Source organism: Heptranchias perlo, chromosome 15, assembly GCF_035084215.1.
Source record: "Heptranchias perlo isolate sHepPer1 chromosome 15, sHepPer1.hap1, whole genome shotgun sequence".
NCBI classification, from domain to species: domain Eukaryota; kingdom Metazoa; phylum Chordata; class Chondrichthyes; order Hexanchiformes; family Hexanchidae; genus Heptranchias; species Heptranchias perlo.
The window spans coordinates 22401479-22473567 of NC_090339.1; positions in this window are offsets into that span (position 1 = coordinate 22401479).

The window sequence follows — 72089 nt, forward strand, 5'->3', positions numbered from 1 at the left end:
TAATTATTTGTCACTGATGAATTTGTGGTGCTATAATCCACAAGTGTACACACTTGTGTGAAAAAACACAATAAAGCATGGAATAAGCAAAGGTCATTTGGCTTATCAAGCTCATTCCTTCCACAATTTGTTTTTATCACAGATGCTATTTAGTCCTTTTCATCTCCTGAGAAAAAGTTCTGTGTCGTCTCTCCCTGACGCCATCCGAAAGTAAATTGAGCATTTTTCTAAAACTTCAACCTAACTTTCCATTCCAAAATTATCCATCCTTGACGGGACATTTCCATGATTCCAATGGCTCAGAATCCATTGAGTGATCTATGAATGCACTAAATGCCATTCGAACTATACAGTTATCTCCCTACTTATAAAAAAATGTGTTAACACAATATTAACTGCCTTGGGTGAGAGGAGTGGAGTCTATGCCACATATCCAATGCTCTTTGAGGAAAAAAAATTCAAATCTCCATTCTTGCTTGAACTTCATTAATCTTACATAGATGACAGTTCTAGTTAAATAATTTGCTTTCATCTATATTGACCATCCCTCTCAGCAATTTAAAAACCTGATTCATGTCCCCTTCTAATCTTTTCTCCAATGAAAACAATTTTGATTCTGTGAGGCTTTACTAATAACATGGAGTTTGAGGTCCTACAATACTTGCAGTCGATCGTGTCTGAAGCATCTTCAATGTATAAGTGTATTTTTGAAGGTAAAGTGAACAAATTTAAACACAATATGGGAAACAAAGTTTTATTAAACTCTGCACAAATTTAGAATATCTTGCTTCAATTCATGATCAAATGTCTTTCAGATGCATCCCAGTATATCTTATTTTTTTTAAATGGATAAATCTAGGTGAAGGGCCAAGTTCCCTAATCCAGGTCACCACAAAAGTTGAAAGGAATAGTGATAAATCTGGAAGTAGTGTTACTAGCCTGGCTGGCCACAGCCATACCTTGACTGGAGATTTTCAGTAAATAACAATCACAGCCAAATATTTTTTCACTTCCACTTTTCCTCATGGACATTCACCTTCATCATGTGCACACATTTAAAGCCATCGTTCCTATCTAGGTGGCCATTGGGTTTGAATAATTATTGTCAGCTGGTTGACTGGATGCATTCCACGACCGCTGGAATTTCCATTTTAATTTCACTATTTAGAATTACTTTATCAATTTTGTTCTCAAATCAGATTGGGTAGGCCACCCTCCCTACAAGTATTAGGGGTGTCATCCCTTTGAGGGGAGGACTCGATTATGTTCCTGTGAGACCAGGCTTCACGTTTGTGGAGTTTACACAAAATAAGATCCCTTCAGCATGTGCTCATCCTTGAGCCATAGTTTGTACCCAGGTGAGCTTTTGAGCACCAACATGCAATGTCTAGCATTTAGTTGGAGGTCTTCCATCACCACTACTTGGAATTTTTGTCTAGATTTAACCTGATTTAATTTTGTTACCTTAGTTATTTTTTATTAAAATCAGTTTGGTGGGAAACACTTACCTTGAAACATTATTGGTAATTCCCCTTTAATGGGAGGCATTTGTATTGATTGTATCCCAGTGGAATTAAGCTTGCCTAGCCTCAACATTTAAACTGGCCTACTTAAAATAGAATCTCTTCATATTTTCCCTCTCCCTGAAATTAAACCTATCTACTTAAAATAGATTTCCTTCATCACATGCCTTCCTTTCGAGCCATCATTAGTACCTGGATGGCTCGTGAGTACTAACTCATTGGGGTCATTCTGCAAACACATGGGGCCTGATATTAGGAGGGAGGCAGATTGACAACAGGAGGGCGACTGGGTGCGTGGGTAACCCGCCAAGTAAAATCGGTGGGTTCCCCAAGCGATCGTAAGTAAACTGAAGCCACTTGGCTTCCGGGTTTCGCGCTGGAAAGCTGCGCAGCGGGCGGACTGCGCACCCGCATCATAGGCTGTCAGCTGGAGAAGCCCTATTTAAAGGGGCAGTCCTCCACTGACAGATGCTGCAGAAAGGAGCAAAAATTACCGCATGGAGCAGGCCAGGAGGAAGGCTGCTCCCAGGTTTAATGATGCCTCACTCCAGGTCCTATTGGATGGGGTGAGGAGGAGGGGGAGGACAGAGATCTTTTCCCCGGCGGACAGGAGGAAGTGGCCTGCCTCTGCCACCACGAAGGCCTGGCTCGAGGTGGCAGAGGAGGTCACAAGCACCATCAACATATCACGCACCTGAATACAGTGCAGGAGGCACTTCAATGACCTAAGTAGGTCAGCCGAAGTGAGTACTCTTACTCATTCCCCTACACTCCGTCTGTCACATCACCGCCCCCACCCCACATCTCCTTCTGCACTGCCAACACTACTCTATCACATCACTCCACACACCCACTCAAAACTCATCCTCATCTTACCTGCACTTACTCACCTCGCCAGTACTCATCCCACCACTACCACTCAACCCAATCCTCATACAATCTCATGGTTCTGTCTCATACTCACCCTCTCGTGCATCTTATTCACGGTCAGTCTCACCCCACCTGCCATTACCTGTGCTGCAGCCACAGGGCATGCATCACTTATGTGTAGTAGGCAGCGTAAGGCAAATGTATTGTGAGCATGAAGGGGATGCACAAGGGTGTTTGAGGGTTTGTCATGGTTTTTCCTTATATTTGATTTCTGATCAACTCACATTACATATTATATTGTCACCACTACTGCCACATCTTGGCCATTCTTGACTGGCTTGTGCAATAAGGCCCTTTCATGAGGTTCTCCATGGACACCCTTGATGCCACCCATTGGGTCACCCTACAGTGGGTGTATGTGTAGTTGCACGACTACTTTGTGCAGGTGCCTGTTGCGCAGCACTGTGTTGTGTAGCACCACGTGGCGGAGGTGGACGGCATACCTGGCGAGGCTGGTGATGTTGCTCGTCCTCCAATGGAGTGATGAATGTAGCAATGGGCCCCCCCATCCCCCCCACGATCCTGACGGTGTGAGTGTGAGGGGGTCCGCAAAGTTGGTAAATGTGTTTGGACAGCAGAGTTTAGGGTATGATTTAATAATTTGGAGTGTGGAGACAACGGTGTCGCAGGCAAAACTTTGTCTGAGGTGATAAAGTGCCCTGCTACAATGAATGAGGGTTTACCCCGCACCTGTTAAATGGACCTTTGCAGCTGCCACTGGCTGCTGGCTGCAACACGTCTGTTTAAACAGGGAGTGTTTCCCCCAGCATGGGAAACACGCTCTGGGTCATCCAAAATCCGAATCCTCCTAAAATCTCCAACTAATGAGGTCTGTAAACGACCTCAAGTACCCAGATAATGATCTTAAGTGGGATCCCGCCGGCTTTGATTGCCGGTGGAAGTCCCGCATGCGTCATTGGGGAACCCGGAAATGGGCGGGTTGGAGCTGGGCTCCAGACCCGCTCTGGGAATTCCCAATTTTAGGAGCCCCCACCACGAACGCACCCGCTCGGCCATCCAAAAATTGACCCCATGGGGCTGGAAATTGCTGTGAGCTGCGAACAGATGTCACCCGCCGTTTGTAAGTAACTAACTCCCCCACAAACTTTTCGCGGGCTTCTGGCCACCAACTTGTTTTAATTGAGAGCTGCAAGAAATGTAACGGTCGTTCCCGGGCTTCTCTGAGCTGTGAGAGGAGGAAAGGATCTCACTGTCCCCTCCACCATTCAGCTTGAAGCAAGCCACACTGTGAGAACTAGGAAGTGAATCTCATTCACGAACAGCGCAAACTAAGAATCAGGAAGTGTCAGATAAAATTAGTAAATGTACTATAAAATCAGATTGAAAAAGCAAAGAGGGTAAGATTAAAAGATCGAAATAAAAGAGACAGAAAGAAAAAAAGAAAACATTTAATTTTTATTTTTTTACAAAAATGTTTTAAACGTCCAAAAACTATTAAAACCGGGAGTAATGAGACTCCACATTTTTTGAAGTTAATTTTCAGTGCCAGAGAGGTTGTTTGGATAGTCATTAATACTTACCACACTGTTAAAAGTTAGTTTAGACCTGATATAACTCAGCGCACCTTTTTTCTGGTGAGATTAGTTCATTTCCAGCTGGGCAGGAGAGCAAGTTCACGCTGGTCCATTGATTCCAGCTGCCAAGATCTCTTTAACGCGAAGCTATCAGACCAGCAGAGAATCAGGAAGAGCAAGTTCCAGATTTCCGTGTTTGACTGCGCATGTGCGGTTGCCAGAACTTGCTCTTCCGTTTTCCCTGAAATAACGGTGAGCCATCGTTATTTCTTGAGCAACTTCAGGGCCGTGGAATTTTTGTTTTGATTTTGCCTGTTTGTACTCCTTGGTTTAAGGCTGTGAGTTTTGCTAATTTTGTTGATTCTGTTGAAAATCAGTGAATTTAGGGTTAACACTGGCCTACTTAATTAGGATCCCTTCCTATGCATACAGTCTATTATTTTCTCTTACAATGTGAATGACCTTACATTTATCCATGTTAATTTCCATTTACCATTCCACAGCTCATCTATTTAATTAGTCCAGATAGTTATGAATGTTACTATTATCACTTATACTTGTTATCTGGCTTGGTGTCATGAAAAAGGTTTCTATTATAATAGAAGTATTATCTTTCATATCACTTATGAAGAGTGTGAAAAGCAAAAGACCTAGAGCACATCCTTGAAGAGCTCCCGAGTCATGCCACTTCAGAGAGTTTATTCCATTTTATTGTCAACATGTGCTTTCTTCTTTATGCCAGGTTTCAATCCAGTTAAGTAAGATCCCATTAATTACATTAACTTTAAAACCTTTTATAAGCCTCATATGTTCAAATTCATCAAATGCCTTCTGAAAATCCAAGTAGGTTATATCCATTAGATTACCCTTGCTAACCAATTTGGCTAGCCACTCAAAGAATTTGAGTCGATTTGTGAGAATGACCTTTTGCTTCCAAATCTATACTGACTATTCCTTATGCATCTGTAGATGAAATTAATAGCATCTTGTAACATGCTCTTGATCATTTTCTCTGTAAAATTACTGAAATCTTTTGAGATTCTTCTCATAAGAAAAAAAAGGATCGAACATGGTACTTTCTAAATGGTAAAAAGTTAAAAACAGTGGATGTCCAAAGGGACTTCGGGGTTCAGGTACATAGATCATTGAAGTGTCATGAACAGGTGCAGAAAATAATCAATAAGGCTAATGGAATGCTGGCCATTATATCTAGAGGACTGGAGTACTGGCAGAAGTTATGCTGCAGCTATACAAAACCCTGGTTAGGCCGCACCTGGAGTACTGTGAACAGTTCTGGGCACCGCACCTTCGGAATGACATATTGGCTTTGGAGGGAGTGCAGTGTAGGTTTACTAGAATGATACCCGGACTTCAAGGGTTAAGTTATGAGAAGAGATTACACAAATTGGGGTTGTATTCTCTGGAGTTTCGAAGGTTAAGGGGTGATCTGATCAAAGTTTATAAGATATTAAGGGGAACGGATAGGGCGGATAGAGAGAAACTATTTCCGCTGATTGGGGATTCTAGGAGTAGGGGGCACAGTCTAAAAATTAGAGCCAGACCTTTCAGGAGCGAGATTAGAAAACATTTCTACACACAAAGGGTGGTAGAAGTTTGGAACTCTCTTCCGCAAACTAGCTCAATTGCTAAATTTAAATCTGAGATAGATAGCTTTTTGGCAATCAAAGGTATTAAGGGATATGGGCCAAAGGCAGGTATATGGAGTTAGATCACAGATCAGCCATGATCTTATCAAATGGCAGAGCAGGCACGAAGGGCTGAATGGCCTACTCCTGTTCCTATGTTCCTAATACTAAGGATAGACTCAAGCCCCGACTGTCAACTTAAATGCTGATTTGGGTATGATTGTTGGCAATTGCTAGCACCAATGTTGTTTAACTCTCTTTATTAACGTTGATTTGGAGATATGTTTCCTGAAACTGTCTATAGTTTCTGATGCTTTTCAAGATTTGCTACTAATTGAACAGTGTATGACTTTTTGTAAAACTTTTATTGGTTGAATAGAATTCTTGTGCTGTCCTTGATTTCACCTGCAGGCTTTTCTCACACGATCATCTCTATTATACTTCTTCAGGGTCAAAGTACTGACTCTTGCCAATGTCACCTTTTATAAAATCATTGTAACTAGGGAATTCTCTTTTGACATAAACACAGGACATGCAGGCAAGAGCCAAATTTAAGTGCAAGTTTATTAAGTGGTGATTGACTCCTGCGATATATATTTTCAAATTACCCACTTATAAATTCATAGTAAACTCAGTTTTGCCCTTCAACATTAACCCCAATCTGAGAAAGGCAACCTATTTTTCACTTGGTGACATTTCCATTCCCTGCACTTCCAAACCACTTCCTTCGGAACTAAAAATAAGGGACAGTTTTTGCTAAGGTCTAGACAGAGATGAAGTAGATAATTTTCCACTAATGAGCCACCAGTGCTCATGCCATAATTCTACAAATATTTATTTTTTCTGTGAAAAATACTCGTTTTGGAGTGCTTGGAGACCCCATAAGATGCACATTTCATCTAATATAAATATAATTTTAGTCTGGTTCCCAAACTGGTGGGTCAGTAAACTAGTGTAACATTAACACTACAAATGTTATATTTTTGTCAGTGCTGAAGTGGAGAATGACCCACCTTCATATTTCACTTGATATCAAACAGCCACCAGCAAAAGATTGATTTTTGTCATGCATCTTCTGTTTGAGATGCGAATATGGACGTCAAAATTATTTGATTGCTACTTCTATGATGGAATAGGCTCTCTTTGTGTTTTAGATTAATGTAGCAAAGATGATGCTTTTCATCATAGTATCATAGTAGGTACAGCATAGGAGGAGGACATTCAGCCCATCGTGCCTGTGCCGGCTCTTTGAAAGAGCTGTCCAATTAGTCCCATTCCCCAGCTCTTTCCTGGTAGGCCTGTAATTTTTTTCCCTTCAAGTATTTATCCAATTCCCTTTTGAAAGTTACTATTGAATCTGCTTCCACCACCCTTTCAGGCAGTGTATTCCAGATCATTACAACTCGCTAACACTGTGTTTTGTTTATAATATAAATGCACTCTTAAATACGCTCTGAATACGCTTTGTAGAACAGAAGATAAATTTATAATATTTGCACTTTATTTATGACTACATTTTCAAATATATATACATGTGCAGAATACTGCAATTGTATATATTGTCAGGATAATCATTTTAGATGAATTTTTGTCACCTAATATAAAGTTATCTATTTTCTTTACAGGATCTTTGTTTCATCTTCACAGCATGGGCTGGACTATTATTGCAACTCCTTCAACTGATGCAAATGAAGTGTTTTCATTCAATTTTATAGATAGGTACATTTCCCTAAACAATAGTATAGTGACAGTGTTGCTTCTTTCTAAACACAACATGATACACCAGTAATTGAATCTGTGGCGACAATTCTATGAAATATCCTCAGTGAAACTGTGCTTTAAATGTGTTTATTAACCTCTGCGTTTGATTTCTGGCTGTTGCTACACTAATATAGTAATGTATGTTGCACTGATTACATGCTTGAAAATAACAAGCCCTCTGAGACCTTTCATAAACCAATTAATCTTCTGCAAAACAAAATGGTACCTTTCAGTACAAACTAATTGTGCAAACTTTGTAGTTATTTAAAAATTCAAATGTATCTTTCTTAAAAATATAATAGTTTCAAATTCAATTTGCTCATCCATATTTCTTTAATTATATAGATTTTATATAATTTCAATAAATTAATTTATGTGCTCTAATCATTTTTTACTAATTATTTTATCCATGATGCATCCCAAACAAGCGAAGTCATTAAATGTTTATTTGAAAAGAAATTAAATACATGTTTACTTCTTATTAATTTTACTGTCTAGAAAGTACAATATGATGAAGATAAGTAGAAAAATTAAAACTTTGTTGCAGCTTTGCTGGATTACTTCACTCTTGCACGAGAACAGAACAATCTTTATACTGCATGCTCAGTAAAAAAGCCCGATGGGTATCACACAAGATGAAACAGCAACCTCTTTCATCACCTTTAACCTTTGAAGACTTCTAGGAAAGTAGGACTGAAAGCCTCTTTATTTTGACTCTGCTTACAATTGGTATCTGGTAGCTTCTGTCTTGTTCCCAGTGGATGTGAATCCATAACACAAATTTACCAATACTGCAATAATTTCATCACTGAGAGGCCAGAGCTGGCAATGAAAAGAAATGGGGGGTTAAATTGGTTAACCCCCGAAAACGGGCACTGGGATCGCGGTGCGCAATTAACCCGTGCCTGTTGGTTGCGATGCAGGCAGCTTGTAACATTCATGCTGCCTGATGATTTCAATGATTGCTGCGTGCAGCCAGCATTACCTGCACTGTTGATTGGCTGCATGCACCACCAGGGAGCCCCAATATCGGGAGTGGCTTGCGCTTCTTTAAAGGCAGCCTGCACCTCTTAAAGGGAAGGTGCACTGTGGCTGCAGGAAGTGCTGGAATTCATTTGGCAACTAACTCTGTGCTGCAGGATAGTGAGGAATGGCTGCGCCTGTGAGAAAGCGTGCACCAAGGTTCTCAAACAGTGCACTAGAGGCCTTGGTGGAAGAGGTGGAGGCATGGAGGGGCATCCTTTATCCGCAGGGGAGCAGAAAGCCCTCCAGACATTTGCTCAAGAGGCAGTGGGAGGAAGTCACGCATGAGGTCAATGCCAGGAGCATCGCAGCACGCACATGAATGAAGTGCAGGAAGAAGTTCAATGATTTGACACGAGTGGTCAAGGTGAATGAGTTTAACTGTCAAGTGGTATATCCTAACAACTGCACCACTAGCCTGGTCTTGGGGAAGCAAGGATTAATCAGGGATAGTCAACATGGCTTTGTCAAGGGAAGATCATGTCTGACTAATTTGATTGAATTTTTTGAGGGGGTGACTAGGCGTGTGGATGAGGGTAACGCAGTGGATGTGGTATACATGGATTTCAGTAAGGCCTTCGATAAAGTCCCCCACAGGAGACTGGTCAAGAAGGTACGAGCCCATGGAATCCAGGGTGCCTTGGCACTTTGGATACAAAACTGGCTTAGTGGCAGAAGGCAGAGGGTGATGGTCGAAGGTTGTTTTTGTGACTGGAAGCCTGTGGCCAGTGGGGTACCACAGGGATCGGTGCTGGGTCCCTTGCTGTTTGTGGTCTACATTAATGACTTGGATATGAATGTAAAAGGTATGATCAGTAAGTTCGCTGATGATACAAAAATTGGTAGGGTGGTAAATAGCGAGGAGGATAGCCTCAGTCTGCAGGACGATATAGATGGGTTGGTCAGATGGGCGGAACAGTGGCAAATGGAATTTAACCCGGAAAAGTGCGAGGTGATGCACTTTGGAGGGACTAACAAGGCAAGGGAATACACAATGAATGGGAGGACCCTAGGCAAGACAGAGGGTCAGAGGGATCTTGGTGTGCAAGTTCACAGATCCCTGAAGGCGGCGGAACAGGTAGATAAGGTGGTAAAGAAGGCATATGGGATACTTGCCTTTATTAGCCGAGGCATAGAATATAAGAGCAAGGAGGTTATGATGAAGCTGTATAAAACACTGGTTAGGCCACAGCTGGAGTACTGTGTGCAGTTCTGGTCGCCACACTACAGGAAGGATGTGATTGCTTTGGAGAGGGTGCAGAGGAGATTCACCAGGATGTTACCAGGGCTGGAGCGCTTCAGCTATGAAGAGAGACTGGGAAGATTGGGTTTGTTTTCCTTGGAGCAGAGGAGGCTGAGGGGGGACATGATTGAGGTGTACAAAATTATGAGGGGCACAGATAGGATGGATACTAAGGAGCTTTTTCCCTTCGTTGAGGGTACTATAACAAGGGGACATAGATTCAAGGTAAAAGGCGGGAGGTTTAGAGGGGATTTGAGAAAGAACTTTTTCACCCAGAGGGTGGTTGGAGTCTGGAACTCACTGCCTGAAAGGGTTGTGGAGGCAGGAACCCTCACAACATTCAAGAAGCATTTGGATGAGCACTTGAAATGCCATAGCATACAAGGCTATGGACCAAATGCTGGAATATGGGATTAGAGTAGACAGGGCTGATGGCCGGCGCGGACACGATGGGCCGAAGGGCCTCTATCCGTGCTGTATAACTCTATGACTCTATGACTCTATAGCCTCATCCACTGCTGCACACACTACACCTCCCGTCACCCACTTACCAACAAACTCTTGCAATCAGTATGCAACTCTTCAAATCAGATGCTTCCTCTCACCCTTCACACATTACCACTGTTGCAAGCCACACACCCACAACTCACAGGTCACACACACTGGTAGCTATTCAACCATGACAGCCGCATCACCCAAACATCTTGCAGGACACTCACTGGGGCACTTCCTTCTTTCTTGCAGGAGAAGGTGGCACACAACAGTAGGCAGTTGGAAAAATCTGGGGAATCACAAGCATGCCTTCATGCCCTCATCCCCATGGAGGAGACAGTGCTGTCTATCATTGGACAGGCTGTCGCTGTGGCTGTGGTCACTGGTGGTGCTGGAGGTATCGATGATGAGGGTCTCTGCATACCTAGTCCTCCTTCTCGCTCCCCACTTCTCCCTCATTGTACAATCTTTTTTGACTCACGTCCTGCGGATGGTGTGAGCATGCACGTCTTACTTTCTCTTCTCCCCGCACCACAAGTCAACCCATGTCCCTTTGTCATTTCAGATACCTAAGAACTGGAACCGGCACAGCCAGAGGAGGCAGAGGAAGACGACAGTGATGATGAAGACACACCGTCACTCGATCTTACACTCGCAGCCACCAGCTCAGAGACTGACAATGCACGTAGTATAGTGACTAGGGTAGAGGAGGGACCTGCACGTGATGAGTCACCGGGCACAAGTGCGCAGGAGCCGGGGTGGGGGGGAGCGAATACCACAGGTGCCAGCTCGCCGGAGGGCGAGGTCACTCACTAGTTCTGTTGCAGAGTAGTCAGATGATGATTTCGATGAGCCAGGCTACAGAAGAAGGCTGATGGGCGTACACAACCATATGCTTGGTGCATTGGAAAGCCTGCCAGAAACTTGCACACAATGTCAAGAGGCATGGAGGGGAGTCCAGCTCCAACTTGGCACAGGGCTTTTGGCAGAGCTTGGAGCCCATCCTTTCCCACTTAGAACAGGTGGTCACATCCATCAGCACACCTGTGGAACCCACCATGATGCAGCGTCTAATGACCGATGTCCACAGCTTTTGTTGCAGCACAAACATTAGCCATCCAATGTCTGACTGCTGCTTTGGAAGCTCCGACTGCTGCTGTCGTAGCTCTGGGTTGCGCTGTAGAATGGGGCTTCCAAGGCGTCACATAACAGTCCAGCAATCTGTTCTCCGGCAGATCACCAGGAGTGCTGAGGCACCGCCTCGGGAGAGTGGCAGTGGCGCCATAGAAGATGAACCTGTTGTCCACTCTCAGGATGACAGCATTCCTGCTCCCACCCCGTCACTCCGCCAGGGCCCTTGCTGTTGCCTGTCAGCCAGCCAGGCCAGACTGCTACAGCCCAGGCCGAGATGGTAGAGTCTGAAGCCAGGCCCTCCCAGTCCAGAGCTGCTCGAGGTCGTCCTCCAAGGCTATCTGTACACTCCGCCATTGAAGGCCAGCAGCCTTCCACCACCCATGCTCCAGCCACCAGGGATGCACCTCGTAGGAGCACTAGGAAAGGTGAAGGCACACGACGACAGGCACTAAGGGAATGCACAAGGGTGAGTAGTCTCATTTTTTTTAAAATCATTTCATGTGTAAATCTTTATATGTGGATTTGAATTTGCATTTGGTGGTGGTTTTTATTTCTGCCATGAGCTGAGGGAGGAAGCAATGTGTAATCATAAGGAGGACGATTTGATGGTCATGTGAGAGGGGAAAGGTAAGGATTGTGGGACTGTTGGTGAATGGGGAGGTGTTGTTGAGGTTATTGGTATCGCTCATTAATAATCTGATCACGCAGAGCCCTGGCAGACAGGGCCTGTCTACCTTGTAGCCTCCCTGCCTCTTCCTCCACTTCCTGCTGCACTTCCTCCTCCACTTCCTTCTTCATCTCTTCCTCTTCCTCCTCTTCCTCTTCCTCTTGCTCAGGTTCTCGCCTGATGGGTGGTGGCAAGGGCTGTCCCCTCATAATGGCCAGGATATGCAGCATGCAGCATACAACAACAAATCTTGATACCCACTCAGCTGAGTAATGCAGGGCGGACCAGGCAGCTGAAGCATTGCTTGTGGATGCCTATTGTGTGCTCTATGGTGTTCCATGTGGCAGCATGGCTCTTGTGCACTTGCTGTGCACGTGTGCCTGGGTTCCTGACTGGAGGCATGAGCCACCTCATGATGGGATATCCCTTGTCGCCCAGTAGCCAGCATTTGACTTGCTGTGCTAGTTGAAATATAGGTGGCACATTAGACTGCCACAGGATGAAGGAATCATGACTGCTGCCAGGCTAGCGGGCATTGACCTGCATGATGCGCTGCATGTGGTCGCACACCAGCTGCACATTGAGGGAGTGGAATCCCTTTCTGTTCTTAAATATGCCCGAGTTCAGATGTGGAGCACACATGGCAATATGTGTGCAGTCAATGACATCCTGCACCATGGAGAAGCCTGCAATGTGAGCAAGCCCTCATGCTTGCTCTTGCTGCTTGTCTCTGGTAAGAGGGAATGAGATGAATCTGTTTTGGAGTGCGTACCATGCTTCAGTGACCTCCCTGATACAGTAGTGCCCTGCAAACTGCAAGATGTTGCTCATATCTCTGGTAGCAGCCTGAAAGGAGCCAGAGCCACAAAAATTAAGTGCCACGGTTACCTTGACAGCCACAGGCAATGCTGTCCTTGCCCTGCTCTGAGACTGCAGTTGTGGCTGCAGCAGTTGAAAAATTTTCGTCACTACCTCTTTATTGAACTGCAAGCGTCGGTTGCACTGGTCATCGCTGAGATTGAGGTAAGTGAATTGGTCCCTGAAGGCCCTCGTTGGATGTGGCCTCCTGCTGAGTGCCCTGTGCCTCCTCCTCCTCCCTCTTCTAGCAGCTTGTCCGCCTTTGTGTGGCCTCTCTGCATGCTTCCAGTCATGTTCAATTCCCAGAGGAAGCCCTAGCAGGCCATCCATGTCTGGAAGCAACTTTGTTCAGCACACTATTTTAAATGCCACTAACAGTACTGCAAGACCAGCCAGACCACTCTCTATAGAATATTACAACTTTATCCATGTATATGAAACTTCCACAAACACGCACAATTGTACCAGCAGCCAGAATAAATAATCCAGCAACTAATCTGTAACCTCCTGCATGATCGCTTTAAATCGCACTGGTGGGGGGTCCTTCATGTCACTTAAGTCCTGTTCAGCTGTGCGAGGTTATGACAGTCCGTTGGTTGGAGGATGGAGGTCCAAAATGTTGCCGGCCCTTTCAAATCAGCTTTGTACACTGATTCGTGTCATAATCTCCCTACTCTACATGCTGCCGGCAGTCGTTAGGTGCGCGCACGCAAATACCTTTACCAAGATGGCGTTCTGCACACTTCACGTCAGAAGTGTGTGTGTGAATCTCAGACCCCATTTTTGGGGCTTAGGTAGCGTAGCGCCTACACAATGGGCACTACATGGCTCAATTTCGCCCCCCCTTGGTTCCAAATTTTACAGGAGTCTCCCTTTAATGGATTCACCATGCTAGTGTATTAACTGGACAGGACCTTGATGCAGTATTTCAAAGAATTCATTGCTATCCAGCCATTTAATCCAAGCAGATCAAAGGACATGATGAGAGTAAGCAGAGTTGATGGAGTTGTCCCTCAACATGATGTCACATCAGTCCCATCCAGCCACCCTGTTCAAATTACACAAGCTGACTCAGAAAGTGGGCAAGACCAGGCTGCCACTGTAGGATTGAATGTGGTACCAGAAGTTGCAGAACCACCTCGTGACCCAGCACAAGAAGGCACAGTGCGACCTCCATTCCAAGAAGCACCTACTGACATCCAGATACCAGCCTCCCACTAGGGTAGAACCTAGCAGGAGCAGTAGATTAGGTACTCAAAAACATTAATGTCATATACATTTGTTCACTTTTACATAAAGTAAATTAGTTGCATTTTAACTTTGCTCTGAGAGTTTACTTCTGATGGGCTAAATAATGGTAGCAAAAGATGAATGGTTGCACGTGCATGGTAGAAAATTTAATGCCGAGGATATTGGTGGGCATGGTATTTGATGGGCTAGTTCACTGGGCACAGCTGGTCAGAACTACTTATGCACAGGCATCTTATCAAATCAATTCAACTAATCTACATGTTCTTTGACTCAACCCAATAGTAAAGACAAACACAAAGCAGTCGCATGAGTTCTTTAAATATTGACAATTCCACCACAGGTTTTATCTGCTCTCATTTCCGCTGCTGTTTATTTGCCAAGAAGAAAGGAAAATAGCTTGGTGGGCTGCACCCTACTGCAAGCTCTGGAGTAGAAGGGAAATTGTTAATGTTGGTGCTGTTATACATTCTGTTTGTGCCAAGTAAAAGCTTGCATTGTGCCAGCAAGAAAATCACATCCAATATGTTGAATCATGTTCTGAAAAGCGAAGGTTATAATGGAAAAGAATTCCACATACCAAATTTTAGAGCTATTGGCCTGACATGTTTTCTGTTCTGAGACTTCATGCACACTAATTCTGAAATATTTTAATATGTGCACTGACCTCTAAAGTTTTTTGTGCAAGTCACGTTCCAACATCCACTCTGAGTATTGTGCTTGGTGCTATAGATTCCAATTTGAATAGATGTTTTCTGTAAGAATATCAAAAAAGCAGAAGTTCATTTTGTGCAGCCAGCAGCTTGTTCCTGTCATGTAGCTCTGGAATTTAGTAATAATGTATGAGTCCACAGTTGTCAGATTGTTATTTGCATCTCAGATATCAAGTTTACCCATGTCAGTTTTGCTTGACATCAGCAATTTTTCCAGGTCAATAAGAGTATTCACATGTATTGTTGCAATTGTATAGAAACAAAGAGACTGCAAGCCATATGTCTTAATTGCGCTGAGATCTAAAGTTCCATTTTTCAACCATACAGAATATATTATTAACACGTACCATAATTTATAAGTATTTCACTACTTAACAAAGCTTATTAGTCTGTGATCCCTAATGCTGTGGGTATTAAACATGGATTTCCAAAAGATTCAAATGAATGATGTGTTATGTAAAGAAATAGATTGACCATGAGTCTGTCACAACAGAATATCATTATATTAGGATTATTACATTATTAGAGGAGTTTAACCGTATAAGGTACCAACATTTTCACCATAAATGCACTAAAGGGTATATTTACCTCTATGTGTAGAGTTAAAGAAAAAATCTTATATTAAACTGTCTTTATAATCAATGAGAATTTCATTAAAGGATTTTTATATTCATAGGAAAACATACCACTTCGATCTTACAAACGCTTCCTGAAAGGTTGTTTCATTGCATTCATTTTATCATAAGCAGGTATTTCCTTTAGTCCTAAATACAATTACTTAATCTAATTCGCAATTGAAAGTAATGTTTTATACTATGTATTAATATCAAATGCAGTAGGTTTAGTGGGCAGCCTGATGGGACAAGCCATTAATGCCACTGTACTGCACATTGCAACTCAAGCATAAGCTGCAAGTCAAAGCCAGATGGGCAGGCAAAGAGCCTAGATGATAGGAGGAAAGAAACGCAACAAGTATTTCACCCTACGTTGCACTTTGGCACACCCTGTGGGTTGGCTATAGAAAGATTACATGGAGATATCTGTGGTTTTCTGCCAAAGTCCCACCAGGTTTTAGGAAGGATAAGAAGGAAAATAAGGATAAAATACATAAACAAACATTTAAAAATATATAAGTTGAAATGTAATCATTGAAAATAGCTATGTAATATGGTAGCAGGTAAGTGACTGCAGGATGAGAACGGTGTGCCTGGGTGAACAAGGTACAATTTGATTATATATGCTGTATTTTATTAGAAAGACATATTTCTTTGAGTAATTAAATAAAGCAGAGTGGTGGAGTGAATGAGACAAGTAAGTGTTGCTTTGAGGATACATTCTGGTCCATGGTGCACATAAGTTTATGAGAAGTTGTGCCAAACCTAAAACTACAGCGCTAATGTGTCTGCAGGGACTAATAATAAGGAAACTGCTGATAATAACCCTTGACTGAACTGTAAACCCTAAAAGCCCTTGATAAACAAAGTTGCAATCAGATAAAGAATCCTTCCTGGTATGTTGGTTTTAGATTTTTTAAATTAATAATAGCATATTAAGTGCTCATTTTGAATTTAATACAGAAGTGGAGAATTTTCCAGAGATAAATTTAATTGACAGGTGTGTTTGTATAGTTTTAGTGCAAACTTCACTGTTTATACAGAGTGATTGATGGGTTAGATTGCCTGAGGTAATGGTAATATCTACAAGCTAAGTTATTAAAAGGGGAGATTTTTGTTTTATGGAGGGTGGAGATGAGAGGCCAGCAAGGAGATCATTGGAGTAGTCGAGTCTGGAGGTGACAAAGGCATGTATCTAGGTTTCTGCAGTGGATGGGTAGAGACGGGTGATGTTAGGGAGTTGGCGCTCTTTGTGATGGAGAGGATATGGAGTCAGAAACCTAGCTCTGGGTCAAATAGGACTCTAAGGTTACAAACAGTCTGGTTCCACCTCAAACAGTTACCAGGGAGGGAGATCAAATCAGTGGGAAGGGTCAAAATTGCTGCAGTCTTCCCTGTGTTTAACTGGAAGATTCTGATAGGACTGGATGTCGGACAAGCAGTCTGACAACACTGAGGCAGTGGAGGGATCAAGAGAGGTGATGGAGAGGTAGAGCTGGGTATGGTCAGTGTACCTGACCACATGGGGTAAATTTTAACGGGGAGCCGGGAAGAGAGCAAGGGGCGGGGGGCGGGGTGGGGGGGGGTGCGATTTCCTGATGGGAAGCCTGGAAGAATGGGTTTCATGGACGTCCTTACAATTTTGACATAAGGACATCTTTCAGTTTTTTTCATTAGGTTTCCTGTCCGACAACCAGCCAGATTGACAGGCTAGCTGTCAGTCGGACGGGAGAGCAGCCAGGGAATGGATGCCAGCAGGTAGGTCTTAGATCGGGGGGAAGTCAGTCATCAGAGTGGGGGGGGATGTCGGTCATCGGGTGGAGGGTTATTGGGGTCGGGGGTCATCGGGGGGGTCGGTCATCAGGGGCTTAGTCATGGGGGTGTCGGACATCGGTGGGGGTTGGAGCTCGGGTGAGGGGTCGGAAGTCTTGGTGGGGTCAGAGATCGTGAGGGGGGTTCGGAGGTTGTGGGAGGGGTCGGAGATCATGGGGGGGGGGTCAGACACCGAGGGGGAGGGTTCGGACATGGGGGTGGGAGGGTCGGCCGGTCGCGTGTGTGGGATTGCAGCAGATAGACTTGTTGGGCCTTGAGGAAACACTCCTGCTCCTCCTGGCCCACAAGCAGTGCAATAAAGGCACTTACCTGTTGATCTCGGCCATCTCGCCTCCTCTTACGTGGCGTGAAGCAGAACGCCCGGGAATCCCAGCCCTCAAGATTTAAAAATAAAAATGCTTTCCTCACGATTTTTATCTTCAGAGTACTTTCTCCAACCTTTTACGATGGAAAGGGGGGTGGGCACCCACACCCATCGGACTTAAGTACCCCTGCTGGACGTGAATCCAGCACTCAGAGCTGGTGCTACAATCTCCTCTTGCCAGGGTCCACCCTTGTGACTGAAAGGCGGTTGTAAAACCATTGAGTTAGTAGTCACTCCGTCTAGACCCGCGTAACCTGCTGGATGCAACCCAGTAATTTAGAGACCATATTCTAGTCTCCACTCGTCAGGGCTGTCTGGAGTGTGGCTCATACCCTTCATCTTCTATCTTGGTGGCGGGAATGCTACCACTAAGCCAAAGGCTCACTCCTGCCTAGACTATGTAGAAGTAGTGAAATAAAGTAGTTGTTATCAGATTATATTTTGTTCAATGTTCAATGTCTTTGGGGTGAACCAAGAATTAAATGGAATCAACTAGTGCTGTGCTTTGTTTTCCCTGTGGTGACTGAGTAGTGAGTGGATTGTTTTAATTGAGTCAGTTTATGAAGGATGACTCAAGGCACTACGCATAAAAAAACAGAAATCAACTTAAAATTCTAACCCGTTATTTCTGCATAAGAAAGGGACTGACAGTAATGAAAAGAATTGAAAACTGCAATACGGAGAAAACACTGCATATCTAATGACCTCATGATTAATCTGAACTAGTTATGTTCTTACAAAGTACCTCACAGATGTTTCATGGAACCTATTTATACTGTTAGCTGAGTCATAAATTGGCTCATATGTCCTCAAGCTATTATTTTTTAATGCTCAGGTCGTATAATATTTATCATATTTATTTGTGCTTTGGTGCTATTCAGTGCTTTTAGTATATCAATTTTGCCTAGTTTTGCCATTGTAACATAAATCTCTGTAGAGGAACTAAGCCATAATGCTGAAGCAATTCCTTTTATTGCTTTACTTTTCTTTGCATTTAATCATAACAAGTTTGTTTCTTTGTTGCTTCTTGTTTCTTCTGCCTGCAATGACATTTTTTCTACTTGGAATCAAGGGTAAAGGATTTCACAGAGAACTTGCAATTCCCATGTAAAGCCTGCAAATTATAGCATCAGTGGGAAGTTGTTGAATATAGAGTCTCCTGGAATCAGGAACCAACCAGGACACCATGGAAGCAAATACTTCTGGTGGATAACCCTTCAAGACCACCACGGATTTGAACACCTCAGAGAAATAACATACTAGTGAATATTTCTGATGGACAGCCACTAGATCACCACAGAAACAGATAGCTTGCACAGCTATAAGACCACATCGAAGTTAGATGGATCAGCACCACAAACTCCTCCATCTCTTAAAGGTAGCTGGTACCTGTTATTTGCTGAAAATAACAGTCTACTGTCTGCACAGAGTCTGAACGGAGATCAGACATTGCACACGTAAAACACAGATGCAGGTCCCATCCCTATGTTTACACACTGATGAGTTATGTTAAAACATTGAATAAAGGTTGCACACTACTAAATCCCACATTCTCCAATCTGCACACCAGACCCCACCAATCTGCTGATGCACTAGAGACCTTGGGTGCAAGAGGTGGACAGAAGGATGGACATCCTATATCCGCAGGGGAGGGGGGTGGGGAAGAGGCCCTCCAGACATATTCTCAAAAAGCAGCGGGGGACAAAGTCAATGCCAGACGCACAGCATCATGAACACGGATGCAGTGCAGGAAGAAGTTCAATCCTTTGACATGAGTGGTCAAGGTGAGTGAGGTCAACTGTCAAGTTGCATCACCCACATACCAGCAAACTCACTCTTTCCATCCGTATTCAACTCTTCCAATCAGATGCTTCCTCTCACCCTTACACATTACCACTGTCTCAAGCCGCCCACCCACAACTCACAGGCCACACACACTGGCAGCTATTCAACCATGACAGGCACATCACCCAGACACACGTCCCACTTTCTTACAGGAGAAGGTGGCGCATATCAGGAGGCAGCAAGTGGCAGTGGCATTTAGCCTCTCGAGCCTGTTCCGTCATTCAATGAGATCATGGTGGACCTGTGACCTAACTCCATATACCCGCCTTAGCCCCACATCCCTTAATACCCTTGGTTCACAGAAATATATCAATCTCAGATTTAGCATTCACAATTGAGCTAGCATCAACTGCCGTCTGCAGAAGAGCGTTCCAAACATCTTCCCCCCCCCCCCTACCCCACCCTTCTGTGTAGAAGCTTTTCCTAACTTCACTCCTGCACATCATGGCTCTAAATGTTAGGCTTTCTCCCTGCGCTGTGGTATTGAAGTCTAGGAGACCTCCAAAAACAGTTACAAATGTTTCATCAGCCAGAAGCAATAATCCAGCTGCTAACCTGTAAATCCTGCATGGTCCCTTTAAATACTTTAAATAGCGCTGGTGGGGGGTCCTCCAGGCACTCTAAGACACGTTCAGATGGTCGTGGTTAAGACTGTGAGTTGAGTTGAGCGTTAAGTCCCAAAATGGTGTCTATCACTTTAAATCAGTGTTGCACACTGATTGAAGCCATTTTCTCCCTACTTTACATGATTGCAGCGTTCGTTATCTGCGCCTGCGCTAATTCCTATACCAAGATGGCGTCTGGCATACGTCACGCGGGAAACGTGCGTACGCATCCAAGATGCCGTCTTGGATGTCGGAAAGGCCGTGTAACGCTGAAACAACGGGCGCGGCACGGCCCAATTTAGCGCCTGTTGACTGAGTTTTCTAAGTCTAATTCATTCTAAAATATGAGTTTTATTTAGTTGCCTGAGTGGCTTAGTTACAATTAATCTGAAGCTTTTCACCAATTGACTTTTTCCTCACTGCAAAAGAATGCTTAAATTGGAGTTTAAGAACATTAGAACATGAGAAATAGGAGCAGGACAAGGCCATACGGCCCCTCAAGCCTGCTCCACCATTTAGTAAGATCATAGCTGATCTTCGACCTGAACTGCATTTTCCTGCCCGATCCCCATATCCCTTGATTCCCCTAGAGTCCAAAAATCTATCTATCTCAGCCTTGAACATATTCAACAACTTAGCATCCACAGAGGATTCCAAAGATTCCAAAGATTCACAACCCTAATATGTTTAAAATATGTATTATTTATAAAGTCAAAATACTGTAGATAAGACTTGACAAATTCAAAGCTGACTTGCCCATCTTCCCATTAGTTCAAATGTCACTAGGCAAAACTCAAAGGGTTGTGAATCTTTGGAATTCTCTATCCCTGAGGCCTTGTCATTGAGTATATTAAAGACTGAGATTGATAGATTTTTGGACTCTAAGGGAATCAAGGGATATAAGGATCGGGCAGGAAAGTGGAGTTGAGGTCGAAGATCAGCCACGATCTTATTGAATGGCGGAGCAGGCTTGAGGGGCCGTATGGCCTCCTCCTGCTCCTATTTCTTATGTTCTTATGTTCTTAATCAGATCCCACTATCACGCATTTTATTGCTCACAAAATTGTTTTACTGTGATAGATGAATAAATAAATGGTAATTCTTACAGTGAACAGGTACAAGAGTAGGTCAGTGATCCAAAAGGAAGCTATTAAAAAAATAGACAAAATAATGAAAACAGGGCTCATATACCAGCAAAAATATGTAGCACCGTTTAAGAAAGTTTTTCCATGTAACCCAGCAGATGCAATGGCCCTGTAGCTGGGAAGAGAGAGTTGGGGGGGAAGATTTTCAGACAGGAAACCCGGAAGTTAGGGTTTCTTGCATGTCATGACGACTTTGATGGTAGGACTTCTTTTAAATTTTTTCAACTGGTTTTGCACCCGACAGCCAGCTAGATTGACAGGAGTGATCGGGGAACGATCAGGGATTTCGGGGTTTGGATGGGGGGGGGGGGGTCGGGGAGAGAGCAGGGTCTTCCGTGTTTGGATGGGGGGGGCGGTGCGATCGCGGGGGTGGTTGAGCAGTTGGAGATCGCATGGGGGAGTCAGACATCATGGGGTCTGATTGCGGGGTCTGTAATGAATTTAGCTTGGGGGGGTCGAGGGAAGCCCACTGGCTTCCTGGCCCACAAGCAATGATGTAAATGCTCCTACCTCATGGATCCGGCCCTCCTCGCCTCCTTTTACCAGTTGGGATTCCTGCGACCTGGGTAACCTGGCCCCCGTGGGTAAAAAATTAGGTAAAATGGAGGCACGTAGCCTCCTCCTGAAAGTGGGTTGGTCTCCCACCTCCTCACCCGCCTCCGACCCATCTCCATCAAAACCCGAAGGGGACTCATTGGAGCCGGATTGCGATCGCGCTTCAAATTTCTGCAATTTTTACTTCCCACCCGACCCCAACCCATCCATTCTTGGGGGTTAAAATTCCCCCCATTGTATCTGATGCCAATGATATGTGAAAAAGAACTGAACATGGTTGTCTGGAGTTACTCATATTGGGACAGATATGTTGCATAGTTGCTGTCTAAAATCTGTTTAGAAGGGTATCCCAGTGATATTATTTGTTTGGTTTGACTTATCTTTCACGTGGAATAAAAAAAGGAATAGTTCTGCAATGGTTTAGCAGGATTACACAGTGAGTCACTGATGAGGTTTGAGTCCCCATTCTGTGGTGAATTAACTGACTTCAGACTGGATGGGACAAAGGGTGTTGCAGTTAGTTTCAGCTAAGAATTAGGGAGGGGGAAATTGGCTAAGGTTACAACCTCCAACAACTGGTGCTGGAAGTACACACATTTAGATGTCAGATTAGGACATGATTGGGCTCACATGTAATATTTCCTGAAGTTGGGTAACTTGCCAGCACTCATTGTCAAGGCTCACATGTAAATAACATTCATTTGTGCGAGATACTAGTCGACTGTACCTCAGCATAAGCTTATGTCATGTGTATAATGACATGATGGCTCCATAATTGAGGAAGACAACCTATGTAATATTACATTGGATAGAATACATGGCTGAAATTATCAGAGCGTTGCAGCTGGTAGTGTTCATAAAGAAGGAGAAAATGAAAGATGGCGGAGAGAATAGAGAAGGGGAGAGACAAAGAGAGTAGAAAAACAATTGGCCGGATTTTGATCTAAAAATAACAGCGAGCCTAACAGCGCTCACCGTTACTTCAGTGCAAATAGCACAGGAATGTCCAGCGACTGCATGTGCGCAGTTAAACACGGAAATCCAGACGTTCCTCTATCAGATATCCTGCTCTTCCAGAAGCTTCGCGGAAAGGAGATCTCGCTAGCTGACCCACCATTGAAATGAATGCAACAGCGCAAAGTTCCTGCACTGCCCAGATGCAAACAAAGTAATCTGGCCAAAAATAAGCAGGTCAAGTTTTTTAAGTGTAACCAAAATTTTAATGCCATGTTGAGTCTTCATGACTGCCAAACAACCTCTCTGGCACTGAAAATTTAATTTTACAAATGTGGAGTCTCGTTCCTTTAGATTTTAATTGTTTTTGGACATTTAAAATAAAGTTATTTTAATTTATATACTTTTTCTTTCTGTACCTTTTATCTCTGACTTTTAGTTCAATATTTCTTGCCCTCTCTTTATTTTGCTTTCTGGAACTGATTTTACATTGAATTTACTATTCTATCTTACACTTCTTGGTTCTGTGTCTACGTTGCTTATTAACATGCTTCAATCTGATTGGTAAAGGGGATGCTCAGCAGCTTGCCCCATTCACACAGGTCCCAGATGCCCGGGAGAGAGCGCCACGCTGGATTGAGGGCCCGATAAGAGGAACTTGCAGTGCAAAAGCCCATGAAAAGTCTATGGGCAACTCCAAGTCTCACAGAAAAATTTGGCCTAATAATTCATTCTGGAAGGAAGTCTGGGATATGAGAGAATGAAGCAGCTTTTAAAAAAATTATTGATGCTAAGGTCTCTCTACTGTCTGATTCTACATTAATTTGTTTACCTCTTCCCATCATTAAAATAGAGTCTTTAAAAAAATGACTTAGATATACAAAATTTCTGGTTTTAATATGGAATTTCTATTCTAATGAATGTTCGACTCTGTGACGGGATCATCGGTCACAGAATAATGAGAAGATTCCTGGGCTGACTTGCACCTCAGGCAAAGGTTGCATAGTCATAAACGGTTGTTAAAGGTAATATGCAAAATCATTGCATGGTTTTTGATCTATTTTATGTTGAGGTTCAAGTAAAAATGTGCCTCCAGTTCTCCAATTCAGCTTCAAATATCTAACAGCAGAAATAAATGAAGAAACTTATGTACGGAATATCTAGATAGGGAAAGCTGAGGGGTGACCTAATAGAGGTCTTTAAAATTATGAAGGGATTTGATAGCATAGACCTAGAGAAGATATTTTCACTTGTGGGAGAGACCAAAACTAGGGGCTATAAATATGAGTCACCAATAAATCCAATAAAGAATTCAGGAGAAACTTCTTTACTTAGAGAGTGTTGAGAATGTGGAACTTGCTATCACATGGAGTATTTGAGGTGAATAACATAGATGCCTTTAAGGGGGAGCTAGATAAACACATGAGGGAGAAAGGAATAGAAGGATATGCTGATAGGGTTAGATAAAGTAGGGTGGGAGGAGGCTCGTGTGGAGCATAGACCAGTTGGACCAAATGGCCTGTTTCTTTACTGTAAATTCTATGTAATTCTATGTAACCTGTACAGCATCAAAATACAACTTTCCCAATACAACTTTCCCAATAAGTACAATGTAATAGATGTAAATTTTAATTTTTGTCTTCCTGATTTTCTCCAGCCACCTTCTCCTGAAGGTGATGAGTCATTGAATATAGCTCCATGGGCACCAGAACCTCACAGTATCTCTTCTAAATGGCCAGTCTTCATTTGTGAGCCTAGACAGTGTTTCAGCAGGTTATCTGACTATTACAACCCAGTCAAAGCCTGCCCTCACCAAATGACCACATACACTCCCATTCCAACAAGAGTCTGTGGATAGTGATCAAGAGTGAGACACCTGGCTGACCACTGAACACTGAGATCAGTTCTAGAGCCCCACTTGTTTCCCCAGCTTAAATCAATTAACTCATCACAGACTTAGGATCAAACCTATGAGGCCCAATTTTTAACTACTGATGGAGAATGGACAGGCGGTGGGTGGAGCATGCCTGCCACCCTCCTGTTCTTGCCAGGGGGAGGCCTAGGCCATTTAGAGGTCCAGACCTCATTTCCATTCTTCTGGCGAGCTGCGGAGATCAAAAAGGCAGCCCACTGCGGCTCGTTGGCTCTGGGATGGCAGGATGTGAGTCAGCTCCCACGCTAAGCCGATCGACAGTCAGAGTCAGCAAGGGGGCAGTGAGGCTATTCCAGGGGGGCTGCCTGGGTTTTTTTCTTGTGGGCCCAGGAGGAGCATTTTTGCACCTACTCGCCCCACCAAAAAAGAAAATGAAATTTCCTAGGCTGTTTTTTGAGCTGCCTCCAGCGGTCCCTTTAAGGACGGTCGGTGCCTGGGCCACCCTTATTAAGACCCTCAGCAAAATGGCAGCAGGCAAGATTGGAGCAGGAACAGAGTGGTAAGTGTAGTGCTCACATTTTATGACCATTACTGCCCTGTTCCCACCTGGCGCACCGAGTTAAAATTAGCCGCGTGATCTTCCTGGTCCATATAGTTCAGTACTACACCACGTGGTACATTTAACCAATGAGCCATTGAGATGGATAAAATCTTGTTTGCTCTTCTGTAAAGTTCTTCTATATTTCTGTGCTAGTAATCAGGTGTCTCTGTAAGCTAGATTGGTGTTGTAGATAATTCTTAGCTGTTTGGATCTCATTTCTACAGTTCCTTCTCTAAAGCAAAAACATTCATTCCAAATGGATTTGCAAATGTAATAAAAACAAAGATTTCAAAGTAACTCACTGAATAATTTCTGATCACAAAAACTCATCTCTCTTTTTCCAACCCCCATTGTAAAAATGGCAGATCTCAGAAAATGAACGTCACTTTGGAAATGTATCTGAACAATAACAGCCTTCTCGTATCCTCATAATGAAACATATTCTCACTGTCTATTGACACATCATTTCAACCTTTCAGCTTCTGAACTATTTGTTCTGCCACCTCCTCCATTCTGCTGACTGAATTTTTTTTGATACGAATGAAAGACATCCAGGTTTCAGACCCCCGCACCGCAGCGCAAGGCTTCAGAACTTTTAAAGCAGCTTTGGGGTCTGCAAAAGGTAACTGTACATGTGAATTATGATTTACTCTTTTTTTTGTTGCAACAATAACGACATCTGCCTGGAGCAGCGGTGACCAGCATCACAGCTGCCCTAACTGTCTAGTTCTGTCAGTAGTTCTGGAGTTGCAGTGGTATCCTTGCAAGAGACAGGAGGCCTGTATTTAGGTATAAAACAGTGAACTTGAAAATGACAGTTGGAGAGATGTGGAGTAAAGGAGGCACTTGTCACAGGGTATTTCATGATTGTCCAGATTAATAGGTCAGTTGTATACTTCCGGGTATTATATTCTGCAGGTTGTTTATGGCTTTGAATAGTTTTGAAACTGCTCTCATAGATAATTTCCCCCCAAAAAGCTGATCTATTCAGTAAAATTAGCAATAAAATAATTTTAAACGCCTCACCCATGCATAGAAAAACACAGCACTTTCCATCAGCATACGTAAAGAGAAAGATACATTACTGTTTCTGTTAAAGATCCTTTATCAGAGACCTGAGTAACGATCTGCACATGAAACATTTGGATGCTGATGGACCGGTTGTGTATTTCCACTTTTTGGTTTTGTCTCATAGAATGAAGCTCTAATTATGAATAAGGTTTCCCGTTATGGAAGCGGTGGTAAAAGTCAGAAAGAATGGTTATTCTCTGCATTGGCATGTAATGGTTCCCCAACATTTTGCTCGCTTCTACTTTGTGAAGCTTAGAGGATGGAACAAACACAAGTTGTGTGGAGACATCAAATTATCTGGAATTGTCTTTTCCTCTCCTTTTTCTCCTGTTTGTGTTTGAATTTGAATTCAAATACTTAATCCCAGCATAAAGACTACAGAGATTTTCCTGACGTTCATCACTTGGAAGAAGTCCTTCATCATTTATGCTTTTTGAATCCATTTGTAGCAGTAGTTTTCTCGGCATCACTGCCAACCTGCCCCAGACCAACAACAACAGCTTGCATTTATATAGTGCCTTTGACATAGTAAAATGTCCCCAGGCGCTTCACAGGAGCGATTATCAAACAAAATTTGACACCAAGCCACATAAAGAGATATTAGGACAGGAGACCAAAACCTTGGTCAAAGAATTAGGTTTTAAGGAGCATCTTAAAGGAGGAGAAAGAGGTGGATCTCGTCTTACTAATTGTTTTATTCACCTTTGAGTAAAAATTCCTCTGGTCACTCTGTGCAGAAACACTGTAAATGTATTTGTGAAGATTTTCTTTCAAAGTGTGTTTACAATTTCATTAGAAATGCTAAACGGACGAAATCACAATATAATAAAGTTTAAGATAATGTTTCAGAAAGACATAGATAATACAAATACCAAAGCAATAGTTCAGAAGAAAAAGCCAACAATGACGGAATGAGGATGGAAGGTAAACTGGAGAAAAATATTGACACAGAAGTAGAACAACAGTGGGCAACATTTAAAGGGGAGATCAATAGAGTTCAGAAGAAATATAATCCACTAAAAAATAAGAACAAACTAGCCAAGAATGAGATATGTGCAATAGAAATGGGGTCAGCCTCAGTGTGAGAGCAACATTATTGGAAATAGTCCTGATTGACCATTTCCCTTTTATTTACTCAACAGATTTGAATGTTACAATTGCTTCAGAAACAAAATTGCACCTTCTGTCATTGTTTTCTACAATAGAAGGGCAATTATTCCTTTGTGAAAAGAGGAAGGAAATATACCACTTAGTCCGACTGATCTCATGCACCACTTTATATTCCTGTATGCAGTTAGCACCAACAAAAAAATGATTGGTTGGTCATTTATTTTGTTGTTGTCTGAGCGATCTTGCTGCGCACAAAATGCCAGTTGCATTTGCTTGATAACAACAGTTACTGCATTTCAAAGTTATTAATTGTACGTGATGTGCTTTGCGATGTTTCTAAGCGACATGATAAAACACTACATGAATGCAAATAGTTCTTGAATTCTATCACTGCAAATTGCATTATTCAGCGGTGGCACCCTTGAATATTTGTGTGCTGGAGTCTTTGTTGTTGTGAAAATGCATTGTATTAGGTAATGCTGCAGGTCAGGATATTTCAGGTTGAGGGTCTCACAGGGGCTCTTTTTAAACCCCTCTCACCAAAACAAGTCAATCTGTAAATACACTCCCTAATTCCTTTCAATCAACTAAATCTTTTTTGTTTGTTTGTTCAATGTCTAGTGATAAATAGTTTTGAGTTAAAGTATGAAGCACTTGCATTCTTCGTGGCATAATGCTCCTGTTACATGTTTATAATTTTCTTCCATGTGTGAAGGAAAGATATTTTTAGTTACTCTTACGATCACAAAAATAGGGATTACAGTATTAAGTGATCACCTGCCTTATTAGATTGTATCCGAGTGAGTTTTTGTCATTCATTTTGAAAAGTGGAATCTTTTTTTCAGAATCCTGCTAAAAATCTTGAGACTAAGTGCTTTCTCTTTGTGATTATTTATGTAAAGAAATTCTACAGTCATGTAAAACCTTCTCTTTGGGAAAGGTAGCAAAGAAAAAAGCCTTATTTGGTTGTTAGCGATGGTTGACAGGACGCAGGGAAGCAAATATAGCAGGGGATCTTCTTGAGCAAAGCAGCAGGGGCTTTAAAAACAATGGCCCGCAAATTGTGCTGAGCGTCGAACGGACGTCGCCCGCCGCTGGTAAATAACTAACTCACCCGCAAGCGTTTTGCAGGCTTCTGGGTGCCAACTTGCTTCAGTGGAGACCTGCAAGAAGTGCAATGGTCGTTCCCGGGCTTCTCTGAGCTGTGAGAGCGGGGAAAGGATCTCTCTCCTCAACTGATCAGCTGGAAGCATCATTGACAAGTTGCGTAGTTAGAACCAGGAAGTGAAAGCATCCTTCACAAACCATGCAGGCTTAGAACAAGGAAGTGTCAGATAGATTAGTAAATTCACTTTAAATCAGTTACAGAAAGCAAAATAAAGAGAGAGTAAGATTAAAAGACAGAGATAAAAGAGACAGAAAGAAACAGTAAAAAAAAATGTTAAATTTTATTTTTTTTAAATGTCCAACAACAATTAATATCAGGGTGAATGAGACGCCATATGTTTAAAAGTTAATTTTCAGTGCCAGAGAGGTTGATTGGCAGTCATTAATACTTACCACAGCATTAAAAGTTAGTTTAGATCTAAAAATCCCTGCGTGCCTTTTTATGGAGAGATTAGTTTGTTTCTAGCTGTGCAGGAGAACAAGTTCGCGCTGGTCTATTCATTCAGCCCGGGAGATCTCTTAAATGCGAAGCTTTCAAACGAGCAGGGCAAATGGTAGAGCGACATTTGCATTTGACTGCGCACGTGTGCTCTCTGGAACTTGCTCTTCTACTTGCCTTGAAATAACGGTGAGCCCTGTTAGCCTCGCCGTTATTTCATGAGCAATTTCTGGGCCATAGTTGCACATTTTTGTAATCCTCCTTTTGCTTGAGCTGGGGTCTTAAGGTGTCAGTAACTTTGAAAGTCTTCTGAGCTACATGACTCATGGGCACATGACAATCAGAATCTTTTTTCTTAATTTGTCACACAAGCTACACGCAATTGTTTACTGAATCTAAATCTAAAGGTGGTGTTTATGAGACCAATCAATACAATTTACCCATTATCTATAGACACAGAAGAGTGTTTATTTTACAATGGCACAACCATCATGGTATCACCGTTAACAATTCACCATTTTGTGGCTCACATCCCTACTGTGTAAGCCCAAATTTCTTTGATATGATGTCTGGACAGTTTGAGAATCATTATAACAAAGCATGAGATTTTTGATAAAATTACTGGTACTTTTTTAAGTCATTGGGGGTGAGGTGGTGAGAGACATTGGGTTAGTCAAACAGTACATGTCAGCAACGTGTAAAACGTAGCTTATAAACAATGCTTTCCAGTGTGTGTCATGAGCTATGCAGTTATAATCTAATATCTTAAGCCCCATATTAATTTCTGTGTATTTTTAAATTTGATAACTGTAAAAACTGCCCTTTTGCAAATAAACTATCTGATCCCACAGGGCAGCAGAAATGCTAATAGTGATTTGCTTCTGTGGCCTGTGCATAAACTGCAGTCCATGTAGACAAAGGAACAACAAGCCCAAATTTCTGACAGCACCATTGTGGGGTCAGTCAATTTAGATAAGCAGAAATGTGCATGTTGTCTAAATACCTGGAGGAGAGCCAGAGACCTTGTCCAGCAGCAGGATATAAAACCCACAGCTGCTTAACGTGGCTATGACAGCACTGAAGGAAGCAGCCAATCTGGCCAACAAAGATGGCACTCAGATCAAAGAAATGAGCAGCAAACTTCACTGAGTCAGAGCTGCATGTCTTTGTAATAGAGATACAGATGGGAGGAATGTTTGGGGTCGAGGGCTGGAAACCTGCCAAAAATGTGCTGCTCACTTTGTGGAGCGAGCTTTCTATGGTAGCGAGAGCCACCTTTTCAACCACAGGACTCCTTTATAGTACCAAAGGATGCTTAATGATCCACCTGCTCTCCCTGACCCTTCTTTTCAGTCTCTTTATAGGTGTGGCAGTCATTCATTTATTACCCTCACAGTGCCAGTGGAGTCAGAGATGAAAGTTGGATCTGATAGTGAAGAGCAGAGGCTCGGTAGAAGTCAGCTCCTGGCTCTCGGGCCTGCGGACTCAGATCTCTGAGGTCCTGCTCTAGGAAGCAGGGTGCTAAATTAGCATCATGGTAATTTGGATGGACTAATAACCAACTTGGAGGACCTGAGATGGATTCCAAGGGTCAATGTCATTCTCAGTGCCAATATCCGAGAAGAATTTGACTCAATACAGTACTACCTGGAGATGAAAACATTTATGTTTTCACAAGTGTTGACTTTTGTAACATTGTTCTGCTGTACAACCTTGTTGATCTATCTCTAATGGTATTCTTTAAATCTATTATGGGAGTTTGTCAGTGTGGAGCATTGCTAGACTACAGTATGTGGCATAGAATTGAGGCTACAATGTTTTCATACAATGATTCCCTATTATTAACTCATAATTTGAATATGCCTGTCCATATTTGTTCAGATATGTTTAAGTAAATTAAGGTGAGCCACCTAAGTGGGATAGTGTTGCATGTTCTTTATTTTGTATCATTACACGAACATAAGGGGCTAGAAATCGCGCAGAACAGTGTTAGCACACCTCAGCTCCAGCAAAGTAAATTGATGAAAATATTTACTGCGGGGCTCTCTGGCATTGAATGACTTGATTTCGAACTTTCAAAATATTGTACGCTATCAATCCAGCCTCTGAGCAGCGTGAGGTGGAACAGTCTATGAGGAGAAGACACGCCCAAAAAATCTGTCAGGACAAGAAGTCACACCCAAAGATTCAGGCTGCATTGCTCAAGCAGGCAAGCAGACTTCATTCATTTAAAGTTAGTATTCTGGATGTCATTGTAAATAAAACAATTTTTTTAACAAACAGCTAAAGAAATAATTGAATTAAATTAAAGAGAAAGAAGGGAAAAAATGTTTTAAAATAATTTTTTAATTTTTAATTTTTTTTAATGACCAAAAACTATCAAAATAAGAAATAATTTGATACTCTACATTTTTAAAATGTAATTTTTAGTTGTTTGGCAGTCATTAAGACTAACGCGCTTTTAAAACTTAGTTTAGACCTGGTATTTTTAAACGTACCTTTTAGTGGCGATATTAATTACTTTCCAGTTGGGCACACGAGCAAGTTTGCGATTTTTTAATGATTTCTCTGATTGCAGCGTGCGATGGCCCTTTAATTTGAAGTTGTCAAATCACCAGCGATCCATTAGGAGCAGGTTCACAACTTTCACGTTTTAGTGCGCATGTGCAAGCTCAGGTACTTGCTCCTTCGATTCGCCATTTAAAATGGAGAGCGCTGTTGAGCTCTCCATAATTTCGGGAGCAATTTCTGGCCCAAGATGCATTGAATGAACTAAGTGACTCTGACCATAGCTCTTATTGTGTATGTTTCACCATACCGTGGAATAAAGCAGCAAATGATTCGAATGAAACTCCTCCTCATCTAGTTTTAGCTCGGTCTGCCTTTGGTAAGTTTGAAGTACATTGGTTTAAGGCAGGGTGATCTGGTCCAGATGATGAAGGTATTTCATTGTTACGCTCCACAGTCCCACGACCATACAAATAGATGTAGGGCAATGACGTCAGCTTCGATAAAAGTAAGGAGTTTGGACTTCTTCCAGCAGCCACTGTATCTGCGACAGACCCAAATTCGAAACGGCGTGAAAATGGGCTGCAGATATGGATGAATCACAAACTAAATTCTAACCAAGTCCCAAATGTATACCATAAAGCCGTACATCATCACCAGGTTGTGCCTGTGTTGTCCTTTTACATGGGGCCCATAAGCCAGATTTTTAGATCATCGCCTAAGTCCTTCAATAGACAGCTTAACAGCTGATCATTACATTCAAATCCCCTACGCAGACATGACCGGCTGGAATCAAATGTTAATCCTGCGTACTGGCATTCACAAGAGAGTTTTGTGCATCGCAGACTATCTACATGTTGGTGAATAGAAACCATTGTGGTTGACATACATCAGTGAATTCACTTTAAGTGCCAATATCTCCATTTGATCACATCAAAGACACTAGGGAAGGCAGCAGTGGCATAAACTTGTTGATGTCTCTCCAACTGTTATTTCTGCACCTCTGTGGAAATGATATTCTGTGATCTTTCTAGAACATCAGACATGCTTTGTATGAAGTTGGATACAGCGCTTTGCCTAATATGTACAAAGTCTCCCCAGGTGATTAGAATAATTCTGCAGCAATTGTAAACACAATTGCTGTAACTTTCGCAGCCATGTGGAGAGTAGTTTGAGTCATGAAGGACACTCTTAAGATATTTACTACTATTTGCATACATTCCATGTCAGAAAAATAGTAAAACCTGATCAAGAACTTAAAGCTGACACAGCCCCAAATAAGCTGGTAGCTCAGAAACTGTCCTGAATATTGCTGTATGAGATGTGAAGGTATGTAGTTACACTGAGAGTGCAGTGGGATATAAATCTTTTTAAATTGAAGTTGCATTCCGTCATTTGTATTGCAGAGGAAAATAACTAAACTGTCAAAAAATGGATTTGCAAAAGTGTGGATTGAAACATTTCTGAAGTTGAGTACGAGTGCTGAAAATGTGAGGTTTACTTTCGAGGAGGGTCAGGAGTGGGGGAGGGGGTGCCTGCTTCACAAAGTTAAAATGTTGACACATTTTTGGGTCGATTTTCTAACATTTGGCAACTTAGCAAAAGCCTGGGAAAAGAAAGAACTTGCATTTATATAGCACGTTACCATGCCTCTCAGAAATATCTCAAAGCTGTCCCTGTACCATGAATTACTTTGAAGTAAAGGATAAAATATTTATCCCAAAAGGGTTACAAAGGTACCACCTTTACCTCTGCATCATTCTATCTCATCATTCTGTGGGAGTCATATGACATGGCAAAGTGCACATATCAAAACTGAGCCACGGTATTTGATGCACTGATCAACAGACTGCAGGAAGTATGAAGGGAATGTTGGCACCTTTGCTGATTTTCAAAAACAAATGGAACAAGTGAACAATGAGTCCTAATGCTGACTGACTACTTGATAGGGATGGTTGTGGGCCGTGGTCATGTAACGGATTAGTACTCAAAAGGTTGGGAGTTCACTTTTCATGCTGGCAAATTGTGAAATTGAATTCAATAAATCTTGTAGTTTGTGGGCTGGGCAGATCGGCCACCTATTTTACATCCCGCTGACTTCGATGGAAAGTAAAATTGGGCGGGGTTTAAAATGGGCAGTAGATCCAATCCCATCAGTTTCCCACCAGGTGGGTTAGGTTAAAATTGCCCCCCTTGTACCAATGTTGCATTGCTCACAAGGCAGAAGGGCAGTGTCAAATTTAGTGACAAGTAGACGATCCCTCCCTTATGTTTTATGATGGACACATTCAGTCAATTAGTTATCAACAGTATCATCTATTCAAGCTAAGAACAGATTTAACTGGTGACAAGATTCAGTTCTTAAACATTGTAACGGGAAGAACAGTTATTAATACTGTACAATACAATATCCTACGAAAGCAATATCTATTTTTAGATTAACATTTTCTGTACACAGATGCATTTATCGCCTCAGCAGTCTCTTCAGATGACAAAGTACTGATGGCATTGCTTGTTATGAAAAGATATTTTTGCTCTAAAAAGAAATCAGTCATCATTTTGTGACACCCAGACTAACGTATCTTTAGCTGCCTCTTGTTTCAGTAATAATTATTTACAGGACATAGCTTCCTGTTTACTGAAATTATCACTGTTAAGATATTCATCTAACTAAGTAGATGTAATTAAATATCTAGCTTTTGCTTTAAACTATCTTTCTTTTTCTGCCATTCAACTGTAATGTTTATCATACTGTACATTAAATGAATTGGTTACTCAAAGTAGAAGAATTTATTAACCAACTGCATATTATTGATTGACGTATTTTGGAAAGATCAACAACAACAACTTTGCACTTATATAGCACCTTTAACATAGCAAAACATCCCAAGGCGCTTTACAGGAGCAAGCATGGAATGAGATCAAACAAAATTTGACACCAAGCCACATAAGGAGATATTGGGACAAGTTTGGTCAAGAGATAGGTTTTAAGGAACGTCTTGAAGGAGGAGAGAGAGGTAGAGAGGAGGAGAGCTTTAGGGAGGGAATTCCGGACCTTAGGGCCTGGGCAGCTGAAGGCACGGCCGCCAATGGTGGAGTGATTAAAATCAGGGATGCACACGAAGCCAGAATTGGAGGAGTGCAGAGATCTCGGAGGGTTGTAGGGCTGGAGAGAAAGTTACAGAGATAGGGAGGGGCGAGGCCGTGGAAGGATTTGAATATAAGGATGAGAATTTTAAAATCGATCAACAAATAAATGACCAGCTCTTCTACTCCAACAAATATTTCTACATTTGCCAGTAGGTAGTACATTGTTGGTCTACAGAAGTAAGCCATTGACTGGTGCCGCCTCTTGCTATGCCAGCTGCACTTTGAGTACTTATTGACATCTATTTTATTTATGTAACATGCCTAAAATATTGCATGATTTTTAAAAGTAGCTAATTTTAATTTTAATGTTGTTTTCTACCATTTTGAGGCACACTTAGCATTTTGCCTGCAGATTATAATGCAAAGTAATAGAGTGCTACATGTTATTTCAAAGACCTGTTGTTACGCTATAACATGATCTGCCTGCAGGATTTTCACAAAGTTTAAGTCTTCTCTATTTATGGGGGTATGAATACCTTCTCTTAAAACTTGGAAATTAGACTGTGTGATAACATGACTCCTCTCCAGCACACCTGCCAACTCCTGATTCTCTCTATCCTCTGGTCCTCCAGCTGTCATGACTCCGTGACCTGTGTTGACCTACTCAACAGCTCCTTTGACTGTCCTTGCACAACTATAGGAAGCATGTTGAGGCAATAGAGAAGGTACAGGACAGATTTACTAGAATGCTGCCTGGAATGAGGAAATACAAATATGAAGAAAGACTGTTTTTGAAAGAACAAAGAAGATTATGAAGTGATTCAATACAGGTATTTAAAACTATGATGCGATGGGACTGAATCGATAGAACTAGACTGTGGTTGAGGGGTCTACAATGAGAGGACATAGATATAAGATTAAATGTAAGAGAGTAAGGACAGAGTGCAGGAGAAACTTTGCAGAGCTGATTTCCCCCCTGGCAGAGGCAGCAGGAGGCCACGGCAATTTTAACCACGGGATTCCCCTTTCAAATGTCGCCAGTCCACTTCCTGCCCGGAACGAGCATGAAGCGGGTATAAAGTGGCTGCCGGCAGCCACAGGTTGGACAGCCCTTGGCTTCCAGGTAAGTCGAAGGGAGGCGGTTTTGGGAGGACCTCGCAGTAGGTATGGGGGAAAGTCTGGGGCAAGGGAGGCCGGCACTTTCCTTGTGAGGCCTAGAAGGCACGGCCACCAATGGTGGAGAGAAGGAAATCAGGGATGCACAGGAGGCCAGAATTGGAGGAATGCAGAGTTCTCTGAGGGCTGTAGGACTGGAGAAGGTTGCAGAGATAGGCATGGGATGCAGGCAGCCTCAGTGCTGCCTGTGAAATGGCCACAATTTTTTTTTAAATTAACTTTTTGGTCCTGTACAATCTATCACTCTGAGAGTGATTGCTCAAGCAGGCACGATGTCCACTCCCGAACCCTGGGGGTAGGAAATGGAACAGACAGCAAAGCTCCAGGCGGGCGGTCCCTCAACCATCTGCAAAATACCACAGGTTAATATCGGAAATGGTCGGGATGTGAGCAGATATTTAAACTGCTGATTTTAAATGCCCACCCACCCGGTGTCCGCTGGAAGGGTAGAGTTAAAATCGCGACCATTGATTTTTTGGAATGGTACTTTTCTTGCCTTTTATTCTTGATTCCTATTATTGTAACCCACTTTCTGTTTCCTCTGTTAGCCTCTTTCTCAATGATCACTTCTTTAAAAAATCTATCACAATGAGTTTCCTCAGGGGTTGTCCCAATCGGCCATTGTAACTTCGCAGAAAGCCTGAATGTACCGTATAAACGGAGTTTGTGGCAAAAGTACTATCAACGTGCTAAATGGGATAGGTTCAAAACAAATCTAACAGCTCAAAACTGGGCATCCATGAGGCGCTGTGGGCCATCAGCAGCAGCAGAATTGTATTCCAGCACAATCTGTAACCTCATGGCCCGGCACATCCCTCAATCTACAATTACCAACAAGCCAGGGGATCAACCCTGGTTCAATGAGGAGTGTAGAAGAGCATGCCAGGAGCAGCACCAGGCGTACCTAAAAATCAGATGCCAACCTGGTGAAGCTACAACACAGGACTACATGCATGCTAAACAGCAGAAACAGCATGCGATAGACAGAGCTAAGCAATCTCACAACCAACGGATCAGATCAAAGCTCTGCAGTCATGCCACATCCAGTTGTAAATGGTGGAGGACAATTAAGCAAACGGAAGGAGGAAACACCATGAAGACCCCCATCCTCGATGATGTCAGAACCCAGCACGTGAGTGCAAAAGACAAAGCTGAAGCATTTGCAACCATCTTCAGCCAGAAGTGCCGAGTGGATGATCCATCTCGGCCTCCTCCCGAGATCCCCACCATCACAGAAGCCAGCCTTCAGCCAATTCGATTCACTCCACGTGATATCAAGAAACAACTGAGTGCACTGGATATAGCAAAGGCTATGGGCCCCAACAACATCCCAGCTGTAGTGCTGAAGACTTGTGCTCCAGAACTAGCCACGCATCTAGCCAAGCTGTATCAGTACAGCTACAACACTGGTATTTACCCGACAACGTGAAAAATTGCCCAGGTATGTCCTGTCCACAAATAGCAGGACAAATCCAATCTGGCCAATTACCGCCCCATCAGTCTACTCTCAATCCTTAGCAAAGTGATAGAAGGTGTCGTCGACAGTGCTATCAAGTGGCACTTACTCACCAATAAACTGTTCACCGATGCTCAATTTGGGTTCTGTCAGGACCACTCGGCTCCAGACCTCATTACAGCCTTGGTCCAAACATGGACAAAAGAGCTGAATTCCAGAGGTGAGGTTAGAGTGGCTGCCCTTGATATCAAAGCAGCATTTGACCGAGTGTGGCATCACGGAGCCCTGGTAAAATTGAAGTCAATGGGAATCAGGGGGAAAACTCTCCAGTGGCTTGAGTCATACCTAGCACAAAGGAAGATGGTAGTGGTTGTTGGAGGCCAATCATCTCAGCCCCAAGACATTGCTGCAGGGGTTCCTCAGGGCAGTGTCCTTGGCCCAACCATCTTCAGCTGCTTCATCAATGACCTTCCCTCCACCATAAGGTCAGAAGTGGGGATGTTTGCTGATGATTGCACAGTGTTCAGTTCTATTCGCAACCCCTTAGATAATGAAGCAGTCTGTGCCCGCATGCAGCAAGACCTGGACAAGATCCAGGCTTGGGCTGATATCCACCACGTTAAACATTCACTCCCTCCACCATCGATGCACCGTGGCTGCAGTGTGTAACATCTACAAGATGTACTGCAGCAACTCGCCAAGGCTTCTTCGACTGCACCTCGCAAACCCACGACCCTACCACCTAGAAGGACAATAGCAGAAGGTGGATGGGAACAACACCACCTGCACATTTCCCTCCGAGTCACATACCATCTTGACCTGGAAATATATCACCGTTCCTTCATTATCGCTGAGTCAAAATCCTGGAATACCTACCTAACAGCACTGTGGGAGTACCTTCACCACACGAACTGCAGCGGTTCAAGCAGGTGGCTCACCACCACCTTCTCAAGGGCAATTAGGGATGGGCAATAAATGCCGGCCTTGCCAGCGATGCCCACCTCCCATGAACGAATTTTTTAAAATACAGCGGCCAATCGGAAGAATCACTGAGGAAATTCCCAGCTGTTCGGTAGGTATTCCAGGAATTTCTCTGTTATTATATCAAATTGCTGTTAGTTCAACAAACTGATTTTTCGGAGGAATTATTATTTTATTTTGAGTTTCCTCTGAGAGCTGGCATTCAGCTGCCTCTGCCACTCAATCCAACATCAGCCATGTTTCATCTATGGACCTTTTAAACTCACTGATTCTCAAGAGCACCTGAACCCGACTCTCCTGCTGTACTATCCACTCTTTGAGCTCCTTCATTAAAGACAGTGTTTACAACAACAGCCCTCTTTCAGAAATTCTCCACTCTAGTGTAAACATATTGCAGCACATCGCTCTCAATTCATCTTCCATTCCCTTGTGCCACTGAGGACCTGATCCAAACATATTTACAAACTTCTCACAAACCTTCCCTGAATATTAGTGAACTGGTTGTGTTTGTAACAATGTAGCAGCTTGCATCGTCATATTTTGCCTCTCTGGTGCCCATAAATTGCCAGATTTATTGGGGTAGATTTTTAACTTGCCGTCCGAGTGTAAAACTGGTGCTGTGGATCTGTTACCCGTTACAGAAACTACCCGGTTTTCATTTCCATTGAATTGAATTTTACAATTTGCCATAGTTGGATTTGAACTCCTAACCTCTGCATTGTTGGTCCAGTAACATAACTACTTGGCTACTGTGCCCCATTTCATTAATTTTTATATAACTTAAATTATCCTTTAAATAGCATTAAGGGGTAGAAATTGTTTTGCAGCCGAACGTGGGCGCAAACCCAAGGGCAGCAAGGACCATTGCACTGAAACTGATACACTAGAGTATCACACAAAATTGGTCCTCTTTTATCATCAGGATGCAACTGGCCCCTGGTAGCAAGGTGGATGTGATCGGAAGGGGGCCAGCGGTCGTTGGCAGTGGCTTGCAATTTCAATGTTAAGCCAGGAGGGGCAGTCTTCCTCCTCCTGGCCCTATATTCAGGTAAATAAAAAATGTTTTGCTTACTTTTTTGGTAGCTGCCTCCAGAGGCTTCTTTAAGGACTGCTGATTTGGTTGCTTTAAGGCCCGAGAAAACTGATTGCAGCGTGCATGACACGATACAATTTAGCAAATGGCTCGGAAACGGGCGTTTAGGCCTTCCAGTCGTGTAGGCAATGGACCTAACGTTGGTTTCAGGCAGGCATCTGGGACGATGAAAGGGCTCCCTAACCAATCTGGTGACTGACTCACTTCCTGTGTGTTTCGGTCGCATGTGATTCGGTGACAAAAATTGGTCATTTCTGAACATATTTCACACCTGAAAAATGGGCGAAGCGAAGTCTAATTTTGCCCCAAATGTATCTTCTACTTAATGTGACATTGTCTACTGCTGCTCCCCACCAACGCAAAGAATTGATCCCATCATATCAAACTGTTGCCACTGTTTCCAACCAAAGCTGAAGCGCTGCTGTTGTTGCTACCACCATTCCCCCAAAAATTGCACCTGACTTCCCACCTGAATCCCTACAACTGTTCATTTGATTTATGCTCTGGTTAGTTGATCTGCTCCGCTCAATTGATCAGATTTGTGACATTTGTTTCCTGTCAAAGTCACCCTGTCTCCAGTACCGTTTATTTTATTTAATTAAAAAGAAATCTGCTTTCTCTCTGTATTGATACATTCTAAAGTAAACGGTAGCAGACTCTGAAACCTGGAAGGTTGTCTGGGATTCTCCCTCTGTTACTGCCCTGTTGCAGAACAGCAGGCTCAGACAAAGTTCACTTCAATTTGTGAGCAGCTTAACCTTCAGTTCTTGCATTCATTTTGCTAAATTCCTGGAGAGGACCTTACTGCCAATCTGGCACTGCAAATGGACTCACCTGTGTGGACAGAAACAGTGCTGTGAGGTAGCAGCAATAGGCATTGTATGCAGTTTAATATTTCAAACGGTAAGTTCTAACTTCAGTGCAAAACAATTTAACTAAATGAAAGAAACAAATTGAACAAAACTTCTGAGGTGTATTTCCCTGTGATTTCTTTTTAAAATAATTCAGAAATTTATTATCTGAACCAGCTGAAAAAATGTACCTGTTTTATCAAACACTTACTTTCCTATATTGATTTCAGGAGGATATTTAATTTTATATTGAATTTTTATTTTATACATATGTGAGCACTATTGTAAATATATTTGAAATATTAGAATCATAGAAAGGTTACAGCACGGAAAGAGGCCATTCGGCCCATCAAGTCCACGCTGGCTCTATGCAAGAGCAATCCAGCTAGTCCCACTCCCCTACCCTATCCCCGTAGCCCTGCCTGCAATTTTTTTCCTTTCAAGTATTTACCCAGTTCCTTTTTGAAGGCCGTGATTGAATCTGCCTCCACCACCCCCTCGGGCAGTGCATTCCAGATCCTAACCACTCGCTGTGTAAAAAAGTTTTTCCTCATGTCACCTTTGGTTCTTTTGCTAATCACCTTAAATCTATGTCCTCTTGTTCTTGACCCTTCCACCAATGGGAACAGTTTCTCTATCTACTCTGCCTAGGCCCTTCATGATTTTGAATACTTCCATCAAATTTCCCCGCAACCGTCTCTGTTCCAAGGAGAACAACCCCAGTTTCTCCAGTCTATTCACGTAACTAAAGACCCTCATCCCTGGAATCATTTTAGTAAATCTCTTCCGCACTCTCTCTAAGGTGCACTCTTTCCTAAAGTGCGGTGCCCAGAACTGGACACAATACTCCAGCTGTTTCCTAATCAGTGTTTTATAAAGGTTCAACATGACTTCCATACTTTTGTACTCTATGCCTCTATTTATAAAGCCCAGGATCCCGTATGCCTTTTTAACCTGCCCTGCCACCTTCAACAATTTGTGCACAACTGCCCCAGATCTCTCTGTTCCTGTACCCCTTTTAGAGTTGTGCCCTCTAGTTTATATTGCCTCTCCTCATTTTTCCTACTGAAATGTATCACTTTGCGTTTTTCTGCATTAAATTTCATCTGCCACGTGTCCGCCCATGCCACCAGCCTGTCTATGTCCTCTTGAAGCCTATCACTATCCTCCTCACTGTTTACTACCCTTCCAAGTTTTGTGTCATCTGCAAATTTTGAAATTGTGCCCTGTATACCCAAGTCCAAGTCATTAATATATATCAAGAAATGCAGTAGTACCAGCACTGACCCCTGGGGAACACCACTGTACACCTACCTCCAGTCCGAAAAACAATTGTTCACCATTACTCTCTGTTTCCTGTCCCTTAGCCAATTCTGTATCCATGTTGCTACTGCCCCTTTTATTCCATGGGCCACAATCTTGTTGATAGGGCTACCATGTGGCACTTTATCAAACGCATTTTGAAAGTCCATATACACCACATCAACTGCATTGCCCTCATCCACCCTCTCTCTTACCTCATCAAAAAACTCTATCAGGTTAGTTAAATACGATTTGCCTTTAACAAATCTGTGCTGGCTTTCCCTAATCAATGCACACTCATCCAAGTGACTGTTAATTCTGTCCCGGATTATCGTTTCTAAAAGTTTCCCCACCATCGAGGTTAAACTGACTGGCCTATAGTTGCTAGGTTTATCCTTACACCCTTTTTTGAACAAGGGCGTGACATTTGTAATTCTCCAGTCCTCTGCCACCACCCCCATATCTATGGATATTTGAAAGATTATGGCCAGTACCTCCACAATGTCCATCCTTACTTCCCTCAGCAACCTAGAATGCATCCCATCCAGACCGGGTGACTTATCTACTTTAAGTGCAGCCAGCCTTTCTAGGACCTCTTTTTATAAATTTTTAGCCCATCCAGTATCTCAACTATATCTTCCTTTACTGAGACTCTGGCAGCATCTTCTTCCTTGGTGAAGACAGATACAAAATACTCATTTCGTACCTCAGCCATCCCCTTTGCCTCCATGCATAGATCCCCTTTATCGTCCCTAATCGGCCTCACCCCTCCTCTTACTACCCGTTTACTGTTTACATGCCTGTGGAAGACTTTTGGATTCCCTTTTATGTTGGCCGTGTCTATTCTCATACTCTCTTTTTGCCCCTATTATTTCCTTTTGCAATTCCCCTCTGAATTTTCTATATTCTACCTGGTTCTCACTTGTGTTATCAACTTGACATCTGTCATATGCCTCGTTTTTCAGTTTCATTTTACTCACTATCTCTTTTGTCATCCAGGGAGCTCTGGCTTTAGTTGCCCTACCTTTCTGCCTCGTGGGAATGTGTCTAGACTGTACCTGAACCATCTCCTCTTTAAAGGCCGCCCATTGTTCAAGTACAGTTTTGCCTGCCAATCTTTGATTCTAATTTACCCGGGCCAGATCTGTTCTCATCCCATTGAAATTGGCCCTCCTCCAATTGAGTATTTTTACTTTAGAGTGGTCCGTGTCCTTTTCCATAGCTATTCTAAACCTTATGATAATATGGTTGCTGCTCCCTAAATGCTCCCCCACCGACACTTGCTCCACTTCGCCCACCTCATTCCCTAGAACCAAGTCCAGCAATGCCTCCTTCCTCATTAGGCTGGAAAGGTACTGGTTTAGAAAGTTATCCTGAACACATTTCAAAAATTCCTCCCCTCTGTGCTCCTCATATTATTATTGTTATTCCAGTCTGTATTAGGATAGTTGAAGTCCCCACTTATCACTACTCTATAACTTTTGCTCCTCTCTGTAAGTTCCCTGCAAATTTGCTCCTCTATATCCTTCCCACTAGTTGGTGGTCTATCGAATACACCCAGTAGTGTAATGGCACCTCTTTCATTTCTTAACTCTAACCAAATTGATTCTGTCCTTGACCCCTCCAGGACATCCTCTCTCTCCAGTACTGCAATATTCTCCTTAATCAATACTGCCAACCCCCTTCCTTTTTTTCCTTCCCTATCTTTCCTTGTATCCAGGAATATTTAGTACCCAATCCTGCCCTTTTTTGAGACAGGTCTCCGTTATCGCCACGACATCATATTTCCATGTGGCTATTTGTGCCTGCAGTTCATTAACCTTGTTTACCACGCTTTGTGTGTTTACACACATGCACTTCAAACCAGTCTTCGACTTTCTTGTATTCTCTCTTAATCTGATCCCACCTAATACTGTATTATTACTTGCTCTAGTGCTATCCCGATTCTCCCCCGATTCTTTGTGCCCCTTGTTTTTCCTTTCCATTGCTACATCCTGGTGCCCACCCCCCTGCCAAATTAGTTTAAACACCCCCCACCCACAGCACGAGCGAACTTCTCCGCGATGACATTGGTCCCAGCTCCATTGAGGTACAACCCATCCGGCCTATCCAGGTCCCACCTTCCCCAGAACTAGTCCCAATGTGCCAGGAATCTAAAGCACTCCCTCCTGCACCATCTCTCCAGCCACACATTCATCTGCTCTATGCTCCTAGTTCTATGCTCACTAGCTTGTGGCACCAGCAGTAATCTGGAGATTACTACCTTTGAGGTCCTACTTCTTAATCTCTTTTTTAACTCCTTAAAATCTTCCTGCAGGACCTCATCCCTCTTTCTACCTATGTCATTGGTATCGATATAGACCACGACCTCTGGCTATTCCAGAGTGTTCTGCATTGAAGTACTAAATATTTTTCTAGAACTATATTATCAAGACAGTCCAATTAGTCTGGCCCAATTTTAAGTCATTTAGCAGCGGTGCAGTGGGGGCCTAAAGATTTTAACTCCAAAGCCTCATCTGCATAGTCTCCAGCCAAAAACTGTCGGGAAGCATCAGTTGGCTGGCGGGCAGGACCAGAATGTCCGTCAGCAGGACCTGTGACCAAAGGAACAGTCCTTGGCACTCAGATAAGTAGCTTGGATGGAGTTTAAGAGGGCCTCATGATTGCAGGGGGTGGGGGGCAGAGGAGGTGGGATGGAGGTGGGGGAAGTCCAGGACAGGGAAGGTCTAAACTTCTTTGTGAAGTCTTGAAGAGCACCCCTGCTCCTCCTGCACCCCCCCTCCCCCCAAGGAAAGTTAAAAAAAAAAGTAAAGACACTCACCTTTTTGCACAACTTCTGGTCCCGACTCCTCTTCCTGTTAGGTTGGGAGCGACAAATGGCTTCCCCGTGCAGGCCTCTCGTTAAAATAGCAGACGGGCCCCAATGATGTCGTCAGAGCCTGATCTGAATGTTTAAAAGACCCTGCTAGTTTCTGGCGGGTGTCAGTCTTGCCTTTTCAAAAGAGTAGGTTAAAATCAGAACCTAGAACCATAGAACCATAGAAAAGATACAGCACAGAAGGGGGCCATTCGGCCCATCATGCCCGCGCCGGCACGAAGAACAACCAGGTGCCCATTCTAATCCCATCTTCCAGCACCCAGTCCGTAGCCCTGCAGCTTACAGCACTTTAGGTGCTGGTCCAGGTACTTTTTAAAAGATTTGAGGGTCCCTGCCTCTACCACCAATTCGGGCAGCAAATTCCATACACCCACCACCCTCTGGGTAAAAAAGTTTTTCCTCATGTCCCCTCTAATCCTTCCTCCAATCAGCTTAAATCTATGTCCTCTAGTTCTTGAACTCTCCACTAGGGGAAACAGGTACTTCCTGTCCACTCTATCTGGGCCCCTCATAACTTTGTACACCTCAATCAAGTCCCCCCTCAGCCTCCTCTGCTCCAAGGAAAACAACCCCAGCCTATCCACTCTCTCCTCGTAGCTGCAATTTTCAAGCTCTGGCAACATTCTTGTAAATCTTCTCTGCACTCTCTCCAGAGCAAACCTGTGAGAAGAGAGCAGGATCCCTGCAGGTAAGTCCAATGGGTGGGCAAAGTTTGCATCTTATTTGCTTGGACACCACCAAAAGTGTGGACAGCATAAATCACTCGCATGTAACTGCTTGTAAAAGTGGCCAATTTTGTTCTCTCAGGTTTAATAAACGGAATAAAAACACCTTCACACTTCTTTCCTCGGTTAGCATTTGAGATTGAAAATCCTTCAATTGCAGCTTAATGGAACACATTCTCCTGCTTCATTTCACTCACACACCCAGACATCACACATCCTGTGATTCATCACTCTGCAAAGCAGAAACATTAATCTCCCAGTTTCAAAATACAGACTGATTCTTTCAAAATATTTTGCAGTAATGCAGAGACAGAGACAAAGTGTAAATCATACATTTTATAAGTCAAAGCAGGTGGTAATTTTACTTAGAGCCTATTTACTATAAGAGTTGAAATTGCCAAAGCATATTTGCTATAAAGGATGAATTCCACTCTGAATAGTTTGGCGACTGTCAAAATGTCAGCTACCCATAGCAAGGAATTGTGCATCTCTTTAAAAATTGTTTTAATACCTTTGTGGTCAACAAATAATTAAGATATGGACAAAATGTTACCTCAATAAATATTAATGTTTTCTCAGAAATTTACATCTATCATAACAACCGAAAGGGGTGTGTTTTGGACATCAGCCATGGTAAACCCTTAGGCTGCAATGTTAAACAAGTCTTGCTGAAATATAGTCAACTGACATATAATAGTTTTTAAACAATCGTGTGAACTTGATCTCTGGAGGACATCAGTGTTACTTACATGATGTTGAATGATGTTAACTATGATCCAATGATATCTCAGTCACAATTTGCTTTTTCCTCTTGTAAGTTTACAGTGTTTTGTAATAGTCAGGAAGGGGTGAATTTCCATATGGTTCTCCTCATCATCCGCTATAACTTTGGTGGAAGAGCCATTGAAACCCTGGAAAAACAGCATAAATTTACCCCCATAATGTATAACAGCTTAAGAAATCATAGAGATATTCATTAATAATTGGCTCTTTTAAACAAAAAGATTGCTTTGACTTTGTATTTCTTGCTGTCTTCTCCCGTTCACACAGTCTAAACTGATTTGCTTCCAAGGAAGCATGAAGCACCTTATAATCTGGAAGCGAGGACAGATCAAGGCAAAGATTGTCCTCTGAGTGAGTTTTGCCGCTGGCCTGCAGAGGGCGTTACATGTGACTTTCCTGGGTCTGCTCATTTCCATACCTATTGGCGTAAAGTCTGTGTAAAATGGGTGTAAGTTGCTGAACTACATGGACACACCTCATTTAAGTTGCCCAGGGCAGGAAATTCAGGTGATGCTGGGACCAGATAGGAGCAGCACAACTTTTTAGCACCCAGGTGGATGGAGCGGGGTGGAGGGCAACAAAATCAGCCCTAGTGTCGTAAGTAAAATAATTCTGCTGTTCACTTTTCACAGAAACTCTGTGTAAGAAATGCCTCACCAATGTGTAACTCTCAAGGCATGAATTAACAAAAAATGATATTTGTGTAATACTAAAATAATTATACACAGAAAAGTGATTAAAGTCTCGGTCCTGAGGCTCCTTGGCCAAGTGTAACTTTTTCTCCCCCCTCTATGGAGGAATTGCATTCTCTCTTTCTCTTCCACTCCTAGATTCTCATCCTCACCAGTGCATAGTGACCCTTCTGACTATGTAACTAATTCCTCATGAGTGGTGTCTTTGTGCTGGTGCTTGCGCAGGTAAAATGCCAGGATGGAGTTGGTAAGGACATGGCAACAGCTATAGATCTGGAACTGCCCAGGGTGGCTGGCTTCTTCCTCTGAGGCACCCCAATAATGTGAAAAACAGAAGAGTTTGCTTAGCTGTGCACACAGTGACATTTACCCTTGAAGAAATAGGGAGTGTGTGTAAGGGCATTAAAATAATGTAAGAAAGCAAATGAAGCTGAAACTACATGTTACACGTCTTTCCTAACCTTTAATAACTTTCTCTTGCCAGCTTGACTCCAACCTCGTCCTCACTTACAGACTGTCCTGCTCATCTACCTATTAAATCAAACACTCCCTTTTCTTGCATACTTAGAGATATTCATTAATAATTGGCTCTTTTAAACAAAAAGATTGCTTTGACTTTGTATTTCTTGCTGTCTTCTCTCGTTCTCCCGATATTAACGCAAAGGCGGTTTGATTACCTAATTACAATTTTCCTTTTGGGTTTTGCGTCTCCAAGCTGCGACGACAGACGTGATGGGGCATCTGCATGAAGTGATCTCAAATCAACTATTTAAAGGGCCAATGTAAAAATGGAATATGGGAGAGCTGGGAGGTTTGGGAAGGAGACGATGAGAGTTAGTGAAGGTGGATTCAGGACAAACAAGGCCAGCACCCAGGTTTAATTGACTTACTGCTGGGTGCAGTCAGGAGCAGGAGGGAAATCATTTACCCCAGCAATGGGAGGAAGAAACCTGCTACTCTCACCAAGAAGGAGTGGTTGGAGGCGGCTGTGGAGGTAAGCAGAAGGAGCATTGTGTCCCGGTCTTGAATGCAGTGGAGTAAGCGGTTTAATGACCTAACCAGGTCAGGAAAAGTGAGTATAGTTGCTGATTCACCTACATCCTGTGGTGTACAATATACCCCTCTCACTGTCTTGCCAAGTGTACTCCATCATATCACTTCTCACACCAACTTAAGTTTCAACAGCACCCATCCTTCACTTTCTATGCACTTCCTCACCTCCCTATTTATCCATCCACCACCACCATTCAACCCAATCCTTATGCAATGTGATGCATCTATATGATGATCACCCTTACCAAATGCACTGCATCCATTGGGTGAATACATCACCTTCAGTCACTCACAGGCCTGCTCTTTCGTTCCTTGTAGGAGAAGAGAGCGCAAAACGCAAGGGAGAGGGAGAGGACTGGAGGTGGCCCACCACAGATTGTACAGCTCACAGATGCAGAGGAGGAGGCCGTGGAGGATAAGTGGCACATCTGGGTCTCTGTCAATCAGAGATGGAGCGACTGGAAACTCGCAGATGCCTGGTGACAGAATTAAAAATATCTCTGACACAAATGCTGACTTTATTTCATCAATGACTGAACTACCAGAAGCCTGAGTATCGTGCTTGTCAAGATTGTTACTTTGCCAGGACCAATTCACATCCGTTTCTTTTATCTTCCAGTGCCTTCATGCGTAGATCAACAGTCTGTGGACATGCTTGACGACAAGTCCGCAGAGGCCTTCATCCTTTCTGAGGACGCACCATCACAGGACGTACAGCCATGCACCAGTGCAAATATTCACACATCGATGGGTCATGTTAGACAGCTAGTTTGGTTTTCACCTGGTGAATCACAATTCACAAGAGAGCACGATCAGACACTGGTGGCACAGACAGTTGTGGACAATTCGCGTCGAGGGGCTCACTCCTCTCCAAGCTCTGCTCAGCTGGACACAGATGCTGAACCCCGGGGACCATCATTGAGAAGGAGAATGATAGAGGTACAGCAGTAATTTTGTGAGGTACTGGCAGACGTGCCACGCACAGTCTCCACAACAGCAGAGAGGATGGAGGAATGCAGGTCCAATAGTAGTGAATTGGTGTCAAAGGTATTTGCGAGAATGTCTGCCGTGGAGAGACTGGCCGCCTCCATGGAGCTTCGAGCATGGCTCTCAAATGAATCTACGCGGGACATGACCACGGCCATGCAGGAAATGTCTGCCACATTAAACAGGATGATACATTCCTTACTTAAGGCCTTACAATGCGTCACTAATCTGCACCAACCTGCTCCCCAGCAGAGTGGTAGGAGTGATGTGGCGCTGTCCCAGGAAAGGGATGATGGCGAAAGGGGACATGGAAGTGGGAACTCCACTCAATGCGCTCACACTTCTCACCCATCGCCCCCTCTCAGCCAGTAGCCACATGCTGCCTCCTCTCCCAATGGCTGAAGCTGCCCCTGCATAGGTGCAGGTGGAGTAGACTTTGGTGGGGACCACAGGGGCTTCAAAACCCAGAGGGCATAGGCCAAGAGCATCTCAGCAGTCAGAGCAGGGATCTGAGCAGCCTGCTGCTACCTCTGCTGAAGCCACAGGGGATGCATCACGTAGATGCGGTAGGAAGTGTAAGTTCAAGTTATTGTAGTTCACCAAGGGTTTGCACATGGGTGTTTGACAAAATGTTGTTGAGTTTCCTTCTTTTATAACAGCATATAAAATATAATGATTTGCTCCACTTCCCTGTCTTGCCCATTATTACGTCTCAAGTGCCAACTCGCCCTTTCAGTTGCTTCACGGGGAATGTCAATACATGATGGGACCCATTGGATGTTGTGCATTGGGAGTATGCTTGATTGAAGGACTGTTTTGTGCAAAGTAGAGGGGGTTGGGGGTGGTGGTGGTGATGGTGGGAGTAGACAGGAGGATTTTTTTTTTTTCCAGTGTCAGTCACCTTCGAGCTATCAGGGCATTTCTGGCATCCCAGGCAGCAATGTACGTGGCTGGTCTGGCGATGGGTATCACATCTTTATAATGCTCATCATCCTCGTCCTCCTCCTCCTCTTCTTCAATGTTCTCACCATCAGAAGATGATTGGTGAGTACCGTGGTCGTCCTCCACCTCTAATCCTCTTTGCTGCACAATGTTGTGCAGGGTGCAGCACATCACTATGATTCTGGACATCCTCGCTGGATGTGCTGAAGGGTGCCCCCAGATCTATCTAGGCACCTGGAGTGCATTTTCAACATGCTTATGGCATGCTCAATGACCCACCAGGTGGTCATGTGGCTCTTATTGTCGGGCTCTTGCGCCTCACTGGTGCGGTTCCTCACAATTGTTATGGGCCAAGTTTGAAGGGGGTATCCCTTGTCTCCGACAAGCCAACCCTTAAGATTGTTTCCTGGTGGGAAGTGGTTTGGAATGTTGGACTGCCGCAGTATAAATGCATCATGACAGCTCCCAGGGAATCTGGTGCACACTTGCACCAACCTCTTCTTGTGGTTGCACACCAGCTGTGCATTGATGGAGTGAAATCCCTTGTGGTTGATAAAAACTCTTGGTGCATGTATTGGTCCTCGGATTGCCACGTGTATACAATCATTGACACCCGGTACCTGTGGGAAGCCAGCCAGAGACACGAATCTGACTGTCCGCTCATTCTGGCTATTGTCATCGCAAGGGGAAGTTGGCATAAGTAGCCCTGGCAAACAATCCATCCATTACCTGCCATCTACATTTATGTGCAGCCAACTGAGAGACCCTTGAGATGTCTCTGGTGGTGCACTGGAAGGAGCCAGAGGCAAAGAAATTGAGGGCAGTGTTGACTTCAACAGCGATGGGCAATGCGTGCAGGTCCAGCAGGGAACAGCTGTTCTTGAAGGAGGCTGCAGAGGTCTGTGACCACATGCTGGGTCAATCCGAGCCGACAGAAGCACTGCTGTTCAGATAGGTCAAGAAAGCTGAGTCTGTAGACGCTTTCAAGTGGGTAATGGCTCCTGCAACTTCGGCCCCTCTGTTGCTCACTTCTCTGCTGTACTCCATTCTATTCTCCTCACTGCTGTTCACCACTCTGTTCTCCAGATCTGTATTGTGTACCTCTGTGTTGTGCACCTGCAAATCCCATCATAGCACAAAGTTGCTGCCGTGGATGGTGATTGTCCTATCAAAAACATCCATGGCGTCCCCCCCATCCTGATATAGTCCGTTTGAAAGCCTCCAAAATTCTGAAACACGTCTATGATCACAAGCACTCGCTGCAAAACGTTTGCCAAAGGAAACTGAGAAAGCAGCTGTAAGCACTGAACCTTTATTCTTATCAGGCAATAAGAACTTTAAATACCCCCATAAAATAGCATTCAATCTCACCTCATTTTTACTAGCGAGTTTCCCGAGCCGGGAAACCCGTGCTGGAGGCGTTAAATTCAAATCCCTTTTGAAATCTCTTCAAACGCGCCTCAACAGCATGTGATAATGATCGACCCGAATGTGATAATGATCGACCCGAATGTGATAATGATCGACACAAATGTGATAATGATCGACACAAATGTGATAATGATCGACCAGAATGTGATAATGATCGATCAGAATGTGATAATGATCGACACGAATGTGATAATGATCGACCCGAATGTGATAATGATCGACCCGAATGTGATAATGATCGACCCGAATGTGATAATGATCGACACAAATGTGATAATGATCGACCAGAATGTGATAATGATCGATCAGAATGTGATAATGATCGACACGAATGTGATAATGATCGACCCGAATGTGATAATGATCGACCCGAATGTGATAATGATCGACCCGAATGTGATAATGATCGACACGAATGTGATAATGATCGACCAGAATGTGATAATGATCGATCAGAATGTGATAATGATCGACCGAGGTATGATAATGATCGACTCAAATGTGATAATGATCGACCCGAATGTGATAATGATCGACCGGAATGTGATAATGATCGACTTGAATGTGAAAATGATAGACCGGAATGTGATAATGATCGACTCGAGTGTGATAATGATCGACTTGAATGTGATAATGATCGACCGGAATGTGATAATGATCGACCCGAATGTGATAATGATCGACCCGAATGTGATAATGATCGACTCGAATGTGATAATGATCGACCCGAATGTGATAATGATCGACCGGAATGGGATAATGATCGATCAGAATGTGATAATGATCGACTCAAATGTGCTAATGATCGACCGGAATGTGATAATGATCGACTCGAATGTGATAATGATCGACCGGAATGGGATAATGATCGATCAGAATGTGATAATGATCGACTCAAATGTGCTAATGATCGACCGGAATGTGATAATGATCGACTCGAGTGTGATAATGATCGATCAAAATGTGATAATGATTGACCCGAATGTGATAATGATCGACCCGAATGTGATAATGATCGACCGGAATGTGATAATGATCGACTCAAGTGTGATAATGATCGACCGGAATGTGATAATGATCGATCGGAATGTGACAATGATCGACTCAAATGTGCTAATGATCGACCGGAATGTGATAATGATCGACCGGAAATTGATAATGATCGACTTGAATGTGATAATGATCGACCGGAATGTGATAATGACCGACCCGAGTGTGATAATGATCGACCCGAATGTGATAATGATCGGCTCATGTGTGATAATGATCGACCGGAATGTGATAATGATCGACTCGAGTGTGATAATGGTCGACTCGAGTGTGATAATGATCGACACGAATGTGATAATGATCGACTCAAATGTGATAATGATCGACTGGAATGTGATAATGATCGACTCAAATGTGCTAATGATCGACCGGAATGTGACAATGATCGACTCGAATGTGATAATGATCGACTCAAATGTGCTAATGATCGACCGGAATGTGACAATGATCGACTCGAATGTGATAATGATCGACCGGAATGTGATAATGACCGACCCGAGTGTGATAATGATCGACACGAATGTGATAATGATCGACTCAAATGTGATAATGATCGACCGGAATGTGATAATGATCGACTCAAATGTGCTAATGATCGACTCAAATGTGCTAATGATCGATCGGAATGTGATAATGATCGACTCGAATGTGATAATGATCGACCCGAATGTGATAATGACCGACCCGAGTGTGATAATGATCGACCCGAGTGTGATAATTATCGACCCGAATGTGATAATGATCGACTCATGTTTGATAATGATCGACCGGAATGTGATAATGATCGACTCGAGTGTGATAATGATCGACTCGAGTGTGATAATGATCGACACGAATGTGATAATGATCGACTCAAATGTGCTAATGATCGACCGGAATGTGATAATGATCGACCGGAATGTGATAATGATCGACTCAAATGTGATAATGACCGACCCGAGTGTGATAATGATCGACCCGAGTGTGATAATGATCGACCCGAGTGTGATAATGATCGACTCGAGTGTGATAATGATCGATCAAAATGTGCTAATGATCGACCGGAATGTGATAATGATCGACTCGAATGTGATAATGATCGACCGGAATGTGATAATGATCGACTCGAATGTGATAATGATCGATCAAAATGTGCTAATGATCGACCGGAATGTGATAATGATCGACCGGAATGTGATAATGATCGACTCAAATGTGATAATGATCGACCGGAATGTGATAATGATCGACTCAAATGTGATAATGATCGACAGGAATGTGATAATGATCGACCCGAATGTGATAATGATCGACTCGAGTGTGATAATGATCGACCCGAATGTGATAATGATCGACTCAAGTGTGATAATGATCGACCGGAATGTGATAATGATCGACTCAAATGTGATAATGATCGACAGGAATGTGATAATGATCGATCGGAATGTGATAATGATCGACTCAAATGTGATAATGATCGACCGGAATGTGATAATGATCGACTCAAAAGTGATAATGATCGACTCATGTGTGATAATGATCGACCCGAATGTGATAATGATCGACCCGAATGTGATAATGATCGACTCGAGTGTGATAATGATCGACTCGAGTGTGATAATGATCGACTCGAGTGTGATAATGATCGACCCGAATGTGATAATGATCGACTCGAGTGTGATAATGATCGACTCAAGTGTGATAATGATCGACCCGAATGTGATAATGATCGACTCGAGTGTGATAATGATCGACTCAAGTGTGATAATGATGGATCGGAATGTGATAATGATCGATCAGAATATGATAATGATCGACTCAAATGTAATAATGATCGACTCGAATGTAATAATGATCGACCCGAATGTAATAATGATCGACTCGAGTGTGATAATGATCGACTCAAGTGTGATAATGATCGACTCAAATGTAATAATGATCGACCCGAATGTGATAATGATCGATCAGAATGTGATAATGATCGACTCGAATGTAATAATGATCGACCGGAATGTGATAATGATCGACCGGAATGTGATAATGATCGACTCAAATGTGATAATGATCGACTCGAATGTGATAATGATCGATCGGAATGTGATAATGATCGACTCGAATGTGATAATGATCGACTCGAATGTAATAATGATCGACCGGAATGTGATAATGATCGACCGGAATGTGATAATGATCGACTCAAGTGTGATAATGATCGACCCGAATGTGATAATGATCGACTCAAATGTGATAATGATCGACTCGAATGTGACAATGATCGACCGGAATGTGATAATGATCGACCCGAATGTGATAATGATCGACCGGAATGTGATAATGATCGACCGGAATGTGATAATGATCGACTCGAATGTGATAATGATGGACTCGAGTGTGATAATGATCGACTCAAGTGTGATAATGATCGACCCGAATGTGATAATGATCGACTCAAGTGTGATAATGATCGACCGGAATGTGATAATGATCGACTCAAGTGTGATAATGATCGACCGGAATGTGATAATGATCGACCTGAGTATGATAATGATCGACCGGAATGTGATAATGATCGACTCGAGTGTGATAATGATCGACTCAAGTGTGATAATTATCGACACGAGTGTGATAATGATCGACTCAAGTGTGATAATGATCGACACGAATGTGATAATGATCGACTCGAATGTGATAATGTTCGACATGAATGTGATAATGATCGACTCAAATCTACTAATGATCGACCGGAATGTGATAATGATCGACTCGAATGTGATAATGATCGACTTGAGTGTAATAATGGTCGACGCGAATGTGATAATGATCGACCGGAATGTGATAATGATCGATCAGAATGTGATAATGATCGACCTGAGTATGATAATGATCGACCGGAATGTGATAATGATCGACTCAAATGTGATATTGATCGATTCGAGTGTGATAATGATCGACTCGAGTGTGATAATGATCGACTCGAGTGTGATAATGATCGACTCGAGTGTGATAATGATCGACACGAATGTGATAATGATCGACTCGAATGTGATAATGATCGACCGGAATGTGATAATGATCGACTCAAATGTGCTAATGATCGACTCGAGTGTGATAATGATCGACTCGAGTGTGATATTGATCGACCCGAATGTGATAATGATCGACTCGAGTGTGATAATGATCGACTCAAGTGTGATAATGATGGATCGGAATGTGATAATGATCGATCAGAATATGATAATGATCGATCTGAGTATGATAATGATCGACCGGAATGTGATAATGATCGACTCAAATGTAATAATGATCGACTCGAATGTGATAATCATCGACCCGAATGTAATAATGATCGACTCGAGTGTGATAATGATCGACCGGAATGTGATAATGATCGACTCGAATGTAATAATGATCGACCGGAAAGTGATAATGATCGACTCGAATGTGATAACGATCGACCGGAATGTGATAATGATCGACTCAAATGTGATAATGATCGACTCGAATGTGATAATGATCGACCGGAATGTGATAATGATCGACTCAAATGTGATAATGATCGACTCGAATGTGATAATGATCGACCCGAATGTGATAATGATCGACTCGAATGTGATAATGATCGACTCGAATGTGATAATGATCAACCGGAATGTGATAATGATCGACTCAAATGTAATAATGATCGACTCAAATGTGATAATGATCGATCAGAATGTGCTAATGATCGACTCGAATGTGATAATGATCGACCGGAATGTGATAATGATCGACCGGAATGTGATAATGATCGACTCAAATGTGATAATGATCGACTCGAATGTGATAATGATTGACCGGAATGTGATAATGATCGACCGGAATGTGATAATGATCGACTCAAATGTGATAATGATCGACTCGAGTGTGATAATGATCGACTCAAGTGTGATAATGATCGACCGGAATGTGATAATGATCGACCGGAATGTGATAATGATCGACCCGAATGTGATAATGATCGACCTGAATGTGATAATGATCGACCGGAATGTGATAATGATCGACTCGAATGTGCTAATCATCGACCCGAATGTGATAATGATCGACCCGAATGTGATAATGATCGACTCAAGTGTGATAATGATCGACCGGAATGTGATAATGATCGACTCAAGTGTGATAATGATCGACCGGAATGTGATAATGATCGATCAGAATGTGATAATGATCGACTCGAGTGTGATAATGATCGACTCGAGTGTGATAATGATCGACTCGAGTGTGATAATGATCGACTCGAGTGTGATAATGATCGACCCGAATGTGATAATGTTCGACATGAATGTGATAATGATCGACTCAAATCTACTAATGATCGACCGGAATGTGATGATGATCGACTCGAGTGTAATAATGGTCGACGCGAATGTGGTAATGATCGATCAGAATGTGATAATGATCGACCGGAATGTGATAATGATCGACTCAAATGTGATATTGATCGACTCGAGTGAGATAATGATCGACTCGAGTGTGATAATGATCGACCGGAATGTGATGATGATCGACTCGAGTGTGATAATGATCGACACAAATGTGATAATGATCGACCGGAATGTGATAATGATCGATTCGAATGTGATAATAATCGACCGGAATGTGATAATGATCGACTTGAATGTGATAATGATCGACTCGAATGTGATAATGATCGACCGGAATGTGATAATGATCGACTCGAGTGTGATAATGATCCACCGGAATGTGATAATGATCGATCAGAATGTGCTAATAATCGGCCGGAATGTGATAATGATAGACTCGAGTGTGATAATGATCGATCAAAATGTGATAATGATCGACACGAAGGTGTTAATGATTGACCGGAATGTGATAATAATCGACTCAAATGTGATAATGATCGACCCGAATGTGATAATGATGGACTCGAGTGTGATAATGATCGATCAAAATGTGATAATGATCGACACGATGGTGTTAATGATTGACCCAAATGTGATAATGATCGACTCAAGTGTGATAATGATCGACTCGAGTGTGATAATGATCGACCGGAATGTGATAATGATCGACTCAAATGTGATAATGATCGACCGGAATGTGATAATGATCGACACGAATGTGATAATGATGGACTCGAGTGTGATAATGATCGATCAAAATGTGATAATGATTGACCCGAATGAGATAATGATGGACTCGAGTGTGATAATGATCGATCAAAATGTGATAATGATCGATCAAAATGTGATAATGATCGACCCGAATGTGATAATGATGGACTCGAGTGTGATAATGATCGATCAAAATGTGATAATGATCGATCAAAATGTGATAATGATCGACCCGAATGTGATAATGATGGACTCGAGTGTGATAATGATCGATCAAAATGTGATAATGATCGACCGGAATGTGATAATGATCGACTCGAGTGTGATAATGATGGACTCGAATGTGATAATGATCGATTAAAATGTGATAATGATCGACACGAAGGTGTTAATGATTGACCCGAATGTGATAATGATCGACCCGAATGTGATAATGATAGACTCAAATGTGATAATGATCGACTCAAATGTGATAATGATAGACTCGAGTGTGATAATGATCGATCAAAATGTGATAATGATCGACACGAAGGTGTTAATGATTGACCGGAATGTGATAATAATCGACTCAAATGTGATAATGATCGACTCGAATGTGATAATGATCGATTCGAATGTGATAATGATCGACCGGAATGTGATAATGATCGACTTCAATGTGATAATGATCGACTGGAATGTGATAATTATCGACCGGAATGTGATAATGATCGACCGGAATGTGATAATGATCGACCTGAATGTGATAATGATCGACCGGAATGTGATAATGATCGACTGGAAAGTGATAATGATCGACTGGAATGTGATAATGATCGACTGGAAAGTGATAATGATCGACTGGAATGTGATAATGATCGACTGGAAAGTGATAATGATCGACTGGAATGTGATAATGATCGACTGGAAAGTGATAATGATCGACTTGAATGTGATAATGATCGACCTGAATGTGATAATGATCGACTTGAATGTGATAATGATCGACCGGAATGTGATAATGATCGACCGGAATGTGATAATGATCGACGCGAATCTGATAATGATCGACTGGAATGTGATAATGATCGACTGGAAAGTGATAATGATCGACTTGAATGTGATATTGATCGACCCGAATGTGATAATGATCGACCGGAATGTGATAATGATCGACTGGAATGTGATAATGATCGACTGGAAAGTGATAATGATCGACCTGAATGTGATAATGATCGACTTGAATGTGATAATGATCGACCGGAATGTGATAATGATCGACCGGAATGTGATAATGATCGACGCGAATCTGATAATGATCGACTCGAATGTGATAATGATCGACTGGAATGTGATAATGATCGACTTGAATGTGATAATGATCGACCGGAATGTGATAATGATCGACCGGAATGTGATAATGATCGACGCGAATCTGATAATGATCGACTCGAATGTGATAATGATCGACCGGAATGTGATAATGATCGACGCGAATCTGATAATGATCGACTCGAATGTGATAATGATCGACTGGAATGTGATAATGATCGACCCGAATGTGATAATGATCGACCGGAATGTGATAATGATCGATCCAAATGTGATAATGATCGACCCGAATGTGATAATGATCGACCGGAATGTGATAATGATCGATCCAAATGTGATAATGATCGACTGGAATGTGATAATGATCGACCGGAATTTGATAATGATCGACTCGAATGTGATAATGATCGACTCGAATGTGATAATGATCGACTCGAGTGTGATAATGATCAAACGGAATGTGATAATGATCGACTTAAATGTGATAATGATCGAACGGAATGTGATAATGATCGACCCGAATGTGATAATGATCGACTCGAGTGTGATAATGATCGACCCAAATGTGATAATGATCGACCCAAATGTGATAATGATCGACCCAAATGTGACAATGATCGACTCGAGTGTGATAATGATCAAACGGAATGTGATAATGATCGACTTAAATGTGATAATGATCGAACGGAATGTGATAATGATCGACCCGAATGTGATAATGATCGACCCAAATGTGATAATGATCGACTCAAATGTGATAATGATCGACCGGAATGTGATAATGATCGACCCGAATGTGATAATGATCAACTCAAATGTGATAATGATCGACTCGAGTGTGGTAATGATCGACCGGAATGTGATAATGAACGACTTAAATGTGATAATGATCGACACGAGTGTGATAATGATCGACTCGAGTGTGATAATGATCCACCGGAATGTGATAATGATCGACTCGAGTGTGATAATGATCGACCGGAATGTGATAATGATTGACTCGAGTGTGATAATGATCGACTCGAGTGTGATAATGATCGACACGAATGTAATAATGATCGACTCGAGTGTGATAATGATCGACCGGAATGTGATAATGATCGACTCGAGTGTGATACTGATCGACCCGAATGTGATAATGATCGACAGGAATGTGATTATGATCGACTCAAATTTGGTAATGATCGACTCGAGTGTGATAATGATCGACCGGAAAGTTATAATGATCGATTGGAATGTGATATTGATCGACCCGAATGTGATAATGATCGATTCGAGTGTGATAATGATCAACCTGAATGTGATAATGATCGACTCAAATGTGATAATGATCGACTCGAATGTGATAATGATCGAGCGGAATGTGATAATGATCGACCCGAATGTGATAATGATCGACTCGAATGTGATAATGATCGACTCGAATGTGATGATGATCAACCCGAATGTGATGATGATCAACCCGAATGTGAGAATGATTGACCGGAATGTGACAATGATCGACACAAATGTGATAATGAACGATCGGAATGTGATAATGATCGACCCGAATGTGATGATGATCAACCCGAATGTGCTAATGAACGATCGGAATGTGATAATGATCGACACAAATTTGATAATGATCGAACGGAATGTGATAATGATCGACTCGAATGTGATAATGATCAACCGGAATGTGATAATGATCGACTCGAGTGTGATAATGATCGACCCGCATGTGATAATGATCGACTCAAATGTGATAATGATCGACTCGAGTGTGATAATGATCAACCCGAATGTGCTAATGAACGATCGGAATGTGACAAAGATCGACTCAAATGTGATAATGATCGATCGGAATGTGATAATGATCGACCGGAATGTGATAATGATCGACTCAAATGTGATAATGATCAACCCGAATGTGCTAATGAACGATCGGAATGTGACAAAGATCGACTCAAATGTGATAATGATGGACCGGAATGTGATAATGATCGACCGGAATGTGACAATGATCGACTTGAATGTGATCATGATCGACCGGAATGTGATAATGATCGACTCGAATGTGATAATGATCGACCGGAATGTGATAATGATCGACTTGAATGTGATAATGATCGACCCGAATGTGATAATGAAGGATCGGAATCTGATAATGATCGACCGGAATGTGATAATCATCGACTGGAATGTGATAATGATCGACTTGAATGTGATAATGATCGACCCGAATGTGATAATGAAGGATCGGAATGTGATAATGATCGACCCGAATGTGATAATGAAGGATCGGAATGTGATAATGATCTACTCGAATGTGATAATCATCGACTGGAATGTGATAATGATCGACTCGAATGTGATAATCATCGACTCGAATGTGATAATGATCGACTAGAATGTGATAATGATCGAGCGGAATGTGATAATGATCGACTCGAATGTGATAATGATCGACTCGAATGTGATAATGATCGACTCGAATGTGATAATGATCGACTTCAATGTGATAATGATCGACTGGAATGTGATAATGATCGACCGGAATGTGATAATGATCGACTGGAATGTGATAATGATCGACTGGAAAGTGATAATGATCGACTTGAATGTGATATTGATCGACCCGAATGTGATAATGATCGACCGGAATGTGATAATGATCGACTTGAATGTGATAATGATCGACCGGAATGTGATAATGATCGACGCGAATCTGATAATGATCGACCCGAATGTGATAATGATCGACCGGAATGTGATAATGATCGATCCAAATGTGATAATGATCGACCGGAATTTGATAATGATCGACTCGAATGTGATAATGATCGACTCGAATGTGATAATGATCGACTTAAATGTGATAATGATCGACCGGAATGTGATAATGATCGACCCGAATGTGATAATGATCGACTCAAATGTGATAATGATCGACTCGAGTGTGATAATGATCGACCGGAATGTGATAATGAACGACTTAAATGTGATAATGATCGACACGAGTGTGATAATGATCAACTCGAGTGTGATAATGATCGACCGGAATGTGATAATGATCAACCCGAATGTGGTAATGATCGACTCGAGTGTGATAATGATCGATCAAAATGTGATAATGATCGACCCGAATGTGATAATGATCGACTCGAATGTGATAATGATCCACCGGAATGTGATAATGATCGACCGGAATGTGATAATGATCGACTCAAATGTGATAATGATCGACTCGAGTGTGATAATGATCGACCGGAATGTGATAATGATTGACTCGAGTGTGATAATGATCGACTCGAGTGTGATAATGATCGACACGAATGTAATAATGATCGACTCGAGTGTGATAATGATCGACCGGAATGTGATAATGATCGACTCGAGTGTGATAATGATCGACCGGAATGTGATAATGATCGACTCGAGTGTGATACTGATCGACCCGAATGTGATAATGATCGACAGGAATGTGATTATGATCGACTCAAATTTGGTAATGATCGACTCGAGTGTGATAATGATCGACCGGAAAGTTATAATGATCGATTGGAATGTGATATTGATCGACCCGAATGTGATAATGATCGATTCGAGTGTGATAATGATCAACCTGAATGTGATAATGATCGACTCAAATGTGATAATGATCGACTCGAATGTGATAATGATCGACCGGAATGTGATAATGATTGACTCGAATGTGATAATGATCGACCCGAATGTGATAATGATCGACCGGAATGTGTTAATGATCGACTCGAATGTGAAAATGATCGACCGGAATGTGATAATGATCGACTCGAATGTGATAATGATTGACCCGAATGTGATAATGATCGACCCGAATGTGATAATGATCGACCGGAATGTGATAATGATCGACTCGAATGTGATAATGATCGACTCAAATGTGATATTGATCGACCGGAATGTGTTAATGATCGACTCGAATGTGAAAATGATCGACTCAAATGTGATAATGATCGACCGGAATGTGTTAATGATCGACTCGAATGTGATAATGAACGATCGGAATGTGATAATGATCGACTGGAATGTGATAATGATCGACATTAATGTGATAATGATCGACTCAAATGTGATAATGATCGACCCGAATGTGATGATGATCAACCCTAATGTGCTAATGAACGATCGGAATGTGATAATGATCGACCGGAATGTGACAATGATCGACACAAATGTGATAATGATCGACCGGAATGTGATAATGATCGACTCGAATGTGATAATGATCAACCGGAATGTGATAATGATCGACTCGAGTGTGATAATGATCGACCCGCATGTGATAATGATCGACTCAAATGTGATAATGATCGACTCGAGTGTGCTAATGAACGATCGGAATGTGACAATGATCGACTCAATTGTGATAATGATCGACCGGAATGTGATAATGATCGACCGGAATGTGATAATGATCGACTCGAATGTGATAATGATCGACCGGAATGTGATAATGATCGACTTGAATGTGATAATGATCGACGCGAATGTGATAATGATCGACTTGAATGTGATAATGATCGACCGGAATGTGATAATGAAGGATCGGAATGTGATAATGATTGAGCGGAATGTGATAATCATCGACTGGAATGTGATAATGATCGACTGGAATGTGATAATGATCGACCCGAATGTGATAATGAAGGATCGGAATGTGATAATGATCGACCCGAATGTGATAATCATCGACTGGAATGTGATAATGATCGACTCGAATGTGATAATGATCGACCCGAATGTGATAATGATCGACTCAAATGTGATAATCATCGACTGGAATGTGATAATGATCGACTCGAATGTGATAATGATCGACTGGAATGTGATAATGATCGACCCGAATGTGATAATAATCGACCCGAATGTGATAATGATCGACTCGAATGTGATAATGATCGAACCGAATGTGATAATAATCGACCTGAATGTGATAATGATCGACTCGAATGTGATAATCATCGACTGGAATGTGATAATGATCGACCCGAATGTGATAATGATCGACCCGAATGTGATAATGATCAATCGGAATGTGATAATGATCGAACCGAATGTGATAATGATCAATCGGAATGTGATAATGATCGACTCGAATGTGATAATGATCGACCCGCATGTGATAATGATCAATCGGAATGTGATAATGATCGACTGGAATGTGATAATGATCGACCCGCATGTGATAATGATCAATCAAAATGTGATAATGATCGATCCGAATGTGATAATGATCGACCCGAATGTGATCATGATCAATTGGAATGTGATAATGATCGACCCGAATGTGATAATGATCGACTCGAATGTGATAATGATCGACCCGAATGTGGTAATGATCGACCCGCATGTGATAATGATCGACTCAAATGTGATAATGATCGACTCGAGTGTGATAATGATCGATCGGAATGTGATAATGATCGACTCGAGTGTGATAATGATCGACTGAAATGTGATAATGATCGACCGGAATGTGATAATGATCGACCCGAATGTGGTAATGATCAACCCGCATGTGATAATGATCGACTCAAATGTGATAATGATCGACTCGAGTGTGATAATGATCGATCGGAATGTGATAATGATCGACTCGAGTGTGATAATGATCGACTCAAATGTGATAATGATCGATCGGAATGTGATAATGATCGACTCGAATGTGATAATGATCGACCGGAATGTGATAATGATCGACCGGAATGTGATAATGATCGACCGGAATGTGATAATGATCGACCGGAATGTGATAATGATCGACTCGAATGTGATAATGATCGACCGGAATGTGATAATGATCGACCGGAATGTGATAATGATCGACTCGAATGTGATAATGATCGACCCGAATATGATAATGATCGACCGGAATGTGATAATGATCGACCGGAATGTGATAATGATCGACTCGAATGTGATAATGATCGACTCGAATGTGATAATGATCGAACGGAATGTGATAATGATCGACCGGAATGTGATAATGATCGACTCGAATGTGATAATCATCGACTGGAATGTGATAATGATCGACCCGAATGTGATAATGATCGACTCGAATGTGATAATGATCGACCCGCATGTGATAATGATCAATCGGAATGTGATAATGATCGACACGAATGTGGTAATGATCGACTCGAATGTGATAATGATCGAACCGCATGTGATAATGATCAATCAAAATGTGATAATGATCGATCCGAATGTGATAATGATCGACCCGAATGTGATCATGATCAATTGGAATGTGATAATGATCGACCCGAATGTGATAATGATCGACTCGAATGTGATAATGATCGACCCGAATGTGGTAATGATCGACCCGCATGTGATAATGATCGACTCAAATGTGATAATGATCGACTATAGTGTGATAATGATCGATCGGAATGTGATAATGATCGACTCGAGTGTGATAATGATCGACTCAAATGTGATAATGATCGACCGGAATGTGATAATGATCGACTCAAATGTGATAATGATCGACTCGAATGTGATAATGATCGACCCGAATGTGATAATGATCGACCGGAATGTGTTAATGATCGACTCGAATGTGATAATGATCGACCGGAATGTGATAATGATCGACTCGAATGTGATAATGATCGACTCAAATGTGATATTGATCGACCGGAATGCGTTAATGATCGACTCGAATGTGAAAATGATCGACTCAAATGTGATAATGATCGACCGGAATGTGTTAATGATCGACTCGAATGTGATAATGAACGATCGGAATGTGATAATGATCGACTGGAATGTGATAATGATCGACTCAAATATGCTAATGATCGACCCGAATGTGATAATGGACGATCGGAATGTGATAATGATCGACATTAATGTGATAATGATCGACTCAAATGTGATAATGATCGACCCGAATGTGATGATGATCAACCCTAATGTGCTAATGAACGATCGGAATGTGATAATGATCGACCGGAATGTGACAATGATCGACACAAATGTGATAATGATCGACCGGAATGTGATAATGATCGACTCGAGTGTGATAATGATCGACCCGCATGTGATAATGATCGACTCAAATGTGATAATGATCAATCGGAATGTGATAATGATCGACCGGAATGTGATAATGATCGACTCGAATGTGATAATGATCAACCGGAATGTGATAATGATCGACTCGAGTGTGATAATGATCGACCCGCATGTGATAATGATCGACTCAAATGTGATAATGATCGACTCAAATGTGATAATGATCGACTCGAGTGTGCTAATGAACGATCGGAATGTGACAATGATCGACTCAATTGTGATAATGATCGACCGGAATGTGATAATGATCGACCGGAATGTGATAATGATCGACTCGAATGTGATAATGATCGACCGGAATGTGATAATGATCGACTTGAATGTGATAATGATCGACGCGAATGTGATAATGATCGACTTGAATGTGATAATGATCGACCTAAATGTGACAATGATCGACTCGAATGTGATAATGATCGACCGGAATGTGATAATGATCGACTTGAATGTGATAATGATCGACTCGAATGTGATAATGATCGACGCGAATGTGATAATGATCGACTTGAATGTGATAATGATCGACCTAAATGTGACAATGATCGACTCGAATGTGATAATGATCGACCGGAATGTGATAATGATCGACCCGAATGTGATAATGAAGGATCGGAATGTGATAATGATTGAGCGGAATGTGATAATCATCGACTGGAATGTGATAATGATCGACTTGAATGTGATAATGATCGACTGGAATGTGATAATGATCGACTTGAATGTGATAATGATCGACCCGAATGTGATAATGAAGGATCGGAATGTGATAATGATTGAGCGGAATGTGATAATCATCGACTGGAATGTGATAATGATCGACTTGAATGTGATAATGATCGACTGGAATGTGATAATGATCGACTCGAATGTGATAATGATCGACCCGAATGTGATAATGAAGGATCGGAATGTGATAATGATTGAGCGGAATGTGATAATCATCGACTGGAATGTGATAATGATCGACCCGAATGTGATAATGATCGACTCAAATGTGATAATCATCGACTGGAATGTGATAATGATCGACCCGAATGTGATAATGAAGGATCGGAATGTGATAATGATCGACTCGAATGTGATAATCATCGACTGGAATGTGATAATGATCGACTCGAATGTGATAATCATCGACTGGAATGTGATAATGATCGACTCGAATGTGATAATCATCGACTGGAATGTGATAATGATCGACTCGAATGTGATAATGATCGAACCGAATGTGATAATAATCGACCCGAATGTGATAATGATCGACTCGAATGTGATAATGATCGAACCGAATGTGATAATAATCGACCTGAATGTGATAATGATCGACTCGAATGTGATAATCATCGACTGGAATGTGATAATGATCGACTCGAATGTGATAATGATCGAACCGAATGTGATAATAATCGACCCGAATGTGATAATGATCGACCCGAATGTGATAATGATCGAACCGAATGTGATAATAATCGACCCGAATGTGATAATGATCGACTCGAATGTGATAATGATCGAACCGAATGTGATAATAATCGACCTGAATGTGATAATGATCGACTCGAATGTGATAATCATCGACTGGAATGTGATAATGATCGACTCGAATGTGATAATCATCGACTGGAATGTGATAATGATCGACCCGAATGTGATAATGATCGACCCGAATGTGATAATGATCAATCGGAATGTGATAATGATCGAACCGAATGTGATAATGATCGACTCGAATGTGATAATGATCGACCCGCATGTGATAATGATCAATCGGAATGTGATAATGATCGACTGGAATGTGATAATGATCGACCCGCATGTGATAATGATCAATCAAAATGTGATAATGATCGATCCGAATGTGATAATGATCGACCCGAATGTGATCATGATCAATTGGAATGTGATAATGATCGACCCGAATGTGATAATGATCGACTCGAATGTGATAATGATCGACCCGAATGTGATAATGATCGACCCGCATGTGATAATGATCGACTCAAATGTGATAATGATCGACTCGAGTGTGATAATGATCGATCGGAATGTGATAATGATCGACTCGAGTGTGATAATGATCGACTGAAATGTGATAATGATCGACCGGAATGTGATAATGATCGACCCGAATGTGGTAATGATCAACCCGCATGTGATAATGATCGACTCAAATGTGATAATGATCGACTCGAGTGTGATAATGATCGATCGGAATGTGATAATGATCGACTCGAGTGTGATAATGATCGACTCAAATGTGATAATGATCGATCGGAATGTGATAATGATCGACTCGAATGTGATAATGATCGACCGGAATGTGATAATGATCGACCGGAATGTGATAATGATCGACCGGAATGTGATAATGATCGACCGGAATGTGATAATGATCGACTCGAATGTGATAATGATCGACCCGAATATGATAATGATCGACCGGAATGTGATAATGATCGACCGGAATGTGATAATGATCGAACGGAATGTGATAATGATCGACCGGAATGTGATAATGATCGACTGGAATGTGATAATGATCGACCCGAATGTGATAATGATCGACCCGAATGTGATAATGATCGACCCGAATGTGATAATGATCGACTCGAATGTGATAATGATCGAACCGCATGTGATAATGATCAATCAAAATGTGATAATGATCGATCCGAATGTGATAATGATCGACCCGAATGTGATCATGATCAATTGGAATGTGATAATGATCGACCCGAATGTGATAATGATCGACTCGAATGTGATAATGATCGACCCGAATGTGATAATGATCAATCGGAATGTGATAATGATCGACCCGAATGTGATAATGATCGACTCGAATGTGATAATGATCGAACCGCATGTGATAATGATCAATCAAAATGTGATAATGATCGATCCGAATGTGATAATGATCGACCCGAATGTGATCATGATCAATTGGAATGTGATAATGATCGACCCGAATGTGATAATGATCGACTCGAATGTGATAATGATCGACCCGAATGTGGTAATGATCGACCCGCATGTGATAATGATCGACTCAAATGTGATAATGATCGACTCGAGTGTGATAATGATCGATCGGAATGTGATAATGATCGACTCGAGTGTGATAATGATCGACTCAAATGTGATAATGATCGACCGGAATGTGATAATGATCGACCCGAATGTGGTAATGATCAACCCGCATGTGATAATGATCGACTCAAATGTGATAATGATCGACTCGAGTGTGATAATGATCGACTCGAGTGTGATAATGATCGACCCGAATGTGATAATGATCGACTCGAGTGTGATAATGATCGACTCAAATGTGATAATGATCGACCGGAATGTGATCATGATCAATCGGAATGTGATAATGATCGACTCAAATGTGAAAATGATCGACTCGAATGTGATAATGATCGATCGGAATGTGATAATGATCGACTCGAATGTGATAATGATCGATCGGAATGTGATAATGATCGACCCGAATGTGATAATGATCGAACGGAATGTGATAATGATCGACTCGAATGTGATAATGTTCGACCGGAATGTGATAATGATCGACCGGAATGTGATAATGATCGACCGGAATGTGATAATGATCGACCGGAATGTGATAATGATCGACCGGAATGTGATAATGATCGACCGGAATGTGATAATGATCGACTCGAATGTGATAATGATCGACCCGAATCTGATAATGATCGACCGGAATGTGATAATGATCGACCGGAATGTGATAATGATCGACTCGAATGTGATAATGATCGACCGGAATGTGATAATGATCGACCCGAATGTGATAATGATCGACCGGAATGTGATAATCATCGACTGGAATGTGATAATGATCGACTTGAATGTGATAATGATCGACCCGAATGTGATAATGAAGGATCGGAATGTGATAATGATCGACCCGAATGTGATAATGAAGGATCGGAATGTGATAATGATCTACTCGAATGTGATAATCATCGACTGGAATGTGATAATGATCGACTCGAATGTGATAATCATCGACTGGAATGTGATAATGATCGACTCGAATGTGATAATCATCGACTGGAATGTGATAATGATCGACTCGAATGTGATAATCATCGACTGGAATGTGATAATGATCGACTTGAATGTGATAATCATCGACTGGAATGTGATAATGATCGACTCGAATGTGATAATCATCGACTGGAATGTGATAATGATCGACTCGAATGTGATAATCATCGACTGGAATGTGATAATGATCGACTCGAATGTGATAATCATCGACTGGAATGTGATAATGATCGACTCGAATGTGATAATCATCGACTGGAATGTGATAATGATCGACTCGAATGTGATAATCATCGACTGGAATGTGATAATGATCGACTCGAATGTGATAATCATCGACTGGAATGTGATAATGATCGACCCGAATGTGATAATGAAGGATCGGAATGTGATAATGATCTACTCGAATGTGATAATCATCGACTGGAATGTGATAATGATCGACTCGAATGTGATAATCATCGACTGGAATGTGATAATGATCGACTTGAATGTGATAATGATCGACCCGAATGTGATAATGAAGGATCGGAATGTGATAATGATCTACTCGAATGTGATAATCATCGACTGGAATGTGATAATGATCGACTCGAATGTGATAATCATCGACTGGAATGTGATAATGATCGACTCGAATGTGATAATCATCGACTGGAATGTGATAATGATCGACCCGAATGTGATAATCATCGACTGGAATGTGATAATGATCGACCCGAATGTGATAATCATCGACTGGAATGTGATAATGATCGACTCGAATGTGATAATCATCGACTGGAATGTGATAATGATCGACTCGAATGTGATAATGATCGACCCGAATGTGATAATGATCGACTCAAATGTGATAATCATCGACTGGAATGTGATAATGATCGACTCGAATGTGATAATCATCGACTGGAATGTGATAATGATCGACTCGAATGTGATAATCATCGACTGGAATATGATAATGATCGACTCGAATGTGATAATCATCGACTGGAATGTGATAATGATCGACCGGAATGTGATAATGATCGACCCGAATGTGATAATGATCAATCGGAATGTGATAATGATCGAACCGAATGTGATAATGATCGACTCGAATGTGATAATGATCAATCGGAATGTGATAATGATCGACCCGAATGTGATAATGATCGACTCGAATGTGATAATGATCGACCCGCATGTGATAATGATCAATCGGAATGTGATAATGATCGACCCGAATGTGATAATGATCGACTCGAATGTGATAATGATCGACCCGCATGTGATAATGATCGACTCGAATGTGATAATGATCGACCCGCATGTGATAATGATCAATCGGAATGTGATAATGATCGACCCGAATGTGATAATGATCGACTCGAATGTGATAATGATCGACCCGCATGTGATAATGATCGACCCGCATGTGATAATGATCAATCAAAATGTGATAATGATCGATCCGAATGTGATAATGATCGACCCGAATGTGATCATGATCAATTGGAATGTGATAATGATCGACCCGAATGTGATAATGATCGACTCGAATGTGATAATGATCGACCCGAATGTGGTAATGATCGATCAAAATGTGATAATGATCGACTCGAATGTGATAATGATCGACTCAAATGTGATAATGATCGACTCGAGTGTGATAATGATCGATCGGAATGTGATAATGATCGACTCGAGTGTGATAATGATCGATCGGAATGTGATAATGATCGACTCGAGTGTGATAATGATCGACTCAAATGTGATAATGATCGACCGGAATGTGATAATGATCGACCCGAATGTGATAATGATCGACCGGAATGTGATAATGATCGACTCGAATGTGATAATGATTGACCGGAATGTGATAATGATCGACTCGAATGTGATAATGATCGACCGGAATGTGATAATGATCGACCGGAATATGATAATGATCGACTCGAATGTGATAATGATCGATCAAAATGTGATAATGATCGACTTGAATGTGATAATGATCGACCCGAATGTGATAACGATCGACTCGAGTGTGATAATGATCGATCGGAATTTGATAATGATCGACCCACCTCTGGCGAGCAGGTTACGCGAGCGCAGCCAAATGCGCCTCCATTAAAAACGGAAGTGGGCGGCGCGTTGAAGATGGGTGGCGTTGGGTTTGAGAATTTGACAATTTTAACCTTCCCACCTGCCCTTTGGGGTTTAAATTGCCCCCAACGTTTTCAGTGATGCTGGTGCTCCAGGGTTGTTCTTTTTTGTTGCCGTTTGTGTGCTATTTTTTCCTTTTGAAAGGAGAAAAAGCAATATTACAGACCTATGACTGTCATGGAAACTTCTCCCAAATGATGGCATTTATGCCACAATGATGAAAAGTGAAGAGTCTTGTTCCTTTAACAAATGTCCTTGAAAACTAGCAGAAGCCTTTGTGTCAGATAAAGTGAGCTGAGGGAGTGATTCAGTAAAGAAGGTGTTTGAGTGTTTGCAGAGGTTGTCCTTTGCAGAACTGACCTTCCCTACTCCCAGGTGCTAAGAGATAAAGAGATTGATAGGTAAGGAGGCG